The sequence below is a fragment of the Dromiciops gliroides genome, chromosome 2 (genome assembly GCF_019393635.1).
Source record: "Dromiciops gliroides isolate mDroGli1 chromosome 2, mDroGli1.pri, whole genome shotgun sequence".
NCBI lineage: Eukaryota > Metazoa > Chordata > Mammalia > Microbiotheria > Microbiotheriidae > Dromiciops > Dromiciops gliroides.
In genome coordinates, this window is record NC_057862.1 from 1,683,258 (window position 1) to 1,752,082 (window position 68,825).

At 58.2% G+C, this 68,825-nt stretch overlaps 1 protein-coding gene across 5 annotated transcripts; it reads right to left on the reverse strand.

The window, feature by feature from the left end:
- Positions 1 to 21,222: 21,222 nt before the first annotated feature.
- On the reverse strand, positions 21,223 to 51,207 carry PWWP2B (PWWP domain containing 2B). 5 transcript variants are annotated; one of them, XM_043988286.1, is made up of 4 exons: positions 50,786 to 50,950; positions 49,065 to 49,396; positions 39,263 to 40,898; positions 21,223 to 21,608 (listed from the first exon to the last, which is right to left on the reverse strand). In XM_043988286.1, the coding sequence occupies exons 2-3, from the start codon at positions 49,205 to 49,207 to the stop codon at positions 39,281 to 39,283; spliced, it is 1,761 nt and encodes a 586-aa protein (XP_043844221.1). In that variant the 5' UTR covers positions 49,208 to 49,396; positions 50,786 to 50,950; the 3' UTR covers positions 21,223 to 21,608; positions 39,263 to 39,280. The 5 variants fall into 5 exon arrangements, with proteins under 5 accessions (XP_043844221.1, XP_043844217.1, XP_043844216.1 ...); XM_043988282.1 differs by lacking the exons at positions 21,223 to 21,608; positions 50,786 to 50,950 and adding exons at positions 27,006 to 27,606; positions 50,963 to 51,207; XM_043988281.1 differs by lacking the exon at positions 21,223 to 21,608 and adding an exon at positions 27,006 to 27,606.
- Between the last annotated feature and the right edge of the window lie 17,618 nt (positions 51,208 to 68,825).

Consider the following 68,825-nt stretch of genomic DNA (forward strand, 5'->3'; position numbering starts at 1 on the left):
CTCAGACACTTGACACTCACTAGCTGTGTGACCCTGGGCAAGTCACTTAATCCCCATTGCCTTGCAAAAAAAAAAAAGAAAAAAGAAAAATTCTCCCCATTTCTCTGAGTCCTTGTTGGACCTTTTCCTGGTTCTCTCCTGCAGGTACGAAGGTCCAGTGGGAACGGTCTCCCAGATTCAGGCCCCTGGCCACTCAGCTCCCTGACCCTAGACCTGTCCCCAGCTGGGCAGTAAGCTTAGGGGGTGCTAAGGGTGGGGCTCCCCAGCTTCCTCCCCAGGAGACTTCTCTTTTCACACTTTCCTTCTTTGAAATCCCCTTCAAACCCTTCCCCTGACCAGCGTGGAATGGGGTGTTGGTGAGTAAAGATGAGGGCATGAGTGGTCCCGCTGAGCCCCCAGACTCTGAATCCTCTCCTACCCTTCCCTGGTTCCTCCCCAGAGCACAGGGGGCCTGCTGGTCTCGGTGCTATCAGAGGCCAGCTGGGCTGTGAAAGCCCTGGCCTTCCTCGGCCTCCTGGCGCCCGGACCCCCAGCTTGCTGCTCTGGCTCCTTCTTGCAGTGGCCCCAGGGCGTCCACTGGTCTTTCTGCCCACTTGCCATCTCCCTAGCAACAGGGCTTCAGCCCCAGCCTTTGGTGACCTCGGGAGAGTGACACAGGACATCTGGCCAGGTGCCCACAGTGTGGAGCCTGTCCTGGGGACTGCATGGGGGGCTGAGCAGGCCAGCTTCTGTCTGCCGGCACAGGCCTCCATTTACCCAGCAGATGGGCATGGTGAGGCAGTGGATGCCTTGGCGGATTGGGGCATTTCGTAGCAGTGCCGATCTGTGGCACTTTCCCACGTGCACCAAATAGCTCAGAATCCCCAGGCATTGTGGCCAGGTGGGAAAGGGGGGCACGGGGCCAAAGGGCTTCTGGCGTCAGGTTTTGAGCCCCAGCCTGCCTCCTTCCCGGTCGCACAACCACGGGCAAGTCCTTTCCTTTTGCTGATCCTCAGTTTTCCCATCTGTGCAATGGGAGTGTGTGTGTGATCTCCAAAGTCCCTGTAATACCCGGGTCCCTGGAGGCACGTGCTGTGTTGGACCCAGGGTGCAGCCCAGGGGGGGGGGATGCTCTGGCCAGCATGACCCCAGTCCTGGGGTCAGGAGATGATGTCCTCAGCCCCTGCCTGCCAAGAGGACTGGGCAGTCTAGGCTCCAGGCATCATGGACCCGCTCAAACGCCAGGTCCTCCTTCCCACCGAGCTCACAGCGACTGCCCCTGGCGAGGATGGTGTAGGCCTCTGCGCCATCTCTTTATGGAGACTGGATGCTCATAATGACCTCCCAGAAGGAGGCCCCAGGCCTCCCCACCACACATACTGGCACATACACACAGAGGCGCACGCACGTGAGCACATGTGTGAGCACCATGCACATGTGATGTGTGATGCACATACATACACACCTGTACAATGTGTGCTTGTGTGCACACATCCACGCACACGTGCAGTGCGTACACATTCATGCACATGTGTGCACGTGCAACCCTGCTCTGAGAGAACTCGTCCCTGTAAACACCAACCTAAATGTAAATGGGGAGGAGGGAGGTTGGTTCTTTCCTCTGGGCTCTATGGCAGTGACCCCCCCTCCAGTATGTGAATGAAAATGCCACTGGCTGTGTGCCCCTCCTAGCTCCAGGCTCAAGGATGGGGGCCCGGAGCCTGTGACTCCCCAGGGTGAGACTCTCGGGGGCCTGGGTAAGGTCATCTTTGTCATTGCTTCATTCGCCGTGGATGGCAAGGGTGACGAGGCACGTGTGGAAACAGAGGCAGAACAGAGGCAGCAAAGTCAGGGGGTGCCGGGCCCTTCAGAGACAGAGGAGATGCCTCTGATGCCCCTGCTCCCCTGGGTCATGGACAGTGTGAAGATCACCACTAAGACTCTTTCTCTGCCCGCAGACTTGTCTGGGGGACTTGTGGCCTGGATCACAGGGCTAGCTCACCCTAAGAACTGGAGGCTCATCACGAATCTTGTAAAATCGAAGGAGATTTATTAGGAGAGGGGGCATGTGGCCAGGGACCAGATCACCTGGGGACTGCCCCACTGGAGCGAGAGAAGCCCTGGTCTGGGAGTTACAGAGCAAGGGGAAAGGCAAGGGCTGGGGGCTGATAACTAAGAGGGCACCTCTGATAGCGGGGATCAGCGGGATGTGCAGCATCCAGCCACATCCTGTATCTCCTCTCGCACTGTTTCTCAGCACACCCCTTACCTCAGAGCTGTTTTCCCTTGGGCCCGGGGGGTTGGCATCTTTGGGCGTCTCAGGGTCCCTCTGCATTCCTACAACCGACTGAGGTGGTGCAAAGGTGATGGCGTGGGGCACGCCCTCTGCTTGTTGGGGATCTAAATTTGCATTTCTGTGGTTACATTTTTTGAAGTAAAAATTCCCATGTAAAAGCTCTTGTGTTGTAGGGATGCTCAGTTTTCACCCACTTTGTTTCTCCTGTGTGGATGGCTAGACTGGTCTGCTCTTGTGACCTCCATAGCCAAGATCACCATCCCCATTTGACAAATGGTGGTGCTGAGACATAGGCAGGGGGAACAACACCCGAAGCCTGCCTGCCCCCAGACCCAGCCTGCGGGATACCACACACCATCAGGGACAGAAGTGAGGTGTGACGGGTCAGCCAAAGATGACTGGCCAGGGGCGAGGACAGAGAAGGAAAGGCCTGGAGCCCCCTTCCCGCTGCGGTTCAGGCCTCCAGGGAGGCCTCCTTTCCACCCGCCCCTGAACTTCACTTCTCACCTGTCCTTTTCTGGACTTCCGAAATGAGTCTGCTCATAGTGACGGAGACAGCCAGACCGAGCGGGACAGGGGTGGGGGTGGGGGGTCCTCTCCAGAGTTTCTGTCCTCCACTCACCCTTGTCCTTGTCCCCTGGTGCGGGTGCCTCCCTGGAGCATGAATAAAGCTGTAGAGCCCCACGTGAGGCCCACAGGCCACTCCAGAGCCAGGCTCCCCCTGGCATCTGCAGCCCAGGACAAGCCCAGGCAGATCTTCTGAAGCTACCTTCCTCCCTGGCCAATAGGTGCCTCTAGTCCACAGCACCTGGTTTGCTCTTCGGGTCAGCCCATAGGTAGGATGAGGGTGGGCAAACCTGAAAGATGGGTGGGGCCCAGGCTAGCCCAGTGGGGCTCAGGCTAGCCCAGGGGGGCCCAGCCCAGCCCAGGGGGGCCCAGGCTAGTCCAGATCTTCCCTGTCATTGTCCAGTCTACACAGCAAGCATTCAAGTGGTTATTTGGGAGCAATCCTATGGTCAGCGCTTAGTAAGGCCATGCTTCTCTCACCCCTGGAAAGTGCTTCATGGGGCACAGGAAATGAACAGAGGCCTGAGCTTTGAATCCTGGCTTTGCAACTTGCTGCCTGGGTGACCTTGGTCCTCAAGAATGGGGGGAGGAGTGGGGGAAGGGGAGACCTTGTTCCTGCACGCACATATGCATGGGCACATGAGCATGTGCATGCACACAATACACATGTGTATGCACAGACACAGGCACACACATGTGCAAACACATATACACCTGCATACAGACATATACACATATGCACGCATGCATGCACACGCACATACACATATGCATACGTGCACACACACGCACATACACACATATGCGCAGGCTCACGAGCACACACCCCCAAACCAAGGCCTCCAGAGCAGTGATCAGTATAGTGCAGACCGCGGGTATCACCTAGCCGCCCACACAGTGGGGGGGCCCCCCAGTCACACTAGAGGACAGAAACAGCTGGTTGGCCTTTGGGAAGTTGTGCAAGGCTTTCCTGGTCCCAAAGCCGGCTTCTTAGCCCCGATCCTCCCCTGCTGATTCCGCCAGCTGAGCGTCCTGGAGCATCCCGGACTGCAGGCGGCCCAAAGCACCAAGGCCACAGCTCTGGCCAGGGCAGGCTGCCGCCTCCAGGGGTTGTCTGACCGAGAGAGGAAGCCAACTGCAGGAGAGGTGGAATCCCATTTTACAGAGGAGGAAACTGAGGCCAAAAGGGGTGAAGTGACTCACCCAGAGTCACACAGATCCTAAGAGCCTGTGTCTCCCTCTTGTCCTGGACTGGAGAACTCCATCTCTAAGTCGAGCCTAGAGGCTGCAGGGAAGGGAGTCAAAGGCGGGCCCGCGATGTGAGGCCCCTCCCCTGCCCCTGTGAGGCCCCACCCCCCGTTCCTGTGAGGCCTCCCCTCACCACCACCCCCCCCAGCTTTCCCCTGGTTACTCGGTGGCACAGAGAGGAAGGGCATTATGGGTCTTGTCCAGAAGGCCGAAGTGCCAGCAGGACGAGTGGGAATCTCTGGGGAGTCGGGCTCCATCAATGGACAGCTCTCTCCCCCATCTGCTGCCTTCTCTAAGGCCCAGCTCCCTCCGTCCGGTTGTGGCCCCCAAGGAAAGCCTGGTGCTTTGGGCCGCGGGCACCCAGAAACTACTGCGGGCCCCTTTGGCCAGCTCCCAGCCTGACTGCTCAGGAGGCACCCCATTTCTAAGGGGGTCCGATCCCCTGTCACCCAGGAGGACTCCTTCAGGGACTCTGGGAGCCCTATGCTGGAGCGGGGAAGGAGCCCTCCTTAAGCCAGGGCCGAGGCCCTGTGTCTCAGTCAGACCACCTGCTATCTTGTGGCCAAAGATGCCCGGCAGCCGGACAGCAGGGGAAGTGAGTCAGGTGTGCCCCAATCAGTCACCAAATCTCTTCTGTTTCCTTTCGTCTCCTCCCATGAAACTTCTGACTCATCCCTGACTTGGTCGGAGAAAGCAGGAGAGGCGGGTTGGGAGATGGGAGGCTCAAGAACCACTTCAGGGGACCCTGGCATGGGGATCTCTGGGTGACAAGTCAAGGCAGGAAGGCCCCCAGAGGGACCAGGCTTGGCACAGGGACTGTACCCTTGCAACCCAGGGGTGGCTTCGGATGGGCTGGGTGGTACACAGGGGTGTCTCCTAGGAGACACCAGCCCGGGAGGGCTCAAGAGGGGGCCTCCCCCACCGTGTGCTGAGCTCCCAGGGACCACCTGACCGGTCGACAGCCCAGCCCACCAGAGCCAAGCACAGTTGGGGAACAGACCTCTGATCTCAAGCCTTCCCAGGGCCTCCCCATTCAGGGTCCAGTCCATGAGGGCGGAGGCCACCCAGGACTGCTCCCAGCAGCCTCCACCCCAGACACCAGAGCGAAGCTAGACTTAGGCCTCCATCCTGTGGAAGTGGGAAGGGTCCGCTGGCACTTTCCCCAAGACCTTGTCGCTGTCTGGGGCCTTGAAGGCCATGACCCTGGGGGTCAAGCTCAGGTAGGTCCTCCCACCAAACTGGGAAGGCCTCGAGGTATGCCGGGCAAGGGTCCAAGGAACAAGTCTCTGCCCCCCCCCCGCCCCCGCCCCGGCTCCTGGAGAGCAGGGACGAGCTCCATGGCATCCCCAGAGTTTAGGGCAGGGCCTGGCACACAGTGGGTGCTGCCCATGGCCCACGGGACTGTGTCTGGAGGCCAGAGGGCCCAGAGACTTTTAGCCAGGACGGGGATTGTGGGCAGAGCCCACAGAGGAGAGCTGAGGGGCCCGGTGCCCTCCCTCTTGTCTGCGCTGCCAGCTGGGGGCCGAGTTCATTTCTAATGACTCTTGTTTGGGAAAGGGCCAGCTTGAGGCCTTGCCAGGCAGGAGACGGTGGGCAGCACGCCCAGGCAGATCCAGGGCCTGCCTGGAGTCCTAGGGGCCGGCACTGGCCCCCTCCCCGGGTGACTCAGTCTCTGTAGAAGGAGCTAATGAGAGGCAGGGATGGGAAGCCCCCAGACTCCTGAAGCCCTGGTCACAACCTGCTGTGTGTCCTCAGACAAAGAGCCAAGCTTCTGCTCTTGAGAATCACCGAGAGCGAAGGCTAAGGTCCCTCAGGCCTCCCGTTCCCCTCTGCAAACATGGCGGGCACCTGGAGGCAGGAGATATTGCCCCCAGGGCTGGAGGTGGAGGGTCTCTCACACCGGGAGCCCCCTTGGCCTGCTCCCCCCCTGGATGGGGCTTCCCGCAGGGCCATCTGGCTCAGGAGGACACCGGGCCAGCGTTCTTCTTCCCTGTCTGGGCTGCTCTCCTGACCCTCCCCTGGGCCCAGGGCCAGCCCACCAGTTCTAACACTTAATTTGGTCTTCAGACCAGAGCCCTGGGCAGCTGCTCTGACGACGGCCCTTGCAGATACCCAAAGGATGGAGGGGGAGGTTCAGGCTCATGCTGGGCTGGGGGCCCAGGGGGCTCCTGCTAGCCACCAGTGGCCTTCGGGTAGTCCCTGCCCCCTGCCCCGGGAAAGCCCCAGAAGGAGAATGACCAACTTCAAGGGCTCCAAGACTAAGTCAGAGAAGCCTTCTGGGAGCAGGAGGGGAGGGCCGGCCTGGGGAGCCGAGGGGGCTGCCCATCCTACAGAGGTCGGGGTGGGGTACCATCCAGGGTGCAGGGCCACACACAGACACGGAGAATGGAGCAAGCCCTGAGTCCGGGACCATGGACCAACCCAGGCGTCTTATTCTCATCCCCAGAGGCTGGAGGAGGACGAAGGGAAGCCGGTCATCAGTCCAAGACACCCAGCAGGCAGGTTAGGTGTAGAGGCCCCTCCCCTGAACCCCACGGGTGACTCCAGCTTCAAGCACTGAGGAGGATGTGCACTGCCCCCTCAGCCTCCCAGAACCCTCAGTTCTAATGCCTTCCAAGTCAGTCGCCTCCAGCAGGGCCTGTCCAGAAGCTGCTGAAACAGGATCTTGCAGAACCTCGCCTCGGAGACTGGGAACTCTGTGAGGGCAGGCTGGGGGCATGCAGTAGGTATTTAATACATGGTTACTGCTTGACTGGACTCTAGAGGCCACTCAGCAGACACGGACAATGAGGCACTTGGGACTTGGGGCTTGATTCCAGCCTTTTGTTACAGTGTGTGTGTGTGTGTGTGTGTGTGTGTGTGTGTGTGTGTGTGTGTGTGTGTGTGATGTCACTTGGGCTCTCCCCTCCCCTCCCCCAAATCATCCATTCTGTCCCCAGCTTCTCTCCATAGTGCCCCCGGAGGCCGGGGTGCTTGTGGAGAAGCTGCCCCCCACATTCACCCCCCCAGTCCCCTTGAGCGGAAGTGAGTGGCTCTTGTGTCCCCAGCACCTAGCTCAGCACCTGGCACAATTATGCAAGTAAATGCCTTTTCATTCATTCATTCACTCATTCATTCACTCACTCATTCATTCACTCATTCATTCATTCACTCTCTGAACCTCCACTTCCACACCTGTGAGGGGGGGTTGGAGAAGGTGGTCCAGCCCCAAAGCCTCTGAAGCGCTCTGGTTTTTAACAGGCCATAAACGGTTCTGGTTTCTGTGCTAAGCCCATAAAGAAATCCCAGGATGGAAGGAGCTGAGGCTTGGCAGTCCCGGCCCAGCACCAGCCGGTGACCCTGACAGCAGGAGCCCCAGCCCCTGGGGCCTCTCTGCCACCCAGGTCCCTTGTATGTCTCAGTCAGAGAGGCCTACGATCACTCAAGCCCTGGAAAGGTTCCCTGCTGATCCACACAGAGCATCAGATCCCACCGATAAAGGCCCAGGCGCCTGTCTGGCCCCTCCCTCCGTGCCAGGAGCCTGGGGACAGGCCCCTGAAGTGGGGGGGGAGGGGTAGGCTTCGCCCTGGGTGGCCCTGGCCCCGTGGAAAGGGTGGGAGTTGGCATTCAGGGCTGGTACACAGGAATGCCCAAGTAGTGGGTGCTGTAAACAGGACTGGGCAGGCAGGGAGAGGGAGGGAGGCTGGGGAGCAGAAAGGGTAAGAGACTGGGGGAGGGAGGGCAGGCAGGAAGGACCCCTGCAGGGCCCAGACCCAGGGGTGGAGGGAACAAAGGCGGCTTGGGCTGGGGGAGAGGAGCCTCTGCTCCTCTCAGGAGGCCAGCATGCCCTGCTCAGCCTTCCGAGTTCTCCAGGTCAGCACTCATGGACTTGGTCTTCTCTCCAACTGATGCTTCTGCCTCCAGCACTGATTCAAGGCCCTTGGTTGTTGAGCTTGCCCCGGGACTGTCCCGGATGATCCATGGTGCCCAGAGCTGCCCAGATCCCAGGGAGGTCTGATGGGGGCAGTGGACAAAGGGACTGCCAGCCCTGGCAGCTGCGCCCGGGGTCAGCCTGTGCATTCTGTTTCAGAGAGCTTGTCCAGCCACACCTCCCAGTCTTGTGGACGTGATGCTGGGGCGTTGATTTCTTGAACCCAGGTATAAGACTTTGCATTTGCCCCTCATCCCTGATGTCCTTGCCAGTGCTCTGGCCGGGAAAGGTCTTTTGGAGTCCAGATTGTCACTGTGGGGGCTGGGCAGTAGACCAGTGCTATCCAGACACAGAAGGCATGCCCCTGGGCGTGGGGTGGGGGCTCCCCCTCACGGAAGGTCTCCAAATAGAGGCTGAGTGTCTTCTCGATGGAGGCCCGTGTCAGGGCTGGAAAAGATGGCCACTGAGGCCTCTTCCAAGTCACATTTGCTGGAAAGGGGCCAGGAATAGACCAGAGCGGTGCCCAGCATGGGCCCGAAGCAGACGGCCCGACTGGCTCTCCTTTCTGGGTCAGCTTCCTTGGAGGCCTGGCTTAGGAGGTAATGCTTGGGACCTGGGGCTCTGTAGCCTCCCTGGGGTGTGCCCTCCTTCCCCAAAGGCAGAGTCCATTGCCCTCCTGCGTTCCCTCCCTGTGGAATTCTTGGTCCCGTCATTCCTGCCACCCCGCTGCGGGATGCCCCCCATGACACTCTTTTACAGTTTTGGGAGGAGCCCCTTGGTACCCAGCCAGTCAGGTCCCCCAGCTCTCCCTGCCTCCTCTCCACCGCCCCAGGATTCTGTGGAGATTCTGGCATTCTGGGACTCAGCCATGTGCCACTGAGGGGAGACTCTCGGCTTTCCCCAGGTGCCCTTTGGGCATCAGTGAAGATTTGTGTCTCATTCTCCAGCTCATGCAGTGAGGACTACAAAAGACAGATTGCTGGCAGCCAGACCCATCTTCCAGCCTCCTGAAGTCCCCAAGGGGAAACACCGGGGCGGGGGGGGGGGGGAAGCAATGGCCGCAAACAGTCCACTCTGAGCGGGACCCCTCTGCCAACTTGGAGGGCCTGTTAGTACCTCCCTAAAAAGTGGCGTTAAGGGGCAGCTAGGGGACACAGTGGATGAAGCACCGGTCCTGGATTCAGGAGGACCTGAGTTCAAATCTGGCCTCAGATGCTTGATACCCTGAGCAAGTCACTTAACCCCAACTGCCTCACCAAAAATAAATTTTTTAAAAAAGTGGCATTGAGTGAGGGGAGTGAAGACCACACGGCCCAGCTCTGCCCTGACCAGCAGAGCCCAGTGGGCAGAGAGGGGTTGTGGGGGCACAGCCGGGCAGAGGGGAGAGTACTTGTCACACTTGGCTTTCCCAGCCAGGAGCTAGGGTTGGTTACAATGGAGGCTACAGTCCAGATTAGGCCCCTGGCCCAGCTGGGACAGTGGAGAGAGGTCTCAGCCTCAAACCCTGGCTGGGATACTCAGTACTTGTGGCCTCCGGCCCGTTTCAGAACCTCAGAGTCTCTGTAAAGACTGTCAACCAACCTTTTTCCAGAACTGTTCTCCAACCTGTGTGTGGCCAGAGCTACACAGACTAGGCCAGACACAGGTGTCGGGAGTTACAGAGAAAGTTTATTTTCTAAGTGAGGAAAAGGGCTTGCAAGCAAGGAGGGGTTCTAGACACCTGTGCCGGGCCCCACCAGGGTCGGGGGACCCGAGGTAGGTAGGGAGATTTCAACACTTACACCAGTGACTGCTCTGTGAATTGTAGCCCCGACAATGAGGGGGCAGCAAGCATGGGACAAGCGCGATGAACTGTTTGTCTCTGACCAGAGAACACCTGGTGAATTGTGGGACTGGCTCCGGGGTGAGATCATCCAGAGGGCGATGGCAGAGGATTGTTGTCCTGCTCACTGCTCAGGGAGCAGCTGGTCCACTGGGCCTTAGCTCTGGAAACAGGGAGTCTAAGTTTTGCTCTGACAAGATAAAGAAATGGGCTGGAAGGCTGGAGACCCCTCCCGGCTCTGGAGCGACGATCGCGGCTTCTCGCGGTGTCTCAGTTTCACTGTCTGTAACGTAAGGCCCCATAAGACCATCTGTTCAAAGGGGGGTTGGCCTGGTTGACCGCAGTTCCTTTTTCAAGCTACATTGTAATTTCATTATTTTTTTGTAATAAACGTTTTTCTTTATAGTTTTGGTTTCCAATTTTCATGCCTTTCGCCCTCCCCAAGGTGACAAACAGTCAGATATGGGTTCTACATGTATGATTATGTCAAACTTGACCAGCAGGAGTCATTTTGTACAAGAAAACTTGATTAAAAGAAACACAATGAAAGAAAGTGAAAAGCAGCAGGCTTCTGTCTGTTCCATCAGACTGGATCATCAGGTGGGCAGCTCGATTCACCCAGGGTCCTTTGCGATTCTGACCTCTCAGTCCTGCTCTGTCAGTCTGAGACCCATTTCTATGGAACACAATGTCGGCAGATCAGTGAACAGAGGCCTTCGGCTGCAAAGACGTTGCTGTGCCTCTGGGTGGGCCTGCGGAGCTCCACGGTCCCTGCCTGCCAGGCCTAGATTCCTGCAGCTGTGATCTCTCAGAACCTCAGCTGCCCGTCTCTACAGTGGGGGTGATAGCCCCCCTACCCCGGCACTTTCAGAGTTTGTGAGAACAGACTTGGTAACTACCTCTTGGAGCCCCAGGAGACACCCAAGCCTTGGGCTCAGATCGGTTCCATTTCTCGGGAAGGACTATTCTGAGTGTGCCGCAGGCTTCCTTTTTGCCTCATGAGGCTCTTGTAGATAAAACTAACCCCCACATCGAACAAACGGGAACTAAGTCAAACTCTCGGGAGAGGATGGGGCTCCTTGTCCAGGGTCGGCCACACTGTGCCAAGATGACAAATACTCAGGACAAGCTTTTTCCATCTTCAGAGTCTGAGGAACGAAAGCAGGTTCAATGATCCTCCCCTAGCAGATATCAGAAGCACAGAACCTCCGAGGACCAAGAGGACCCCCGAAGACCCTCCCTGACAAGTGGGCATCTGAGTGAAGCCCCCAAGAGGCCCAGGCAGAGCCTGGGGGACCAACTCAACATCAGCAAGTGGCTCTTCCTTCCCTGGCTCTGGGTGCTGCCCTTTGGGGCTGAGCAGGACAAGGGGAAGGCTTCCAGGCCCTGCCAAGGAAGCTCTGCTTCCCCCAGCCCCTTCCCCCTCCAGCGTCAGCCCCTAGCCCCTCTCCTCTGGGCTAACCCTCCCGGCTCTTGGGAGCAATCCTCATAGAATCTTCCTCCAGCATCCCTACGCTCTGCTCGGGCCTCCCTCCATTGTATCCCTGCCCTCCCTGCACAGGCAGAGGGGGTCGCCAGGCCACCCCCTCTCAAAGATGCTCTTCGGGCTCAGCTCACAGGGAGCCAGCTGACCACTCAAACTTGGTTCTGTGGGTGATTCTCCAGCAAGCTGCCCACAATGGCCCCTCTGTGTGGGCGGCCCCCCGGAAACCCATCTTCTCAGATCCAGCCCGGCGGGAGCCTGACTACACACGGGCGGGCAGCTCTCCTTGAAGCATGGGGTCCTCTCCAATCGCTAAGTGACAGGTCCCCATCACCCAGGGCAGAGGTCTCCTGCCAGGTCCCCATCACCCTGTCAAGGAATGGCCACCCAATACTCCTGACTCTTGTGGAGTGCTGCTGGTGAAGCTGGGTGTCCATAGCCCAGCCACAGGGTTATCGCGGTGTTGGGCTGATGCGCCCCCTCAAAGCCTGGGGACCCTCCAGAGAAGCCCTTGCTCCCTGAGCTGGAGGATCCACATACAGTCTGTGGTGGTTGAGGAAGAGGAGGACTGCTCCCTGGCTCCGAGCCGGATCAGCATCTGTCCAGAAGGCAGGTTGGGGGGGGGGGGTCCTCTGGCTGAATCCTGGCCTGCCTGACCCTCTGCCAGCAGGCTGTGAGAGTCAGCAGGGCGGGGCCGCCCCGCCGAGGACAGCCCAGGGCCACCGAGTCAGGCCTTGGGTTGTCGGCCGGGCTTTTGTCCCGGGGAAGGAGATTCCCTGTAGATGCTACAACCTGGTAGTTAAAAGCCTGGAGCCTCGGAGAGAATTTGGAATTATGCCCAAAGGGCGATAAAGCTGTGCATACCCTTTGACCCAGCAATACCACTTTTGGGCCTTTTTCCCAAAAAAATCATGGAAAGGGGAAAGGGACCCACATGTACAAAAATATTTATAGCTGCTCTTTACGTGGTGGCAAGGAATTGGAAGTTGAGGGGGTGCCCATCCATTGGGGAATGGCTGGACAAGTTGTGGTATATGAATACAATGGAATACTATTGTGCTGTAAGAAATGATGAGCAGGAGGAGTTCAGAGGAACCTGGAGGGTCTTGCATAGGCTGATAATGAGTGAGATGAGCAGAACCAGAAGAACATGGTACACAGTATCATCAACATTGAGTGTTGATCTACTGTGATGGACTATATTCTCCTCACCAATGCAATGGCACAGAAGAGTTCCAGGGAACTCGTGATGGAAGAGGATCTCCAAATCCAGGAAAAAAAAAAAAAGAACTGTGGAGTATAGATGCTGAATGAACCATATTATTTCTTTTGGTTTTGGTGCTGTTTTTTCTATTTTGAGGTTTTTCATCATTGCTCTGATTCTTCTCTTATAACATGACTAATGCAGAAATAGGATTAATGTTATTATGTATATATATGTATATATATATAAAACCTATATCAGATTACCTGCTGTCTAGGGGAGGGGGGAGGGAGGGAGAAAAATCTGAAATTGGAAAGCTTGTATAGACAAAAGTTGAGAACTATCTTTACATGTAACGGGAAAAAATACTTTATTAATTAAAAAAAAACTTAGTTTGCTCTAAACAGGATGAAGTTCAGTAAATAAAATTCAGATATGTAAAATTGGACCAAAAAAAAAAAAGCCTGGAGCCTCGGAGTTGGAGGGGCCCTTGGGGTCTGGTCCAATCAACCTCATCTTTGAAGAGTGAGTAAATAAAAAGTATTTGTTAAATACACGCGCTGCACAAACAGAAGCAAGTGCAGTCGCCGTGGCCAGGAAGGGGCCCATGGGGCTAGAAATCAACAGGAACACTGAGTGGGGCCTTGGGGGAGCAGATTGGCCCGTCCCATTCAGGAACAATAGTAACTAGTGATAATCACAGCTAACCTTGAGGCAGCACTATCAGGTGTGCAAAGCCCTTTGTCTATACCGTCTCATGTGGTTTGATCTTCACAACAACCCTGTGAGGAAGGTGCTAGGATCATCCCCATTTTGTGGTTGGGGAAACCAAGGCTGCGGTTGATGAGGTGACTTGTCTAGGGTCACAAATACGGAGTCTGAGGCAGGATTCAAACCCACATCTTCCTAGCTCTCTGTCCAAACCACTTTCTCCAGTTCTTTGAGGATTATTTTTAGAGAAAAACACGGGCATGAAGCTTGTTTCCCTTTAAACCAGATTATCATTGTGGGTCAGTATTGGTCAGCAAGGGTGGCCAGTCAGCCAACCCGAGACAATACAGGAAATGCAACTCGATGGAACATTTCAAATCAATTTAGTGAGGCTGAGAAAGTTCGGCTGGCCCTGCATCTTTGGGGCGTGCCAAAGAAGGCTGCCTCTGGGGGCAGGCAGCCCCACCTCATGCTGTGCCCCGCCCCAGCTCACCCTGTCCAGGGCCCCAATCGACTTTTCAGGAACCTCCCCCATCCTTCCTTGCCACCCGGGAGTCATGTCCTTGGTGGGGCCCCCAAAGCTGCAGCCCCCAGCTCTGGCCTTGGTGGGCAGCTTCCAGCCCTCACCATCCCCTACAGGCCCCTGGAGGGGGGGATGCCCAGTGAGCAGATGCTCCCTGGTAGCACATGAGCATCCCTAGGGCCCTGGGCAGTAAAGAGGCCACCAGCCAGGAGGGGTCAGAGGCAGGTCGTGGGCCCAGGGCTGCCTGGCTGGGGGCTGGCTCTCTCTCCACCGTGTGAGCCCTGCCCAATGCTGTGGAGAATCACAGAAGAACTGGGGGTGCCCGTGGCTAATGAGAGCCAGCTCTGCTCTCTCCACAGGGGCCTGACTCCCAGCTGGGCTCGGAAGGAAGCAGAGGCATCCTGCCCTGCGCAGGCTTCGTGCTGCTTGTGTGTACAGAGACTAGAGGGGCCGTTCCTCCCAGGTTCCCATGCAGCACCACCATTCTGGGACTCTGGAGTCAGGAAGAGCTGAGTTCAAATCCAGCCTCAGATACTGCTTTGTGACCCTGGAAAGTCACTTGTAATCTGAGGATCAGAACAACACCTCCCTGGCATCTAGGTGTCGCAGTGGATAGAGCACCGGCCCTGGATTCAGGAGGACCTGAGTTCAAGTCTGGCCTCAGACACTTTACACACTTACTAGCTGTGTGACCCTGAGCAAGTCACTTAACCCCAATTGCCTCACAAAAACAAACAAAAATAAAAAAAGAACAGCACCTCCCTCTCAAGGCTAATCTGAGGACAATATTACAAAGTGCTTTGCAAACGCTCTGTAACCCTTGGTCCACACAACCATTTGCATGGGGCTCTCAGCGCTCGCCCTGTCTAAGGTGTGCAGCTGGTGGAGGCTTGAGAGGGCTGGGAGGGAGACACAGTTACTGTTTTCCCTTCAGGTCCCTGAAGATGGAGAAAGACCACGGGAAGGAGTGAGGCGTGTGCTTCCCAGCTGACTACCCGAAGTTGGAGGGACTTCCCCTCTGGTGAGATCGGAGACTCTCTCCCTCCCCCCTCTCTCCCTCCTCCCTCTCTCCCTCCTCCCTCTCTTCCTCCTCCCCTCCCTCCCTCTCTCCCTCCCCCTGTCTTCCTCTCCCCCTCCCTCTCTTTCCCTCCCCCATCACCCTCCCTCCCTCCCTCCCTCTCTAGCTGAGTTCTCTCTCTCTCCCAATGGGAGACTCATTCACTCTGTGCTATCTGGCCTGTATTCTCCCGCCTATACTTTCTGTAATGACCGTTTTGCTATCAATTTGGATAAATGAACGTGTTTGCTCTGCATCATGTGTGTTGGGGGGGGGGCACGTGTGGGGAAGGGGGTCAAGCCCCGCTATAGCAGCTATAGCGCAGAGCCACTCCTTCCTCTTTAAGGGATAGTGGTCAGGGGTGCAGCACGCACCTGAGATGGTTCCCCCAGACCAAGGTGTGTGAGGGGGCCTGGGGCTGCAGCTGCTCCAGCCCCACCTCCTGCTCCCCTTCCGCAGGACCCAAGGCCTTCCTTAGAGCATCACCGGGCCTCTGTGGGAGCCGCCTCTGGTGGCTGTTGTGTCTGGCTCTCGGATAAGCAGGTCCCCCGGACCTGCTGGCCCCTGCATCCGTCCGGACCAGACTTGCCATAGTGTCTTGTCGAAGTCCCCACGGCCTCATTTCTTAGGGAGCAGCAGCACCTGTTCCCCAGGCCATCCCTCCAGGAAGCACCCTTAGTTGGCCCTGGGGGGGATGGGGGGACTTCGCCTTGCCCCAGGTCCTGGTCCTGTTCCCCAACCCTGTGGCCCAGATCATCTTCCCTGGGCTGCCCCTGCCCTTCTGAGGCACTGCTCAGCCCGGGGGGCAGAAGAACCCCCAGATGTCGATGCATCTTCGGCCTGGAGGGGCTGCCGGGACTCTGACTTCTGAGACAGGAGCAAGGCACCTCCTGCCCTCTGCAGGAACCAGAGGAGGCTTAGAGCCTGCTCACTCAGCCTGTGTTGGAGATGTCCTATAGGTCTGGGTGCCGGCCCTCGGTGTCCTCAGTGCCGGCCCTTGCAGGCCTGTCTGCGGCAGCAGGAGGCTGGAACGAGGCGACTTCATTATCGGACAGACTGGACACCAGAGGAAGGACGTTTCTCAGCAGAGTTGAGTGGCTGGGAGGGCCAGTGTGTGGCTCTGGAAAGCTCTGGGGGCTTCTGGCTGGACCCACCCGGAGAGAGCCCAGGCGAGCCCCCAGACACCCCCGCGGCAGGGTCCGGCTGCCATTCCCCGTGGTCCTTCTCCCTGTGCTGATCCAATCTGAGGAGGCCTAAGACAGCCTTCTCCACTCTGCCGAAGGCCCCCTCCTCCGGGAAGGCCTCTCCCGACCACCAGCCCAGCCGCAGGGGCCTGGGGGGGAGGGGGGGCTCTGGGTCCCCTCCTCATTGACTTCTCCTCTGTTGGAATAGAAACTCCTTGAGGACACAGTGTGTGTCTGTCTCAGGAACCCCAGAGTCCAGCTCAGCTCCTGGGGCTTAACAAATGCTTGCAAGTTGACAGTTCCCAGCAGGGAAAAGCAGATCCTTCCCTCCCTCCCAGCAGGCCCCAAAGTGCCTTCCTCTGGGCCCAGAGCCAGAGCTGAAGCCACAGGCTCTTTGTGGTCAGACCAAATGGAGCACAGTGGACACAGGGAAAATAAACGGGGAGGGGGAGGGAAAGGAGGAGGAAGAGGAGGTGGGGGAAGGGAAGGAGGAGGAGGGGAAGGGGAGGGGGAGAGGAAGGGGAGGGGGAGAGGAGAAGGGGGAAGGGGAGGGGGAGAGGAAGGGGAGGAGGAAGAGGAGAAGGGGGAAGGGGAGGGGAAGGGGAGGAGAAGGAAGGGGAGGGGGAGAGGAAGGGGAGGAGGAAGAGGAGAAGGGGGGAGGGGAGAGGGAGGGGAAGGGGAGGGGGAGAGGAAGGGGAGGGGGAGAGGAGAAGGGGGAAGGGGAGGGGGAGAGGAAGGGGAGGAGGAAGAGGAGAAGGGGGAAGGGGAGGGGAAGGGGAGGAGAAGGAAGGGGAGGGGGAGAGGAAGGGGAGGAGGAAGAGGAGAAGGGGGGAGGGGAGAGGGAGGGGAAGGGGAGGGGGAGAGGAAGGGGAGGAGGAAGAGGAGAAGGGGGAAGGGAAGGAGGAGGAGGGGAAGGGGAGGGGGAGAGGAAGGGGAGGAGGAAGAGGAGAAGGGGGGAGGGGAGAGGGAGGGGAAGGGGAGGGGGAGAGGAAGGGGAGGAGGAAGAGGAGAAGGGGGAAGGGAAGGAGGAGGAGGGGAAGGGGAGGGGGAGAGGAAGGGGAGGAGGAAGAGGAGAAGGGGGGAGGGGAGAGGGAGGGGAGGAGGAAGAGGAGAAGGGGGAAGGGAAGGAGGAGGAGGGGAAGGGGAGGGGGAGAGGAAGGGGAGGAGGAAGAGGAGAAGGGGGAAGGGGAGGAGGAAGAGGAGAAGGGGGAAGGGGAGGAGGAGGAGGGGAAGGGGAGGGGGAGAGGAAGGGGAGGAGGAAGAGGAGAAGGGGGAAGGGAAGGAGGAGGAGGGGAAGGGGAGGGGGAGAGGAAGGGGAGGAGGAAGAGGAGAAGGGGGGAGGGGAGGAGGAAGAGGAGAAGGGGGAAGGGGAGGAGGAGGAGGGGAAGGGGAGGGGGAGAGGAAGGGGAGGAGGAAGAGGAGAAGGGGGGAGGGGAGGGGAGGGGGAGAGGAAGGGGAGGAGGAAGAGGAGAAGGGGGAAGGGGAGGGGAAGGGGAGGAGAAGGGGGAAGGGGGGAGGGGAGAGGGAGGGGAAGGGGAGGGGGAGAGGAAGGGGAGGAGGAAGAGGAGAAGGGGGGAGGGGAGGGGAGGGGGAGAGGAAGGGGAGGAGGAAGAGGAGAAGGGGGAAGGGGAGGAGAAGGGGGAAGGGGGGAGGGGAGAGGGAGGGGAAGGGGAGGGGGAGAGGAAGGGGAGGAGGAAGAGGAGAAGGGGGAAGGGGAGGCCAAAGGTTGACTTTCTCATGAGCCTGGCAACCACAGCCAGAACAGGTTTGTCCAGAAACAGACAATTTTCTTTCGCCTGGAAGATTTCTTCCAAGCCCTGGCTGATTCCAAGGCCTGGTGCCTAAAAAAGCAGGAAACACTCAGTGTCCTCTCCAGTCAGTCCAGCAAGCAGCCCTGGAGGGGCCAGGGCCAGGCCTCTGGAGGAGAGCAGCAGGAACCAAACCCAGGGGACCATCCAATCATCCATTGTTTGATGGATGCATGCATTAGTGAAGGCACGAACGAATGCATTGGTGAATGAATGCATGCATGAATGAAAGAACGCAGGAGCTAATGCAGGAAAAGGGGAGTAGCTGGGAGCTGTGTAGTACAACTGGCCCCAAGTGCATCCCGGTTTAAAGCTCCTCCTATGGGCCCCCCCCCCCAAGGGAGGTCTTGGCTGCCTCATTTTCCAGATGAGGAAGTAGGCCCCAGAGAAGTGGCTGGCCTGCTGCCTGAAGCCAAGCAAGCTCAGAATTTGAACCCAAATCTTTTTCTTCAAGCCTGGTTTGATTCCGATGTGGGGCTGGGGTCACTCAGAGGTTTTCTCCTTGAGAAGCCAAACTAAAGGACAGACTCACCTAAGAAGTAAAGGGAGATAAGCCTGTTAGGCCTAGCTACTACTTGAGCACACCCCACGCCCCATAACTCCAGAAGTCAGGACCCCGCCCCTCAGTCAAGCTTTCCCCACCCCTCCCCAAAGGGAACTGTCCATTGTCGTCCTCCACAAAAGTTTTCATCTTCCTTCTGTTCTTGGGGGAGAATGTCTCTAAGCCATTTAGCAGGCGCGAGAGAGCGAGAGCGAGAGCGAGAGCGAGAGAGAGAGAGAGAGAGAGAGAGAGAGAGAGAGAGCGAGAGAGAGCGAGAGAGAGAGAGAGAGAGCGAGAGAGAGCGAGAGAGAGCGAGAGAGAGAGAGAGAGAGAGAGCGAGAGAGAGCGAGAGCGAGAGAGCGAGAGAGCGAGAGAGAGAGAGAGAGAGAGAGAGAGAGAGAGAGCGAGAGAGAGCGAGAGAGAGAGAGAGAGAGAGCGAGAGAGAGCGAGAGAGAGAGAGAGAGAGAGAGAGAGAGCGAGAGAGAGCGAGAGCGAGAGAGCGAGAGAGCGAGAGAGAGAGAGAGAGAGAGAGAGAGCGAGAGAGAGCGAGAGAGCGAGAGAGAGAGAGAGAGAGAGAGAGAGAGCGAGAGAGAGCGAGAGCGAGAGAGAGAGAGAGAGAGAGAGAGAGAGAGAGAGCGAGAGAGAGCGAGAGAGAGAGAGAGCGAGAGAGCGAGAGAGAGAGAGAGAGAGAGAGAGCGAGAGAGAGAGAGAGAAAGAGAGAGAGAGAGAGAAATTTTTTGTTGCCTTTGGAAAATTGCCCGGCACTTTTATTTATTATTATTATTGTTAATAAAAGTATTTTATTATTTTCCAGCTACACGTAAGAATAGTTGTCAACATTTATTTTCATAGGATTTTTTTTTTTGCCCAGGGCAATGAGGGATAAGTGACTTGCCCAGGGTCACACAGCTAGTGTCAAGTGTCTGAGGTTGAATTTGAACTCAGGTCCTCCTGAATCCAGGGCCAGTGCTTTATCCTCATAGGATTTTTAGTTCCAATTTTTCCCTCCCCCCTCTCCAAGACAGAAAGCAAACTGATATGGGTTATATATGTACAATCACATTAAACATATTTCTGCATTAGTCATATTGTGAGAGAAAAAACAGCACAAAGGAAAAACCTCAAAAAAGAAGGAAAAAAACTAGCCCAAAAGTAGAGACAGTATGGTTCAATCTGCTTTCATAATCCACAGTTCTTTTTTCTGGATGTTGAGAACATTTTCTATCATGAGTTCTTTGAAATTGTCTTGGATCATTGCACTGCTAAGAGTCATGTCTATTCACCATCGTTCATCACACAATGTTGCTGTTACCGTGTACAATGTTCTCCTGGTTCTGCTCCTCTCAGTCAGCATCAGTTCATGTAAGTCCTCCTAGGTTTTTCTGAAATTCGCCTGCTCATTGTTTTTGTTTTTGTTATTTGTTTGGTGAGGCAATTGAGGTTAAGTGACTTGTCTAGAGTCACCCAGCTAGTAACTGTTAAGTGTCTGAGGACAGATTTTGAACTCAGGTCTTCCTGAATCCAGGGTCAGTGCTCTATCCACTGCGCCACCTAGCTGCCCCTCTGCTCATTGTTTCTTACAGCACAATAGTATTCCATTCCATTCATATACCACAACTTGTTCAGCCATTCCCCAGTTGATGGGCATCCCCTCAATTTCCAATTCTTTGCCACCACAAAGAGAACTGCTATAAATATTTTTGTACATCTGGGTCCTTTTCCCTCCTCTATGATCTCTTTGGGATACAGACCTAGCAGTGGTACCATTGAGTCAAAGGATATGCACAACTTTATAGCCCTTTGGGCATAGTTCTAAATTGTTCTCCAGAATGGCTGGATCAGTTCACAGCTCCACCAACAATGCATTAGTGTTCCAATTTTTCCACAGCTTCTCCAACATTTATTATTTTCCTTTTTTGTCATATTAGCCAATCTGATAGGTGTGAGGTGGTACCTCAGAGTTGTTTAAATGTGCATTTCTCTAATCAATAGTGATTTAGAGCATTTTTTCATATGGCAATAGATAGCTTTGATTTCTTCATCAGAAAACTGCCTGTTCATATCCTTTGACCATTTCTCAATTGGGAAATGACTTAGATTCTTATAATAAATAGCATAATTATTTACAGAGGAATACCTAAGGACGCCCACACCTATTTCCCTGTGAGTTTCCTCTAGACCAGAGTCCTTTCTTCCATGCCTTCTCCCGTGGTGCTGTGGGGGAAGCGTGGCTTGTGATCCAACCTACAGAACTGGAGTGACTCTGGGCCCTCTCCTTTCTGGTCCCCATGCCCTCCCCTGAGCTGCTGCCTAGGATAGCCTGTCCTTGTTCCCTTCCCTTTGTCCCTGCCTCTGCCTGGAGGTATGTGGAGGAATGTGCATCTGCAAAGACCCAGACAGACCCTCCCAGAGAGCCAAACAGAGCTGATCCCAAGGTTTTGTCCTGCTCCAAGAAGGGCCTGCTGAAAGCCCAGCCAGAGACCCAGCCCCCCTACCCAGGGCACAGTAAACCAAGCATCCCTCCCAGGCCAAAGGTGTCCTGGCCACAGGCAGCAGGGGTCTTCCCTGGGCGTCCTCATCGCACAGTTGTGACCCTCGGGCCTTGAAGGCCACTCTAGGGACCTTTGAGGGGCAGCTAGGTGGACAAGTAGATAAAGCATTGGTCCTGGAGTTATGAGAACCTGAGTTCAAATTTCCCCTCAGACACCTATTAGCCATGTGACCCTGGGCCAGTCACTTTACCCCATTGCCTCAAACATCCCAGGGCATCTCCAGTCCTCCTGATGTATATCTCACCACTGGACCCAAATGGCTCCGGAGGAGAGAGTGAGGCTCCTGACCTTGCACAGCCCTCCCTCACTTCAATCCAATCCAGTACAAGTCCTCCTTGAGAACAAAAGACAAGAAGAAGAAGGGGGTTCTGGAAGGCTCCCTAGTGCTGGGCCCAGGCCTGGGAAAGGACGACCTGAGGGCGTGAGGTGGCTGAACAATGCCAGCGCTAGGGGCTGCTGCAGGGCCGGTCTCCGAGGCTCCATGGAGGCTGCCGGGCTCCGGCCTTTTTGTCTCCCAGAGGAGCCAAGTGAGCCGTGCGGATGCAGCCACTTCTCAGATCTCTTCCCTCCATCCACGAGCTCCTCGGGGGCTTGTTTGCCATCAACCCCCCCTCGTACTGAAGCTTCCCCAAGAGCCGCAGGCAGCGATTCCCAACCAAAATGCCGCCAAGATCACCAGAGCTGTGCAGGCGGGAGACCCGATGAGAGCTAATCCTTGGGATCCTGCGTGGGAAAAGGAGACCATCTCAGCTGACAATTAATGGGCCTGCTGGGAGAGGAGCTGACCTGGGGGGGGGGAGGGAGTCTTGGGGGAGGAGCAGGGGTGGGGTGGGGGAAGGAGGCTGGGGGAGGGAGGCAGGGGGTGGAGGAGCAGGGATGGGGGAACCAGGGGTTCATGGTTTGGGAGTGGCAGGGATGGAGGCCTGGAGGGTAGGGGCAGGGATGGAAGATGGGGGAGCCAAGGCCTCATGGTTTAGGAGGGGCCTTCCCCAATGACGGTATGGGTCTAACAGATAGGACAGAGTCGCTGATATTGACAGTTTTTCATTAAAACAGGCAGGCAGCCCCCTAGCGCAGTCCCTCTCATTTGCAGATCAAGAGCCCCCCATCCAAGCATTGCTGGAAACTTCCAAGGGACTGGGAAAGGGGGCTCTGAGACAGACCTCATGGGAGCTGGTGGCTCTGACTCTCCTGATTGTAACAAAGCCCATGGATCTCTCCTGAGAGGTGGAGCCGTAGAAGAAGGTAGAAGGGGGCAGAACCTCAGAGCTGGGGACACAGGCCTGCACCCTACATGGACTCTTGCTAACTAAGTGACTGGGAAAGCAGTAATGGATGCCCTGCCCATGTGCATGTGTGTGCTCTGCTGGTCTCCTGGAGCCAGGGCCTCCTGAGAGTGTCACACAGTCACACAATGACCCATACCCCACACTCACAGTCACACAACCACACAGTCACACAATCACCCACACTCAGTCACACAGTCACACCCCACACTCAGTCACAGTCACACAATCACCCACACTCAGTCACACAGTTCCCCACACCCCACACTCACCACTGGCTCTAACCCTAACCCCAAACAGACACTTAATGAATGCTCGGTCCCTTTCCTGCATTTTGGTGGCAGCGGGTGGGGGGGAGGGCGGTGGGGTGGGTGTTTCCACACAAATTTCCCAGTGTCCGTCGGCTCTCCTGGCTCCATCGCATCCCCTTCGCTCCCCAGGGAGTGTTTCTCAGACTCCAGTCTTTTTGTACCCCTGGGTCCTTGTCCTCTTTGGTGTCCTCGGGCTCAGGGCTAGTGCAAAAGGTGGAGACGCCACATGGTCACATTAGAGGAAGGGCTGGCCCCCAGCCCTGCTTTGTCATCTTTGCCTTAAGGACTCTTCTCTAATTATAAGCAGTTCTCGCCCTTGTCGCCCGTGGCTGTGGACCGCTCGGATGCGTCTGAAGCCCGGTCCTAGGCAGGCTAGCCTGGAGCCAGGGTCCCAGATGAGACCGAGCAGGGGCCGGTGTCAGAGGATGGGTTGGGACCAAGGATGAGGCTCCTTTAAGGCCCGACGCTGGGGTTCAGACAGGAACCCGGAGCCAGGGGTGAAGGTGCACTCGCCCAGGAGCACGCAGGCTCCCCAGAAGTGCGGCCCCAGCCCTGGTCGAGCAGAGACGGTGGGAGGCTGGCCCCTGACACGTCCCCACCAGCCAGCCCTGGGACAGGACACGTGGCAGGCTCGCTGACAGTCTGGCCCTTCCTTCCCACAGTGCTGTCCATTCAGCACTGGTCCAGGGACAGAGGACAGACTGGAGGGGATTTCATGGATGGAGGCTGTGCGCTAAGGGGGCGCCAACCTGCGGGGAGGCGGTGGAGTCATCTGCTCCTGCTTGGGAAGGCTGCAGTGACATTCCCCTCTGTGCCTCAGTGTCTGAAATGCAAAATGGAGCTGTCCATCCCTGCTCCCTCCTCCCTCCCTCCTCTGGGGCATGGCTGCCCACGGCCAAGAGGAGGCAGGTCCCGGGGAAGGCCCTGTATCAGGGGAAGGTAGGGTGGTCCAATCAGAGTCCCAGAATCTTAGCATCTCTGAACCAGAGAGGACCACGCTGGCCTACCCACAGGGGAACAAGGACCCCACAACAACATGCCTGACAAGGGGTCATCTAGTCTGTCCTTGAAGACCTCCGGAGACGGGACGCTCACCACCTCCCAGGGCAACTGTTGTCCTTTGGGAGGCCGAGGACTTCGATTCAAATCCTGCCACTGACTGACTGGGTGACTGGGTCCAAGAGTCTTGGACTCTTAAAGCTGTAGTTTCTTCATCTATCAAATGAGAGGATCTTTAAGGTCTCTGCTACCACCTATAGGAGAAATGCAGCCCACAGTGGGGACCTCCAGAGGCCTTCCAAGCCCAAAGCAATTCAGCAGTGGGCAGTGAGAGCGCCACCTGAGGCCAGGCTTCCGTCCCTCATGGGCCTCCTGGCATGTCCCGCCTGCACATTTCCCCTCACGCTGTCCCCTGCCCTCCTTCTGCCGACCCTGTCTCCCACCCCCAGCCATGGGGCAGCTCCTCCCCTCCTGGGGTGGGGCCCCTCTCTAGTACTTTTCTTGGGGGCCCCTTCAGAGCCTGTCATGATTAACCAGAGCACCCATATCAACATTAAAGGTCCTTCCTTCTTGCCTCTCACCACCCTGAGCTCCTGCTCAGGCCACCCAGGGTAGCCTCTGACCTCCCAGGGGCCAGCTGCAGGGCAGGGGGCTAGGGAACAGGCCTGGAGCCTGCCTCCAAGGAGCTCACACTGTCCTTCTAGAGGGAGGGGGCCAGGCCCTGGGCAGGGGTTGGGGCAGCCAACAGGCAAGTCTGATTGGAGTGAGAAGCCCGGGCAGGAAAGCCACCTGAAGCAAGACTGAAAGTGAGGTGGGGCCCAGGTTGGGGGTGGGGTGTTTCTGAGCTCAAATCTGTCTTGAGGAAAGAGGGGGTGGGAGAATGTCCCTTTGGCCCTGGGCAGGGATGGGCTGGAGAGGAGAGGGAGGCTGGGGGAGACCTCAAGGGGGTGTCACAGGGAAAATAGGTGCTGGGGGTCCTTAGGTACGCCTCTGTAAAGTACACTCCCCATGGGGCAGCTAGGTGGCCCAGCGGATAAAACACTGGCCCTGGATTCAGGAGGACCTGAGTTCAAATCCAACCTCAGACACTTGACACTTACTAGCTGTGTGACCCTGGGCAAGTCACTTAACCCTCATTGCCACAGAAAAAAAGAACAAAAAGCAAGTACTGGAGGAAAGTTTAGAACTTTGACCTTCCCTAACCTTCCTAGGAACGAGGATTTTATAGAGGATAGGTGGGATGGTAAAGGCTTGAGTGGGGAACCGTGGTGGTCCCACACCTCATGGAGTTCTCTCCCTACTTCTTGGGTGTGTCTGTCCTTTAGTTTGGAGAAAACTTCTGAGTTATCATCAGGTGGGTCGTGCAGGGCTCAACAGGACCATAGCTGCTGCCCCTTCCCCCCTCCCTAGACCATATGCAGCTGGGCAGGACCTGGGCTCAGCCCCAGAGAAGCGCATTTAAAGGGCACATTACCCAGATCTCCCCAAGGGCTCCCCAGCATCCCCACAGACACACGAGCAGCCCGGGGAGGAAGCTGGGGCCTGCCTGGCCCCAGGGGCTCCTCCAAGGGAGGCTTCAACAAGGAGCAGTCCAGCCTCCGGAGGAAAGGGCCCCAGGCTGGCAAGGCTTTGTCCACCGGTTCCCACCTCTTCTAGGGGGCACCACCTGGTCTGTAAAAGGGGAGTAGCCCTTGTGACCTCCACATCCTCAGGGATCTGCCTCCCCAAGGCTTGCCTTGGCCACTTCCGCCCAACGTCTTCCTAGAGCTCCTGACCCCGACCCCATTAGGAGCCTATCGGCCCCTCTGGGAGCCCAGTGATCCCCCTCCCCCAGACCCCTCCAGATCAGCTCCCACGATGCCAACCCCGAAGGGGCAGGCCGAGGTGTCTGCAGCGCGTTTAAACGAACAAATGAATGAATGAGTCAAGTCAGAAGGGGCCGAGAGACGGTGGGGCACAGCCCCGGGGGCTGGCGGCAGGGCCAGGACTAGAACCCAGAGCCTGGCCCCAGCCTCAGCTGAGGGACCCGTGGGGCCATTTCCAGTCCTCTGCACATGGCTTCCTCCCTGCCCACACAGATGCCCAAGGACACACACTCACCCGTGCTTGGGAGCCAGGGGTATCCCCAGCGCCAGGCACAGTACCCGACAAGCCACTCCCCTCGGTGCCAGGGCCACATCTCCGGGCCGGTAATGGAATGCTTGTTGGCAGATCCCCTGACCGTGATCCCCGCCAGAGGCCCCAGTCAGCCCGGGGCTGCTCCCCCCCAGAGACGAGGCCTGGACTCCACCGGGGCCGCCTGGCTGGTTTCCTGGGCAGGGGATGACCACAAGTGTAGACGCTGCTCCTCTGTCGGTGGCCCCCAGAACAGGCCTGCCCCACTCACTGCTGCACGGGCCTGGGTCCACTCCCGCCCTCACCCACAGACTCACTCTCAGGGCCTGATCGGCTCCCTCCTTTCCTAGGTCAACTCCTGGCCCATCCGAGGGCCTGCTGCTCCAGGTCTGCCTCCCCCCTGGGCCTCCCAATTCTCACAGGTCACTCCTCCAGCCTCACCTGCCCACAACAAGGGTGCTTAGACCTAAGCCCACAGGGTTTAACTGCCCACTTTTACAGAAGGGGAAACCGAGGCAGAGATGATGCACTTGCCCACCCACACCTGCCCTGCTGCCTCTTGCCATCATCCTATGACCCCACAGGCCCCTGCCCTGTCTCCCTGTGCCAATGCCCCCCTCACCCACATCCTGGCCCTAGACCTCTCTGCTTTCCCAGCTGTCACCCCGACACGGTCCAGTTGGGGCCCTGGGGAAGGGGCTCTGCTGTCTGGCCCCCTCCCCATAATCATGCTCTTCTCCAGCTCCTGGCCCCTCCCCAGGTGGCCCCTCTCCTAGCCCCACCCACCCCACCCATCCCCTTTGTGCCCAGCACGGCGACTTGAACCCAGCAGGTGCCAGATAAATGTGGTGGGTTGACTTGAAGCTCCGGCATTTCCCCTTGGAGATTCAGCTCTGGTGTCCTCTCCTCCAGGAAGCCCTCTGGGATTTCCCCAGTGATTAGCAAACTGATACTGCCCAGGTATCTCCATAAGCCCCAGAGGGCAGGTGCTTGCTCTTACATGCTCCCTCCCCCCACTCAAGGTGCCCCCTTGCCCCTTGGGGGCTCAGAGGCTGTCCCAGGAGGGAGGGAGCTGTGGCGGGATAGGGCCTCAGCTGGCCCCACCATCCCATCTGGAAAGGGCCCTTCTGCCCAATGGGGAGAGGCCAGAGCCTCCCAGATCAGACTCCATGTCACTGGCCTCAGCGTTCTCATCTCTACAATGGGGACGGGCCTCCCAGGCACCTTCCAGCTTGCCCAAGGTTCCTCAGGGAGGAGCCAGAATTCACACCCATGGCTCAGATGGGAAGCTCTGCACCCCCAGGAAGCCTCACACGGTTCACTGGGGAACACGGGCTGGTCCAAGGCAGGGATTCCGTGCCCCCCCCCCCCCAAACACACACACAGAGGGAGCCCAGGGCTGCGACTGGTGGACTGATGCACAGATTTATTTGGGATCTTTGTACAGTTAAACCAGTGGGTGCCGACGGGCTCCACGCACACGTTTTTGGTCTTTAAAGTGACAAAAGGAGGAAAAAGCCCAACCCCCATCTGTCCACTCTGCTTGGCTGAGCTCCAGGCCGCCTCGGCGCCCAGCGGGGAGGGGCAGGCGGGGGCTGGGGCGGGAGTGGAAGACCTGATCATGCGGGGGTGGGGCAGCAGCTGGGGCATGGGCTCTGATGCCCACTCTGTGGGCCAGGAGGCGCCAAGGCAGAGGGGCAGGGGGGTCTTCAAAGCAGCAGCAGCAACTCGTTGGGCCGGGCACCTTCTCGGCCCGAGGATCTAAGCTAACGTGGTAGTTTAATCAGGAAGAATAAATACATTCCGAGCGTGAGGGCGGCTCTCCTGGGCCGCCAGTCGGTGTCTTCTCGGGGCCAGGGCTCCCTCACTTCCCTTTCCTGCAGTCAGACAGAAGCCCTCCCCGATGCCCACCCATGCGGGTGGCATCCTCGAGGCTGTTGTGGGGAACACGGCAGGATGTTGGCAGAAGTCAGACTCTGGGAGAACAGCTGGGCGCTCATCATCGGTTACCTGGGGAGGGGGAAAAGTCAAATCTGTGCCCCGCCTCTGGGCTGCAGGCCACCCCCCCAGACCCCGCTGAGCACTCCGGTTACGGCCCCCCCCCCCCCATCTTGACTCTTTCCAGAAGGGTCTCCCCGGAGACTCGGCCTTATCTAGACCCTACAGGATAACACCAAAGGAAGCTGGGTTAGCTCACCCCCCCTCCCACGGGCAGCCTGGCTCCCAGGCTGCAGGGTCCCCAAGTCAGGGCCTCAACCTTGGCTTCTCCGTCCACCCACTCCCTTCTCCTCAGGTCCCTTGCAGACACCTGGGCCTGAGTCCCTCTGGGCACACCCCAGCAGCCCAGTAATAACGGGAATCAACAGTAACAATGAGCAGCAGCCAGCATTAAGGTAGCGCCAACTATATGCCAGGCTGGCTCCAGGCTCAGGTCATCTCAACGACAAGTGGGGAGAAGTGCTTTGTTGGGCAGAACTGGCCACGAGCTGACAGGATGAGGCTTAGCTTGGCAGCCCCCCCCCCCCCCCCAGTAACTGGGCTCAGGATGGAGGAGACGCAGAGGCAGGATCCATTTCCAAACCTCAGGTCAGAGCCAGGAGCAGTGTGACAGCCCCAGGGCTCACCCCAAGACTCGCTCTCTCCATGTGCACCTCTCATCACTCACGACTACAGGCAGGTGGCTGACCCCCAGCAAGGAGCCGGTCTCAAGCCCAACAACATCATCAGCACAGAGAGATCTGTCCACACCGAGGACCCCTCATCAAACGACAACTATGGCGGGCACCAACTGGACTAAGCAGGAGGGATAGAAAGAAAAAGAACACACCGCCGGGTCCTGAGGGAACTTTTGTCTGCCCTAAGACCACACAGGCAGCAAGCATAACCAGAGGCAGGTTTTGAACCCAGGACCAAGCCCCTGGCTCTGCTAACAGACCTTTGGGAGTATCAGCCCATAGCGTGTGCCCAGACAGGGCAAGACAAGGCAGTGCTGGGAGGCCCAATGGTCTGACCCCAGGAGAAGGGATGGGCCTCTGTAAGACTTCAGGGCACTGAGGGGGTGGAGCCAAGATGGCAGAGGAAAGACATTAAATGCACAGAGCTCCTGATACAACTACCCCCAAAACAGCAATAGAAGACCCCCTGGATCAGAAAAACCCACAAAAATACAGGCTGAGATTATTTTCCAGCTATAGATAGATTAAAGGGGGCCGTGCTAGGCTTCAAGTAAAGTCCAACCCTTCGATCGCCAACAGAGACCCCAGGCACACTGCACTAGAAGAACTTAACCCCCGAGCCTCCGAATCAGCTGCAGCACCAGCATCTTTTGGACAGAGCTTGTGGCTGGGTGAGAGGGCTGGCCGAGGGTAAAGTGCAGGCCTGTCAGCAGGACCTAGGGAGGAATTCGGCCGTCCCACCCCAGCCAGGAACCAGGAAGAAATCCTGAGGGCAGGCGGCCCACGTGGGGGAGGGGTGCAGGCTAAAAACCCCCACAGCCTCTGCTGGCTGGTCAACTAGCAAGTTGGCTTGAGGTTATCTTCGGACCAGAGAACAGGCCACGAGAGAAAAACCTCCCCTCCTGCCTCCCTCAAACCAAAACACCTGGGACCCTCTGAAGGAGGACAATAGCGCAGCCAAGAAGCAGCGCGCGCCGCCGCCCCCCCCCCAACTAAAAGTCAAGTCAAAGATGAGCAAGCAAAGTTCAGAACCATAGAAAGTTTCTTCAGCAACAAGGAAGATCAAGGGGCACCCTCAGAAAAGGAAATCAACCACAGGGCCCCTACATCCAAAGCTTCCAAGAAAAATAGGAACTGGTCGCAGGCCATGGAAGCTAGTGACCTTATGAGAAACCAAGACACAGTAAAGCAAATCCAACTGAATGAAAAAATAGAGGGCAGTGTGAAATATCTCCTTGGAAAAAGAGCTGACCTAGAATTTGAGAGATAATTTGAAAATCACTGGACTACCTGAAAACCAGGACCAAAACATGAGGTTAGACACCATCCTCCAAGAGATTGTGAGGGAAAATTGCCCTCATATGCTAGAAGCAGAAGCTAAAATAGAAATTAAAAGAATCCACCGATCACCTCCTGAAAGAGAACCCAAAAGGAAAACCTCCAGGAATATTATAGCCAAATTCCAGAACTCCCAGGTCAAGGAGAAAATATTGCAAGCAGCTAGAAAAAAGGAATTTAAATACTGTGGAGCTCCAATAAGGATAAAGCGAGATCTAGCAGCTTTTACATTAAAGGACGGGAGGACATGGAATATGATACTCCAGAGGGCAAAGGAACTGGGACTTCAGCCAAAAATCACGTACCCAGCAAAGCTGAGTATACTCTTTCAGAGGAAAAAATGGGACTTCAATGAAAAAGAGGACTTTCAGGCATTTGTGATGAAAAGACCTGAACTGAATAGAAAATTAGACTTTCAAGGACAAGACCCTGGAGAAGCATAAAAAGGTAAACAGGGAAAAGAAACCACGAGGGACATTAAAAGGTTAGGCTGTTTACGGTCATACACGAGAAAATAATACTTCCAACTCCTAAGAACTTTTCCAGTAAGGAATTCACAGGGGACACAGGTCTGAACTGAATATGAAGGGATGGTATTTGTAAAACATTTATTTTTTGTGTATCCTTGTTCTTTGTGGGGCAAACAGGGTGGGTTGTCTCGTGTCTGGGGCTGGATCTGGGCCTCCTGGGTCCAGGGCTGGTGCTTTGTCTACCGTGCCACAAAGCTAATAGGGTTGGGGGGGGGCAGCTAGGTGGCACAGTGGATAGAGCACTGGCCCTGGACTCAAGAGTACTTAAGTTCAAATCCGGTCTCAGACACTTAACGCTTACTAGCTGTGTGACCCTGGGCAAGTCACTTAACCCCAATTACCTCACTAAAAAAAAAATTTTTTTAAATTAAAAAAAAAATAGGGTTGAGGGATAGGAGGAATAGACTGGGGGAGGGAGAAGGGGAGAGGAAGCTCACATGAAGGAAACAAGAAAAAAGCTTATGGAAGGGAGGGGAAGAGGGGGAAGGAGTGGGGGAGTGAGTGAACCTCACCATCATCAGAATTGGCTCTGAGGGAATGACACCCATACTCAAGCAGGGATAGTCATATACTTTTGCCCTGAGGAAAAGTGGGAGGGGAAGAAGATGGGGGGAGAGAAGAGGGGAAGGAGGGAAGTTTGGGGGAGGGAGCTGTAAAAAGCAAAACACTTTTGAGGAAGGTGAAGATGTTCTGCATAACAGCACATGTACGACATATAAGCTGCTTAAGTTCACAGGGAGAGTTGAGGAAGAAAAATCTAGAAAACAGTGGATTCAAGGAGGGAATAACACCCCCCAATTGGGAGGAGTCATCTATTTAACCCTACAGGAAAGGAGGAGGAGAGGGGAAGGAGGGAAGGGGGAATGAAGGGAGGGTAGAGCGGGGGAGGGGGCAGTCAGTAGCAAAACACTTGAGGAGGATTAGGGCAAAATAAGATAGACAACAGAGTAAATATCATTGGAAGGGAACGGGAGGGAGGAAAATAGTTATGATAATTGACTATAATGTCAAACGGTACCTACTTTGATTATGAAGAAAATTCTTTGTCAAGCTTAAGGTACTATATGCAGGTCATGATGGTCAGGGTACGAGCAGAAAAACCTGGAAAGACCCACATGAACTGGGGCAGAGAGAAATGTACCACATACAAAATAACAGCAACAGCGGGAGATGAGCTGCTGGGAAGCACGTGGGTATTTCCGGCAGGGCAATGATCCAACAGAACTCTGAAGGACTCAGCAAAATGGCAGTGCATCTACAGAGAAGAACTGATGGCATCTGAAAACAGGCTGAAACACTTCTCTCTTTTTGACAATTCCTTAGTCTGAGGTTTTGTTTTGATCTGTTTTCTCTCACAACCCGGCTAATGTAGAGCTGTTTTCCACGACTACCTGTGTATGTTTATGTCAAACTGCTTGAGTTCTTTGGGTGGGGGTGGGAAGGGAGGGAGGAAGAGAAGTCGGACCACCACAAAGCTTAAATAAACAAAGAAATAAATAAAAACCAACCAAACAAACAAGGCTTGCGGGCACCTCCGCACACCCCCACTGGCCCAGGCTGACCGGAAGGACAAGGGCACCGCCAACGAGGACAGCCCCTCGTCCTGGGGGACAACAGGAAGGACAAGAGCATCAAGGCCCTCCTTGTGTCTTTCCTTCCCTCCCTTGGTTTCCCCGATGCCGGCCAGTCTGGGACCAAACAGAAAGCCTCCATCCCAAACTCCACAGGGACCAAGGTATCCAAGGAAGGTGGGGAGGTGGGTGCCTCAGGGCCCTCGGGCCTCACCCCGTAACTGTGAAGGGGTACTGGGAAAACCAACAATCCTCATAGACAGGCTGGATGTGCAGAGCGCTGGGCTCGGAATGGGCTGGACCAGAGTCCAAATGCAGCCTCAGACCCTTAGCTGTGAGACCCTGGAGAGGTCACTCTACCCTGTATGCTTCAGGCAAACCGCTCCGGTATCTGCCAGGAACACCCCAGACAGGGGTCGGGAGTCGAACACGACTGAAATGACTACACAGGTATGACCTGCGGTGTGCCCCACCCCCGGCCTCAGTTTCCCTGTCTGTAAATAGGACAGGCAGGGGACCTCTGCATCGTACCTTACTCTCCTATTCTGAGCCCAGAGGTCCTTCATGAGCCCAGGATCTCAGAGTTTGAAGGCCCCCCCACCCCAGGCTGTCTGGTCCTGGCTGTTGTCTTGGGCAAATCCTCCCTGCCTCCAGCCTCCCAGTGCCACCTGGCACCAGCTCTGCTCTCTGGGGCGCTTCCCTTCCAGCGATTTGAGACAAGCCTCCCCCACCAACAGCCCTTGAGTCCTCCCTGCCTCCAGTGTGCCCTCGACCCCCTCCCAACTCCAGTGGGGCCTCCAGACCTGTTCATGAGGGTGCTGCCGGGCAGTCCCCCAAGGTCTTCGCTGCTCTCCAGGGGAGCGTCCAAGCATCCACAGGGCAGCACCTGAATGTCCCAGGCATTCCCAAGAGAGGGGGGAGGCTCCAGACCAGGACCAGCAGCAGGGCGGGGGGAGGCTGTGGACATGGGGCGGCGCCACCCCCCATCCCCCAAGTCCCCAAAGACCAATCGCCAAGATGCAAAGGGACCCAGAGCAGGTAGAGGCCTGGGCCCGAATGCTCCCAGGGGAGGCCGGCCTGGGCGGCCCCTCCCCCAAGGGACACCAAGCTGCTAATCTTCCCAGAAGGGCCAGGAAAACACCAGCTTCTGGGAAGCCTAAAGGTTATCAGACCCTGTCCTTTCTGTTCCCCGTCCTTTGAGAAGCAAAACTCCCTCCCCTCCTACTTCCCTCGCAGCCCACACCTTCATGGCAGCCCCAGCCCCCCCCAACCCCCGGGGCCTCCAGTCTCCAGCCTCTGCCACCACCCCTCCTGGCCTCCAGCCTCCAGCTTCTGCCGTCTCCCAGTCTCCAGCCTCTGCCTGCACTCCCCCTGGCCTCCAGCCTCCAGCTTCTGCCATCTCCCAGCCTCCAGCCTCTGTCCGCACCCCCCCAGGCCTCCAGCCTCCAGCTTCTGCCATCTCCCAGTCTCCAGCCTCTGCCGCCATCACCCTGACCTCCAGCCTCTACTGCTCCACCCCCACCCCCACCCCAATGACCTACCCACCAAGCCTGGCCAGGGCAGCCACCTCAGCCCTGCAGATACACAGAGGCAGGTGAGGAAGGGCAAAGTGCCTACTGTGTGCTTGGCCTTGCCCTCTAGACAACAGGCCAACAAATCCACAAACTACAGACAAGGTGCCAGCTGGAGGGAACCCAGAGGGGGTAGGGAGGGCTTCCTGGAGGAGGCAGGATTTTTGCCAGGACCTATAGGAAGCCAGATAGGTCAGCCTGGAGCAGAGCTAGAGGGTTCTAGGCCTGGGGACCCCCAGAGAGGGAGCAGGCGCATCCTGTCCAGAGATGACCCGGGCAGACCTGGAGATCAGTTCACTGAAGGGTCAGGGACGCATATACTTTCTGGCCTTCAGGGTGGCTCAGCCAGACCCCGCCCTGCCTCCTCCTCTCCCCTGGGGTGGTGTCAGTGCCCCAGCCTCCTCCCTGCCTCCCCATCTCCCCACCTGGCTTCCTGTCTCACTCTGCAAAGTCCTCTATAGTCCGTCCTGACCCCCAGGAAGATTCTAGGGAAGAAGACTCACAAAAGGCAGGGGGCTGGAATGAGAACATTTCTGAAGGCACCCAGAGATGCGAGCTGGTGAGGGAATGGAGGCTGAGGGGCCGCCCCCCACCCAAGGAGATGACCTTAGCCAGGTGTAATCGGCTGCGCTCCCAGGGCAGGGCCCTGCTTAACAATGGGATGGATTCACAGCTCAGACCTCTTCCGACACACTGGCACAGGAAGCCCCCAACCCCCACTCTGCCAGAGCCTGGTGTCCCAAGTTTCATCATTGCAAAGAGTGACAAACATCCCAAAACCTTGCTGACCAAATGCTACAAGTGCCTCCCCAGGCTTCCAGAGAAGCCACACGGGACCACAGCCCCACCCATGGTTGTCTGCGGTCAAACTGGACAAAGAACAGTGTGGGTCAAGGGCAACATCTACCCAAACCCCTTCCTGTGAGACACAGGCCCACGACAGGTCACGCCTGACCCCTGCACCGGGGCCATGCCCAGTCACCGGTAAGGACCCACCACCCATGGACGGGCAAGTTCCCCTTTCATGAAGGGACAATGAACGAGATGGTAAAAAAAAACAACCAGAACCGGATTGGCGTAAGCTGGTCAGACGCCCCGAGATGCCGCCAGCCACAGCAACGATATTGATTTAGGGTCACTGTTCACCAAAGCCCCCTGTGACGACCCCTCCCCCCAGCTAAGCCTGCTCCTTGCCAAGAGAAAATGAGACCTGGGTTAGGGATGATTTTCCCAGGGATCCCCAATGATTGGTAGCAGCGTGGAAGAGGGGGAGCCCTGGGATGGAGCTGCCAGTGTGTGCATGTATGTGCACGTATGTGTGTGAACACACATGCGTGCTGGGGGGTGGGACACCTCCAATGTCAATGAAACCATGAAAAAAGGGGACCCCAGCCTTCCGTGGCACCCAGTCCCACACCCAGCGGGGCCCCCTGCAAGCCCAGGGCTCCCCCACCTCCACTGCACACCGGAGGCGGGCCAAGATGGGCCTTTCCCCACTCCTGGCCCAGACCCCATTCGGCATCCAGGACCTCTTGGGGCGGGGAGTGTCCCCCCACTGTGCTGGGCCTGTCTTGGGGCAGTTACTGACCCAGGCACCCAAGAGGCTAGCACTGTGGAGGAGCCCAGAGCCTGACACACAGTGGGCCCACAGGGTACCCGTGACCCCCAGGCTGGGAAGAGAGGCCCCTGTCTGTGCTCCAGGTGGGGGTGCGCTCCCAGTGCTCCTGAGCCCACCCACTCCCACAACACAGCAATGCCCAGGCCTCATGCCCGGCAGGCTCTGGGCATGTGGAGGTACCCTGACCACCTGGGCTTCTCTCCCTGGCCAGCCCCCCACTGTCCTGCATACGTGTGGGGAGAGGCAGGAGAGAGAGTACCACCCAGTTGGAGCCAGGCTAGACCCACTTGTGTGCACGCGCGCACACACACACACAAGCACACATGTGCACTCTCTAAAGACATGGGTGTGCAGAACAGCGATGCCACAAAGGAGTGCACACGTGACGGGTGTGCCAGCCCTTCTGGCATGGGCAGGACAGGACAAGGCACCCTGTCTCTGACCCTCACGGCCTCACCTGTATTGGCAGCCCCAGCAGGTGAGGACTGGCAAACTGGGAACTCTCGTGCCTTGGGGCTATTAGCCATGGTGGGGGGCGCTGCATGCACCCGCCTGAGGGGCTTTGAGTGACCCCCCACGCTTTTTTTCACCAACCTGGACTCCGATGCCCTGGCTATTCCCAAGACAGGGACTGGAAGAACCTCCCACAGTACAAAGCCTTGCCAGAGGGCCTGGCCTGGTCAGCAGCAGCTGTTCTGAGACCCGCCCCAGGGGGTAGAGGTACGGGGAGCCAGGCTCCATTCAGCCAGAGGTGTCAAGGGGACAGAGACTGGGACCGCCCGGGACTCAGCAGGGGGTGAGGGCAGTCACCTGAGAAGGCAGGGCCGGTGGCTGGGCCCCAGCACAGGGCTTTCCCTGACCTGGGGTTCAGGTGCTCCGCCAGATGACCACGGCCCGCCCTCTTGGCTCTGGTGCTGAGGGAGAAGGGTCTATGCCCCGAGGCCCCAGAAGGCGGCTCCCACCCAGCCGACCTGCCCTCCAGTGACAGAGAACTCTCTGGGGGATGACAACGGAAGAGTCTGAGATCCGCAGACGGGGGGGGGGGGGGGGGGGGGGGGGGGGGGGGGGGGGGGGGGGGGGGAGATGGACTGACCCAGGTGAGATGGCAGGGACAGCGGGGGTGGGGGGAGTGGTCCAGACCCCTGGATATGAGCACACCAGTGAGCACAGAGCCCAAGGGGCCGGCGGGCATCACCAGGTGTGCCCACACCACTGGCACGGCGGAGACCTTCACTGGACTTTTTTGCCAAACTTTTTTCAGGTACTCAATGCCAGACTTCCACTGATGACTGGCATCAACTGATCTCTGAAGACAAGCCCTTTCCTCTCAGAACTAGCCCCCTGGCGCTGGAGCAGGAGCTAGTTCCTCCTGCCGATGACCTGAGAGGCGCCGCCCCCCCCTCCCCAACTTGCGATATCCCCACTGGTCAGACAGCTGTAACCTGTTCAGTTTCCCCAAAGGCTGGCTGGTCCTGACCAAGGACCATACGGCCCCAGCCAACAGCAGCCAGAATGGCCTTTGGCCTGGGGCCAGGCTCCAGCCCAAATCAGCCCTGGGGCAGATGAGACAAGTCCTCCACAGGGGGTCCACTGTGACCCTCCCCCTGCCCCAGACCAGGCCAAGGTGGCAGTCCCTGGTGCCTGCATCTGTTCCATTGGAGCCCCAGATCGCTGTGGCCCGAGGCAGGCTGGTCAGCCTGGGGACTAGGATGTACAGACAGGAACATTAAATGACTGATGAGCCCATTGCTGGAGTCCCACAGCCCCGGGGGAATTCTGCCTGCCTGAGGTGCCCGTGACTGAGGATTGCTGGGGGCCTGCCCGCCCTTCCACCTGTCCATTTCCAAAGGGTCTTTGGTTCCTGGGTCGCCCCTCAGACCCTGACCACACCTGGCTTAGGAGCCCAAAGGACAGTCACCTCACTCGCTTTCTGGATGAACCCAATGGGCCCCCCAGCAGTTTGTCTGGGATGGAGAATCCTAGCAGAGGAAGGGTGCAGGTGGTGGTGGTGGGGCCCTCCATGCCTCTTCCTTGGGATCCTGGGCGGGGGATGCCCTTGTCCTGCCTGCCCCTCACACCCCAATCAGGCAGGCGTCACCCCTTGGCTCTGAACTCCCCAGGACCCTCCTCCCTGGTGGTTGTCTCATCTCCTCTATGAGGACGGGTCTCAATGAGACCCAACATGTCCACGTTGGCTATGTCCTGGGCTGGCTGATGGGGCTGTACCCCAAGTCACACACAAGGGAGCCCCCCGAGGAGGTGTGTGCGGGCAGGGATGGGGCCTGCTGGGGCATCAGTCTCCCGGGCGCTTGGCATGGGCCAGGCAGAGGAGCTAGCTGCTTGAAAAGGACTTGCTTTATCTCCAACGCCTTCCGACTTCATGAGGAATGAGGCTGGCACGGAGCGCTGATGATTACTCAAGTGCAGCCTTCAGACCGGGTCTGTCTCGAATGTGCACAGGCACTGGCACACAGTCGGCGCTCAATAAACACTCCCTCCGCTCCCACGTACCTGGCCCACAGCTGCGCTCCCTGACTGAGAGAACTGCATGAGGAAAACCCCACAAAGACGGTCCCGGGTCAGCAGCAAGAGCTCAGCAAAGCAGCCAAGATGAAAGGCAGGTGTGAAGGCGCCAGTCACTCCGGAGAGCAATCCGGGGCTGCCCCGTGACCCGGCCACGCCCCAAAGAGAAAAAGCCCTGTTTGCACCGAGGCATTTCTAGCAGCTCTTTCTGTGGTGGTACAGAACTGGAAATCCAAGGGATGCCCGTCCACTGGGGAATGGCTAGACCAGCTGTGGTGTGTGATGGGGGTGGAACATTCTTGTGCCATGAGAAGTGCCGAGCAGGAGGCCTCAGAAGGCTGGAAAGACCTGCTGAGAGCAGGACCCAAGCACCATTTCCCCCTTTTATTCACATTCTCTTACACAAAATGACTAAGATGATGGTGTTTTACATAAAAAAAGGATGAAAAGTAGGGGGAGGGGGAATGGTCATAGCTGGGGGAGGGGGGGCAGCCAGGTGGCACAGGATAGAGCACCAGCCCTGGATTCAGGAGGACCCGAGTTCAATTCCGGCCTTAGACTCTTAACACTTACTAGCTGTGTGACCCTGGGCAAGTCACTTAACCCCAATTGCACATCGACCTACTGGTCCCTAGGGAACAATCCTGCTTCATCCTGGGCCCTCCTCTGAGTTGCCCCGTCCAGCAGTCCTGGTCAAAGGTCTGGCAGCTACTGTCTACATACCCGAAGGAGACTCACCTGCCTCCCTCCCCTGGTCTCTGGCCCCTGCCCTCTCACACCAGGGGGGCTCCAACATAGATACCCGACCTGCCCCTTGCCCGACTCACTCATTTCTCATGAACCCCACTGGCCACCCCCCCACAGGGACGGTCACCCCTGAGCTCACCCACCCGGATGTTCCTCTGCCAGATCACAGCCGGCCCCCCCTCCACCTGGCAGCCCCTAGTCCTCCCCCCCCCCACCTCGATGAGCAGGTCCTGCACCCTGCAGGCCTCCCCAGGCACCCCCTGGGGCCTGTCTGGACTCTCTGATGGGCCAGCCCAAGGCCACACCACCCTCCTTTTCCAAGGCCCTCGAGGTATGGCCAGTGGTGCCCCCCGGGCCCCATCCACCAACGTCCAAGATGGGACCCGTCCCCTCCCCCCAAGTCCCCCGCCCTGATCTCTGCCAACCCCCAGTCTCACGGCTCTAAGTGCCCCCCAGGATATTCATCTCCTCATCCTTCCCCCTTCGCGCTGCTGAGGCCCCCCTCCCTCTCAGCTCCAGATGCAGCAGGAGGTCATGGCCTATTCATGCTGCACATGGAGACCCCTCCCCCTTCTCCACACAGCTGCTGAGGAGACGGCTCAATAAGAATTCTGCCCCTCACCCGGTGGAGGCCAGAGCCCTGCAGTGCCCCCCCCATGGAGGCCAGAGACCTGCAGTGCCCGCCCCCCATGGAAGCCAGAGCCCTGCAGTGCCGCCCCCCATGGAGGCCAGAGCCCTGCAGTGCCGCCCCCCATGGAGGCCAGAGCCCTGCAGTGCCCGCCCCCCATGGAGGCCAGAGCCCTGCAGTGCCCGCCCCCCATGGAGGCCAGAGCCCTGCAGTGCAGTGCCCGCCCCCCATGGAGGCCAGAGCCCTGCAGTGCAGTGCCCGCCCCCCATGGAGGCCAGAGCCCTGCAGTGCAGTGCCCGCCCCCCATGGAGGCCAGAGCCCTGCAGTGCAGTGCCCGCCCCCCATGGAGGCCAGAGCCCTGCAGTGCAGTGCCCGCCCCCCATGGAGGCTAGAACCCGGCAGTGCCCAGCCCCCATGGAGGCCAGAGCCCTGCTACCCCCGCCCCAGGCCCCAGCACACTCTCACCTGGTCCCCGAGCCAGAGTTACGTCTCATACTGGCTTAGGAGCTCCCTGATGTCCGGGCTCAGGTGCTCGGCGGCCTTGGCGGCCTCTGTAATAGCCTTGCGATACACGCCTTTCTTCTTGCGGTTAAATCTCAGTTTGAAAAACTCCGAGAAAGGAGACAGTTTGGAGACAGCCAAGGACGAGGTGGTAGGCGAGCCGAACCAGGCCACGCGGGCCTCCCTCCAGGGGGGCTCCCCGGCCTCCTTGTGGCTCAGGCTGAGGTCCAGCACGCGGGCCGGCCACCACGGGCAGCCGGGGATCTTGCCCCACACGACGTCACCCACGGCCACCGTCCTCCCGTCCTCTGTCACGCACTCGGGGACACTCTGCGTGTGCAGCCGCACGGTCAGCGGGGGCACCGTCTTGCGCTCCTCTCGGGACGAGGAGGACACCGAAGCGTCGTCGCCGGGCAGGAAGTCGCAGCCGTCGGGAGACGCGGCGTCCGAGCTGGACTCGTCCAGGCTGTCGTTGCTGCACACGGACAGGCTGGACGAGTCGGCTTTCCTCTTGTAATTCATGAGGAACGCCAGGTTGTCATGGGGGTCCTTGCCCTGCGGAAACCTTGTGAAGTCGTCCTCTTCGCCAGAGCTCCCGGAGGACAGCGTGGCGAGCCGCCGCCGCCGCCTCGAAGACTCATCTGAGTAGAAGGCGGACGATGAGTTGGACTCGCTAAGCTCCCCGATCAGCTCGGCTTTGTAGATGGACACGCTCTGGCCACCTCCAGAGCTGCTGCCGCCACGTGGGAGCCGGTGGGGCTTCAGGCGGATCTTGGGCGGGGGTGCCTCCCCCGAAGGCACGGGCCGGGTCAGCTTTAGCTTGGGGATGGAAGCCGGCGGGCCGCCGCTGGCCGCCCGGTCCCCAGAGCCCGCGTCTTGCACCTCTGGGTCCTGGCCACCATTCTGCAGCGCCTGCTGTGGACAGAAGGGCTTGAGAGAGCCGTGCACGCGGGAGGGGATCTTCACGACCTCCCCCTTGCCCTGCGGCGTGCTATAGGAGATCTTGATGACCGGGCTGCGTGGCACCAGCTCCCCGGCGGCGCTCTTCTCCCGCTTGTTCCTGGGCACCTCGTAGTCCAGCTCCTCGGACTTCTTGGGCTCCTTGTCCGGCACGCTCAGCCGCCGTCGTGGCTTGGTGCTGGGTTGGCTCGCCGAGCCCTCCTCGGGGTTCAGGGTGTTCTTACACTTCTCACAAAGCACCTGCCGTGGCCGCAGCCGGATGGTGCTCATAATCAGGCGGCCCGGGTCCCGGTTGCGAGAAAGCCGTCTCTTGGTGCGCTTTATTGTCCGTGGGGGAGGCTGGGGAACCCACTGGTTGTACGTCTGTCTTAGCCACAGAGGGTGGGGGAAGGGAGCGCCTTCAAAGTAGGGAGGGAAAGGAGGCGCACTCCCAGCGGGCAAGGGGGGCACCAGGGGAGGGGCGGGGTCGAGGCCATCCACCACCGCCACTGGGGGCTTTCCTTGAGGTGGCGGTGGTAGCGGGACGGTCTCGGGGGCCTGAACATCTCCTTTTTCTTCACAAGGGTCCCAACGTGAGCAGCTATCTGACAGGGGGGCATCTCGCTTCGGGAAAGACAAGGGAAGACCAAAGAGGCCGGACCTGGAGGAGGGAAGAGAAATGGACAAAGGATGAGAAGCAGGCTCGAGGACAGGCCTACAGACAGCTCCCTCACTCCCTCCGAGGCCTCCCTGGGCTGGACTCCCCTAGGGCTCCAGGCTCGCCCTGAGAAGGACAGGGAGGGGACATTCCCCAAGAGCGGGCTCTCTGACCACCAACCTCATCTGGAGGCCAAACCAGGACACGCGGGAGGAACCTGACTTCCAAGGGTTCCTGCCTGTACAAAGCTTCGCCCCAGCCTCGTTCCCTTAAGAGCCAAATCCAACTCCATCTGTGACACCGCTGACCAGCCACATCTCCAGGGGCCTCCACTGGCCCCCATGATCCACACCCCCGACACCCACACCCTCCATCCTCAGGAGATGCCCCCATCCATAGCCCAAGGCCTGACTGATCCTCTCTGGCCTCGGTCCCACCAGGAGCCACCGGAGGCTCCTGAGTGAAAAACACCGCAGTGAGACCCAATCCTTCAGGCGACTGCTTGAGAAGAAGTTCCCCCAAGCTGAGAACCAGACCACGAGACCACCACGAAGGAAGGACCGCATCAGAGTTGGTGGCCGAGGACGAGAGAGACACAGGGAGGCCCAATGCTCATGCGCGCGTCGTTCCCAAAGTTACTTGGAGATGAGCGACCAGAGCGCTAGACGCTGACTCCTGGTGACCTGGGCAGGCCCTGCCTCAGTTTCCCCAATGATAAAATAGGGGTCACAGGAGCATCTGCCTCCCAACGTTGTTGTGAGGCTCCAAAGAGATAATTATAAAGCACTCAGCACAGGGCCCTGTGCAGAGGAGGTATTCCCTTCCCCTCCCAGGGCCCAGCCAAAGCCAAAAACATTGGTAAAACGTTGTCATGTAGGGTTTGATGTCTGGGTCTTGTCCAAGGACCTGTGGCCTAGCTGTCCCAGGATGTCACAACCACTGAGAAATAGCTCAAAATCCAAACAAGCAGAGAAACATAAGCTGATAGACAGCACCTCAAAATGGGACAGCCAGAGAAAAGGGGGCTCCCTCAACCCACAGCACTGGCAACACGTCAGGGAAACGGGCACTCATACGTTGTTGGTGGCATTGCAGCCCAGCACAAACCTGGTACATTAAAGACTCCCCACAGTACACTGAGCTCCTTGGCCCACCCACTGCAGTGCTGGGATTTTAACCAAAGACCGCGGGGGTGAGAAGAAGATCCCAGATGCACAAGGCTCACAGCTATTTAATCTGTAAATGCCAGAAAAGCGAGACCTGTGCTCTCCCTCATGTGGCAGGAGAGTAAGCAGCAGCTTATCAGGGACGCAGATTGTGGCACTGCAGAAAATGCCCAAAGCCAGGAACTCACTAGGAAGTGAAGGCAGCAAGCAGAGAAGGGGGTGTTCCAAAGCCAGCAGCACACAGGCCCCCTTTCCCTCTGTGGATGACCTTCTGCAGGTGGCTCCCCCATCATTGGTAGATGGTCAGCTCCACGCGGGCAGGAGTATCTTTTGACTTCCCCAGAACTCCCTCCAATCGACACCATACAGTCACGGAACCTCGGAGCCCCCCTGCCCCCAAGGAATCCCTCACCTTGTGCCCAATACGCAGCGCCCGACCTCTGTTCCCGAGGCAGCCCACGACAGGCCTCGGCAGACCTGGGCCCTGTGGCTCCCTCCCCAGTTCCTCCTGACTTTGGAGCCACCCTGCACAAACGTCTGAGAGAGCGCGGCCATTACCACCTGTTGGGGGAGGGGCTCGGGAGAAGCCAGGTTTGCATCCCCTTGGTCTCTCGCTGCCTAGTGACCTGGCACAAGGCACAGCCTCTCCGGGTCTCAGCTTCCCCATCTGCTAGCTCCTGGCCCGTCTCTGGGATAAAATGCCGCAGATGTCTTTTGCTGGTCTCTGACCATCTTCCAGGGGATGAGCGGGAGGGACCAGGGTGGTGAGTCGATGCTGGCCCCAGCCGGTCTTGTCATAGAGAAATGGCAGCTGCAAGATTAGGGTTCAGAAAACCACTGCTCTGCCCTGCCCTGCCCACCATCACCAGATGGGGGAGGCAGGGCGGGCGTCTCGGCAGACTGTGCACTAAAAACAACATGGGGGGCAAGGCCAACACACTCAGCCACCAAGACCTGGAAAGGAGAATGGTTCGAGTGAAGGATGCGTACCAGGAGAGAGAAACACACGCTGACCAACAGGATGGGCGGCAGGGATTCCTGAGGGTGGTCTGAGCCCACTCCAGCCACCGGGCACAAAGTGAGCACGCCTGCATGGGGCCACCCAAGGACAAAAATTCTCCTGAACTGGGAAATATGTTTTGTTTTGTGGGGCAATGAGGGTTAAGTGACTTGCCCAGGGTCACACAGCTAGTAAGTGCCAAGTGGCTGAGGCAGGATTTGAACTCACGTACTCCTGACTCCAGGGCTGGTGCTCTATCTACTGTACCACCTAGCTGCCCCCAGAAATGTGTTTTTAAAGAAGAATTCTCGAGGGGCAGGGCGGGTCTGGTGTCATGCTGGGCTGTGGTGAGCACGGCCCTCTGCCCGGGCTGGACCATGGTCCAGAGGAGGTGAGGAGGCCGCGGGAGACATGACTCGAATAGCATTTACTTGCCCTTGGAGCGAGCACTTCAGAATAAACGGCCCAACCCAAAGAAGCCTCTGAACCCCAGATGTGGCCTGCTGTTGGAGGTGGCGTACGGCAAAGGCCAATCCCTGGGCTCACCAGCACAGGAGCTCCACCGTATCCGCGCCAGGCTTCGGAAGGGCACCCATCACTTCCGGCCAAGCTGCTGGGCACAGGCAACCCACCAGCCTCCCAGAGGCTCCTGGGAGGCAGGGACCCCACACAGATGGGTGACACCACGCCAAGTGTGACAGGATCAGAGGCATCAGGGAGGGCCCTGTCTGGCCAGGCCCCAGGGTGGGCAGCTTTCTGGGTACGGGCGTGTGTGCATATGACACCCCCCCCCAACCTGGATGACAAAGGCAGGGAGATCCAAGAGGCCCCTAAAATGCCCCAGGTGGGGCCCCAGGCACAAACACTCAGGGACAAATCAGGGTGAAATGCCCTCACACAGGGACTGTAGACACTGGGAAGGGTCTTGGGCTCTGGGAGGGCCACACGGGCTGTGCAGGGGGGCTGCCTCTCCCCTGGCTGATGCCCGTGGGCACGTCTGCTGTTGATGGCGTCCTCGGCAGGCCTCACCCTACCCTCCCTTCCTGCCTGTTGCTCATAGGCCCACTCTGGTCCCAGGGGCAGCCTCACTAGCTTACGGCTCGCACACAGGGGCCTGTGGCCTCCCACAGGAGGAGGCTGTGACCGTCCCATGAGCCCCGTGCCCAGCCTCCTTCCTCTTCAGTAAGTGAAGGAGAGGCAGGCTGCTCCAAGACCCCCCCCCCCCCACTGGTACAAGCTCCTTGCTTGGTGCTGCCCACCTATCTGCTGGCAAGGCCTCAGCCCAACATAGAGCTCCCTCTTGGCCACACACTCAGGCTTGGCCAGAACAGCCTGTACCCCAGAAAGTTCTGGAGACTCAAAGGTAACGTCTCCTCGCCTTAGAAGGGGAAGATGAGGCCGGTGGTCAGCAGTCTCAGGACTGGCCTTTTCTAGAACATTGTTACTAGGGGCAGCTAGGTGGCGCAGTGGATAGAGCACCAGCCCTGATTCAGGAGGACCTGAGTTCAAATCCAGCCCCAGACACTTGACACTTACTTGCTGTGTGACCCTGGGCAAGTCACTTAACCCTCACTGTCTCACCAAAAAAAAAAAAAAGGGGGGGGGGGTGGGTGGGGGTGGTCCTGTGTCAGACGCCCAGAGCCCCGCCAAGGACGGAGGCGCCGGCTGCGTGACAGAAAGGGGACTCGTTGGCAGCTGACACGGTCAGGACCCAAAAAGCTCAGCAGGGTCGCGGCCAGACGGAATTGTGGGTGTCCCACAAACTTGGAGTGGGGTGGGGTCTACCAGGAAGCTTCCTTCAGCAGAGTCTGCCCGGAGGGTACCGAGGCCAGCCAGCAGGGACTCCTCTTGCCCCTGCCCAGGCAAGGCTTCCGGGGCTGGGGTCAGATGAAGAAGCCTGCACCCACATCGGCATACCCCTTGGGGTTCCCACTCCAAGTCTTTTACCGACGAGGGGTCTGAGGCTCACCCAGCTGGTGAACGCCAGCCTGCGGGATGGGAGCCCGGGTCTCCCTGACTCCCCTTTTCCCCTCCATCAGGCCGTGTGGCCACCCCCAGAGAAGCTGACCCCCCCCCCCATGGGATCTTCTGCTTAGATGGGTGGCCGAAGACTCCAAACCCACCCTCTTTGCCTGCCCAGTGGCTCAACAAGGCCTCGCGCCCAGACAGGGTTTAGGAGAGAACCCAGCCCTGCTGTGGCTGGGGGTGCTCTTGAGCAGAGAAGATGGACGATTCCTGTCCTGAACAAATAAAAAGAATGCAGCCAGGAAGAGAAAGGGAAAGAAAAAGCAGATGCCTCTGATGATGGTCCCACACGGGCCGGGATGTGGCTGAGGGCCCCAGAGCTGCTCCCCAAGATGAACCGACAGGACAACCTCCGGAAAGAACGGCTTTCTCCTGAGCCAAAGGACTCTAGGGTGTTGCCAGGCCCCCAAGAGTGAAGCTCACAGACCCCATTCCAGGGAGGGGCTTCTCGGCCAATCAGGGGCCAGCCCGAGGCACCTGGGGGACTTCAGACCACAGTGACAACTAGAATTGAGTGGGAGGGTCTCCATGTCTGTGACAGAGAGGGGTGACCTGGGGGAGGGGACAGCCAGGGTGGGGCTGAAGTCACAGACCCAGGCCCGGGTTCGAACAAGACAGAAAACAGGGACCCTTTCATTCTCTAGAGGCATGAAGAGGGGCACGGCCCGGCCGAGGCCTCCTACTGGTCCCTGGGGGGAGCCCCCAATCAGCCTTCCTCCAATCTCCTCACACACACTGCTACCCCGCCCCCCCCCCCCAGCTGCTCTGCCTGCCAAGGGCAGAGCCCCTTTCTCAGCTCAGAGCCTGCCACCCGTGGCTGTGGGGAGGTCTGTGCCCCCTTGGGCTCTGGGGGCCAGTTCTGCCAACCCCCATCTGCACACATCATGAGCAGGTCCAGGCCTGCTCTTCTCTGCCTGGCATTCAAGCCCCCCCATCCCTTCTTCACTGTCAGTCACGACTCGGGGTGGGCCTTCTGCCCCTCTCCCTGGGGCTCTTGAGTGCCAAAGCCTCCTTCCTGGCCTCCCCACCTCCTCCATCTGACCAAGAGTTCCTGCCCTCCTCCCAACACAGCATCTCGGCAGCTCCAAAGAGACCACCACCAGGCCACACCGAGGCCCCAGGAGGCCGGCAGGGAGGCTGCGGCAAAGCCTTTGGGCCTACAAGGTTTACTATCCCCCCCCTCGCAGATGTGCCCACATGTCCACACACCCGGCTCCCGTGCGGCCCCCACCTGCGTGTCCCAAGGGCCCAAGCCCAGGTTCCAGTTCTCTCCACTCTGGGCAGTGGGCAGGAACATCCTGAGAGGGAGGTCTGAGCTGGGGGAGGCCCCAGGCTCCCCACTGAGGCGGCACGTGACTCATGCTGCCACTGGAACTTCCTGGAAAGCACGGGATGCCTGGGGCGGCCACTTCTGCTCTGCCTGAGGCTTTGGGGGCAGAGGCTGAGGGCCCGTACAGCAAAGCAGACCCTTGGTCTGTGGCGCCTCCCCCTGGGGACAGGAGGGACCCCTGCTGCAAACGGGGCGAGGCCACGGTCTGAACCTACTTGGGGAGGGGGCACCAGGGCCTCCCGGCATGGGAACATGGTACCTGCGGCCTCCTTCACTCTGCACATCGGGCGGCCTCAACCAGGTGTCCTCTGAGGCCCCTCACAGCCTGATGCTCCCCGATCCCACCCGGGCTCCCCCCCTCGGAGATCCCACAGCAGTCCTCTGCATGACCAGACACCCGGCCCCTCCCACCCAGCCTGCCTATGGGGAGACACCAACCCCTCTTCTCTGGGGCCTAAGGCCCGCCATCCTGGCTCTTCTCACTGACCCGGAGGGGCCCCTTGGACAAGAAGAGGAAGGGGCTGCCCCCAGGCCAGGGAAGAAGGTCCCAGAGGTCCCCCCACACCCACATGCCCTCGAAGAAGGTCAGAGGAAAGCTGGCTGGGGAAGACCCCAACCACATAAATGAATGCCCGGGGGAATAAGCAGCCTCCTCCAGTCCCTGATGGCTGGACTCTCTGGGCCTGCCCCTTCAGGTCAGAGCCTCTCCCTTCTCTCAGGCACAGTGGGTCAGGGCTAGATGCCCTCCGAGGTCCCCTACCACCGATCTCCTTGTAGGCCACCACCCTCTCCTGCCCCTACGGGCCTGCCCAGCTCCTGAAATCCCAGGCCAACGCGCTCTGCTCACAGTTCTGGAGGCCGAGCAGGAGCCCCATCACCTCCCTTCTCCCACACATCGGGGACTTACTCAGGGTCACTCAGCCTGGCCCCAGACAGCCTCAGAGGCCTCCCACAGGAGGAACCAACTGGCCTCCTCAGCTCCTCGGACAGTTTTTACTGTGGCTCAAAGCCAGATCACCCCCCAAGCCTGGAGGGGCTCAGGCCTGCTTAGTAAACCACCTTCCAGGCCACAGGCAAGTGGGCCAGGCCAGCAGGCACCGGCCTACAAGTGGGCCATGAAGCCCAGGAGCGGCCTGGAGGCCCGCCAACCCCGCCTGCCCCGACCCCCTGCTGAGGCAGCGGGTTCCTGCCAAGATCTAGGCTGCCATGTCCTCCCCTCCTCTGCAGGGCAAGCCCAGGAATCCCCAAAGCACGACTTTCCTGGGTCTCCCACGTCTTCCAAAATGAACCACCCCGAGACAAACACAAGTACAAAAACTGGGCCTAGCTCTCATTGGCCTGGGCAGGGGGCCTCCCCCAGCCCTCAGTTTACCAGCCTGGGCACGGGGCCTCCACCCAGCCCCAGCCACCAGCTCTAGGAGAGCCTCCTCTGCACACTTGGCCTGGGAGTGGGGGGATATTCCTGCAGCAGACATGGGCCCAATGGGGGAGGGGGGACAGAATGCTGGCTCCCTTCCCATGAGCTGCAGTCAGGGTCGGGACTCCCCAGGAGGCCTCACACACCCCAGGGGGTCTTCAGGCCCCAGGCTCCCAACAAGGAGGAGCCTCCCCAGGGCCAAAGAAGGTCTGATGCCGGGTCAGGGAGGGAGGCCATGTTACGTAGCAGGCCTTGGCCCTGAATGCTTTGTGGCCCAGCTAATTAAGAGAGAATGTCAGCAGGGGAAGGTCAGAGCACCCTGAGTATGTGAGGAAGAAGTCAAAGGGGTGTCCTGCCTTTCCCGAGCCAAGCCATCCCAGCGCGCACAGGCTGGGAGGCCTATTACAGCCAACTAAGGCAGGCCTGCCCCCTCCCTCGCACAGGTGTGCCCCCCCCCCCCCCCCCCGCACCGGGCAGGGGCCAGGACCCTCCGCACTTTCTCAGGCTATCTGCAAATCCCAAGGTCCCCTCCCCAGCTCCTGCAGGAGCCCAGGCCGGGAAGGGGGGGCCTCAGCTGCTGAGGTGTGTGTGGGGGGGCTGTCATCGTCTTTCCCAACAGCAGGCCCCCAATAACCACGTTCTTTTCCCACAGCCTGCCCTCCTAGGGAGGGCTCGGGAACAAAGAGAGCTGCGGGAATTACCCACAGGGCCCGGGGCAGGGAAGCCACCCACTGCCCAAGGTGGGGGCCGCGCAGGTAACCGCAGAAAGGGCTGTGGGAGGCCGTGCTGGCCTCGTAGGACCCCAGCCCCGGCCTCCCCTGGCCTGCGCCGGGGGCTTGGGCCCAAAGCAGCTCCAGCCGGCAGCCCCGGCCCCTGGAGATTTCCACCCAGGCCCCGGCGGATCCCCAGGCGCCGAGTGCCGGCCTGCGCCGCCAGCAGCCAGCTGGAGGGGAGGGCACGGTGGGCCGGCTTCCCTTAAAACACCTCGGTTAAGGGAAAACGAAAGCAGCAGGAGGCAGGAGCCGGCTGGGGGGAGGTCCTCACACCTGGCCCGCCCCCAGCCCCGAGAAAGCCCCCGCTTTCACCTGCCCTGGGCCCTGCCCCTCCCCCCCCTCGCTGCCCCGCGCCCCCTCCCGCCCGGTGGCTGCGGACCCTAGGAGGCCCGGGCTGGAGACGCCGGGCCCGGGCCGGAGCGGGGGGGGGGGGCGGCGGGAGGGGCCCCCTCCCTTACTTTTTGGTGCAGTCCAGCAGGATGCCCGTGAAGCTCCGCTCGCCGCAGCTCAGGGTGACCACGAGCGTGTCCACATTCACGATCTGCTCCACCCGCACCGGCAGCCGGCAGCCGACCCGCAGCTCCGGGGCGCCCGGCTCCATGCCGGCCGGCCCCGGAACCCCCTCCTCCTCCTCGGCCTCCGCGCCGCCGCCGCCGCCGCCTCCGGGCTCAGCTAGAGCGGGGGCCGGCGCGCTGACGCCATGGCTCCCCGTCGGCCGGCCGGACCCGGCGAGGGCTGGGGGCGCTGACGTCACAATGCTCCGCTCCCGGGAACGTTCCGCGATCGAATTCTGCAACAATTGGCCCCGGGTCAGGCTCGGGAAGGGAGGAGGCGCTCGAGCCGCGCCCCCCCCGACCCCCCGCCCATGCTGGGGGGAGGGGGCGCAGCCCTGGCCCCCGCAGGGCCCGCGGGGTGCCCCAGGACTGGGGGTGGGGTGGGACGGGGAGGAGGCCGGAGGGGAGAGAGGGAGGGAGGGAGGGAGAGGCAGCACGGGGCGGGGGCCTCAGTGCAGGGGGCGGGGACCCTCCGGCTTAATGGGGAAGAAAGAACTAAATAGGACCACCTGCAAGTCCCGTGGGGCCACGGCCGCTCCTCGGGCTCATGGCCTCGTAACTGAGGGGCGGCGGGCCGGCTCTAATGGGGCAGGAGGGACAGCAGCCCCCGGAGGGGAGCTGGGTGGGTGCAGGCGGGCGACCTGGAGGGGGGCGGGGTCGCAGCGCGGCGCCTCGAGCCTCTCCGCCCCCAGCACGCCGCAGCCGCAGCTCCTCGGCCCCTCCTCCCGCCCGGCCCCTCCCCCAGCAGCACCGGGGTGGGGGGGATGGGAATAGGGGTGAGGGGGCGTGCGGCGGCCCCTACGCCCTGCCTCTGCTAGGGCCCCAGAGAATGTCTTGGCACCAAATCCTGGGGGACACCCGAAGCCTGCCCCCACCCTCACCCCCACTCTTCATGGCAGTTCGCCGGCTGACTGGGTCCGAGGTCCCGCAAGGCCCAGGGGCCTCCTGGGCCAATGGGGTCGGGGCCCAGGGTGGGCACGCTCGCAAAGGCCGCCAGCCCCCCCGGGCAGCCGAGGCCAGGCCCAGCTGGTGGCTCCTGGTGGACGCGGGGGAGGGTCAGCCGTCTAGGGCCGGGGTGGGGGTGGGGGAAGACGCAGGGTGGGAGCACGCGGTGAGGCACCGAAGCTCTGCAAGGGCGCCCACGCGCCGAGGCCCCGGGCCCCGCGGGTCCGGCCCCCGCCCCCGCTCGCGGGGGCCAAGGTCGGCCTCGGCCGCCGCGCCCTCCCGGGACAAACATCCCCGCCCTGGTGCTGGGCCCGGCCGGGGCAGCCTCGCCCTCCCCGGGCTTCAGGTTACCTGCAGCTCAACCGCCGGATCGGGGGACCCAGCTTGGGGGCCCTTCCCAGGGTCCGCCGGGGCTCGTGGGACCACAGAGGAGGGATGGGGGGGGGCTGTCTATCACCTTTCCTTTCTTCCCCCTCCCCCCCTCCCGGCCCCGCGACCGGGGGACAGGAAATGGGGCCGGGCCCCGCTCCCCAACAGGCGGTCAGCCCACCGCGGGGGGCGGCCTCGGGGCTCCCGACAGGGGGTGTCCAGAAGCTGCAGGCTACACAGTGCCCAGGGACGGGTGCGGTCTGGCCGCCCCCCCTCCGTCCCCGGAGTGGGCAGACGGAAGGCAGACTCACCGGGCGCCAGCTGCCGCAGCTTCTCTCCGCAGGCCCAAGGGTGGGGGGCGGCCGCCGCACGACGTGTAGGGGGAGGGGGTTCCCGGCCTGAGCACCGAGCGGCCAGTCCCAGCCCCGAGGCAAGCCCTGAAGGCCGCGCCTAGTGCCGCGGGGAGGGGTGGGGCGGGGCTGCGTTACCTGAGCGCCACGGGTCACACGGTCTACTGGCGTCCCCCGGCGGCCCAGGGCGCGGAGGCAGAGGGGGGGAAGCCTTGGGCTTGGTCGGGGTAGAAAGGGTTACATTGTAGCGCTCTCGTGTCGGCACGCCCCCTAGCGGCAGGAGCGGGTCAGCTGCCCCAGGCGCGGGGGTGGGGGGCACGCAGGCGGGGACCGAGAGAGGCGGGTACTGGGCTGGGTAAGGGAGGCTGGCACCCCAGCCGGTTCCTTCCGGCAGCGTCTTCACGCTTGGCGCGGGGACGGTCGGGACAGATGTGCCCCCCCTCCCCCGCCCTCTCGCCTGCTCCTGGTCACTACAGACCCCAGCCGGGGATGGGAGGGGGTGCTCCTCAGGGAGACGGAGCTGAGCCTGGGCTGGTAGTCAGATCGCGGCAGCTTTCTGGCTCTCAGAACACAGTAGGCGCTTAATAACCTCGCTCTCTCGCCTCAGTTTCCTCGGAAAGAGAACACGCAATATTGGGCCCCTGATCAGATGGGGGATTGGGGGGAAGAGAAGCCTTCCGGTCCTGCGGGAATCACTTATTCCTCGGGTCAGTACGCAGTTCCTCCGGTGCCTGGCATTGTGCTGGGGTGGGGGTGGGGGGAGCAGAAATTCCAGCAGCCCGGCCCTCCGCCAATGGAGGCTGGTAAAATTAGCGCCCCCGCCCCTCTGGGGGCGCTGGGACTCTGTCGGGTCGCTAGGACTGTAGAGAGAGATGGCCGCTCTGGGCAAGGCCTCCCCTCAGTGGAGTCCACACCCTAGGAACTCCTTGGTTCTAGATGCCCCCCCCCCCTTTTGTGGGTCGGTTAGCACAGGGTCGTCACTTAATAAATGTTTATTGATGAGAAGGCTGAAGAGCCCCGCTGTAATCTACTGCAGATACTTGGGAACCCGCGGAGCTCCAAATAAGCTCTAGGCCCTCCCTCCGGGAGGACCCCTTCCCCAATCTTCTTCCCCTATCTCCTTCCACCCAGTCTCCTTCCCCTGGGGCTTTGCTGGGGAGATGGCTGGTAGGCTGAAATGGCCAGATCGATCTCTCCCACCGCACCCCTGCCCTGCTGCCCCCAGCAGCCTGTAGGTGGAGCTGGCCTCCCTGGCCCAGCTTCACACCCCGGGGTGGTGCTGAGGCCTTTTGTCTTGCTTATTTCAGTCTCACTGACTTCCAGGCATTTCCACCCAAGATTAACGAGCCTCCTCTAAGTCCCTCTGCGGCCTGGGGGGAAGGAAGGCTTCACACCGACTAGTACTGGGGCTGGCTGGCACCCAGGGGACCACCTGGATGAGTACAGGGCCTCTGCCTAGGAGCAGGCTGCAGAGAGAGCTGCTCAGAGCCCAGAGAGGCCAGGGCACTTTCCCAGGCTCACACAGTAACTCAGAGGCACAAGGGCATGGGCAGAGAAGGGGGATGCTGTGGAGATTCCAAGCCCCACTGCAGATTTGGGGGGAGACTGTGACCAGGGCCTGCCACTTCCCTAGACAGAGTGAGATCACGCAGCACTTGGGTCAAGCATGTGGTGTCCATCCCACCCATGGCTCCCAGTGGGCTGCCCATGTGGGCACCAGCAAGATTCCCTGACAGGGCTAGAGGCTGCAGTCGGAGCGCCCAGGGAGCAGCAGCAAGGACCAAGGGGCTTGGAGTGGCGTGTGCCTTCTGCCAGACTTGGGCATAAGTGAAGGGGGATGGGGCAGAGGGCCCACAGCCCACGGCAGCCGGTCTGGACAGGAGAGAGGGGATGGGGGGGGTGGGCATCGACTCCTGGCCATGATCTCGGAATGACACCACTTCCAGTTTCTCCCTCCTCAGTCAGCTTCCCCCCTTTGAGCTCCATGCATTCCCTGTGTATCGCCAGGGGTCAGAGCCTGGGGGCTCTTATCTACCAACCGGCAGGACACCCCCTTCTTTCCCCAGAGAGTTCAGGACCTGGCAGAAGGCTTTCTGTCATCCCCCATAGCTGCCCTCACTCCCTCAAACACCGTCGGGGCCCAGCACTGTCCACGGTCTCCCAGCTACATGTAAAGGAGGGTCCAGGGGATCATTGGTTCCACAGAAGTGAGCTCACCCAGAAAAAAGGGAAGGAGAAGAGGGAGGGCTGAGGACAAAGCCTTGGAGGACCCCCAAGGTGAGCAGCCCCTAGCTGAGGGGACATCCAGAAGAGAGGCCGGAGAAGGGTCACCTGGAGAGAGGAAAGAGGCACAAGAGGGTGTTCACACCTTCTTTTCAGGGCCACATTGCAAGAACCAGCCGTGGGTCTGGTGGCCTCAAGTCACTCTAGACTCCCACCCATCTCTAAGCACTAAAGTGATTTTCCCAAAATGCAGATTGGATTGAATCTAATCCAATAAACATTTTATTAAGCACCTACTATGCGCTAAGGGTGGGTGGCATGGTGCAGTGATAGAGAGCTGATCCTATAGTCATCCAGCCTCAGATTTTTCCTTGCTGTGTCACCTGGGCAAGTCACTTAACTTGTTTGCTTCATTTTTCCTCATCTGTCAATGGTTTGGAGGAGGAAATGGCAAAGCACCCAGAATCTTTGCAAGAAAAATCCCCAATGGTGTCACAAAGAAGGGACAAATGATGAAAACAATAACATGTCCTAAGTGAAGTCCCGGGTGGGGACTCTCTCTTTTTTTTTTTTAAGTGAGGCAATTGGGGTCAAGTGACTTGCCCAGGGTCACACAGCTAGTAAGTGTTAAGTGTCTGAGGCCGGATTTGAATTCAGGTCCTCCTGACTCCAGGGCCGGTGCTCGATCCACTGTGCCACCTAGCTGCCCCGGGTGGGGACTCTCAAAAGAGAATCCAGCAGCCCTCGGACATTTCCCATAGTGATGTGCTATGAAAAAGGGCAAGAGACCCTCATGAGCTGACTCCTGACCTTTGAACCAAAGGACTGCCATGGAGCAGGACCCCATGCCACAATGAGAGAGGCCCCTGGTATTGTACCAGCCATCTATGCTTGAGGGACTGATGGGAAGCTAACTCAAGCAAGGTTCTGAGACCGAAATAGCCCAGAGAATACAGGGGCCCTGGCCGCATTTGGCACCACAACCACCTATTGCCCAGGGGAGACCTACTTACATGTTCTAGTGAGCATGTCCACTGTCCTCTGTACAGAGGTGTCTGACCAGATAACCCCGGGCCCTGAAAGGATGCCTGCAGTGAAGGGAACTGTGTGTAATTGTTAGAGGGCAGGACTCCCATCATCCGCAGTCAACAAACACTCATTAAGCTCCTACTATGTGCCGGGCACAGCTAAGTGCTGGGAATACAAAAAGAGGCAAAAGACAGGCCCTATCCTCAAGGAGCTCACACTCTAATGATGGGGAAACAATGTGCAAACAAGTATGGACAAAACAAACTATATACAGCATAAACAGGAAGAGAGGTTGGGGAAGGCTTTGTGGAGGATGAGCAGGAGGTCAGCAGTCTGCCAAGGAGGGAAAATATCGAAGGCATGGGGCATAGCCTGAGAGTATGCCCAGAACTGAGAGATGGACAGTAAGGAGGCCGCTTTCACTGGGTGGAAGATTACGATTCATAGAGTAAGGTATGAGAAGCCTGGAAAGGAAGGAGGGGGCTGGGTTTTGCAGGGCTTTGAATGCCAGACAGAGCGTTTTGTATATTTAATTGTGGATGCAATAGGGAACACTGGAGTTTATTGAGTAGGGGAGTGTCATGATCAGACCCCTGCTTTAGGAAAATCCCTTTAGTGGCTGAATAGAGAGGGCATGGACTGAATTGGGAAAAAACTTGAGGCAGGCAGATGCATGTCTCCCCCCCCCCCCAAGAAGTTATTGCAATACTCCAGGTGTGAGCTGATGAGGGTTGGCTCCAGGATGGTGGTGGTGTCAGAGGAGAGGAGGTGGGGGGGGGTGGGGGTGCTAGAGAGTGCTACAGAGGTGGAATTGACCAGAGATGTTACAGAGGTGGAATTGACCAGAGATGCTGCAGAGGTGGAATTGACCAGAGATGCTGCAGAGGTGGAATTGACCAGAGATGCTGCAGAGGTGGAATTGACCAGAGATGCTACAGAGGTGGAATTGACCAGAGATGCTACGGAGGTGGAATTGACCAGAGATGCTGCAAAGGTGAAATTGAAAGACTTTGACAACAGCATGGATATGGGTTTGAGGGGTGTTGGGGGGGGTGAGAGAGAGTGAGGAGTCCAGGATGATTTCTGGGTTGGGAGCCTGAGGACTGGAGGAGCAAGGAATAAGAACCCCTTGAAGGGTTGAGCAAGTCTATCATCTCCCTTCTACAGGCCATAGCTAGGGAGTCGCTTCTCTTGAGTCTCAGCTAACCAAAACATCTTGAAGCCAGTCTGTCTCTGAGGCTCGACTAGGAGTTCCTCTTCAGGTGGCTCTGGGGCAAGTGTCCAGACCAGCCCCTTGTGCATCTACCTGCCTGTCACAGGTGCTTTGTCAGAAAAGCTAGAGAGGGGTAGCTAGGTGGCACAGTGCATAGAACACTGGCCCTGAAGTTGGGAGGACCTGAGTTCAAATCTCACCTCAGACACTTAATAGCTATGTGACCCTGAGCAAGTCACTTAACCGAAATTGCCTGAAACATCCAAGGCCATCTTCAATTGGGTGGGGGTGGGGTGGGAAAAGCTTGAATGAGAGCTGGTGGTCCTGACTTCTAGAGCAGCTCACACAATAGCCACGCCTAATGTCTATCCTTTAGTTTTCCTTTTACTTCTCAAGGAGAAAACTTCCAAGTTATCCCAGGCTCATATGAGGATGAACCATTGTTATAATAACCACAACATAAAGATGACTTTGTAAGACTCCAGTTCTGATCTCTGACCAACCAGGAAGCAGAGAATTGATGATAAAGGCTCAGCAGAGCACAGGCATCCCCCAATGCCCCCCAGCACAGTGTGAGAATTTGGCTTGTCTATGCCTATTTGTCACAAGGGTTTTCTTTTTCTTTTTTTAAATTGGGGAAGGAGTTGGGAGGGAGAAACAAGACAGGGAGAGGGGCCCTCCAAAAAAAGGCAAAAGGAAAAAATAGAAAAAAGAAAAAGTGACATGAAGAAGCATTTCTTGAGTGTTGATTGTGTACTATGCACAGATGAGAAGGCGAGCCAGAAGCGGGGGACACCAACCCACCAGACCTCTGACATGCTGAAGGTGAAGTGAGCAGCAGAGTTCCCCAGGCAGGGCCCAAGACAGTCCTTACTCTGGGACAGTTTGGTGCTTTATTTGGTGTTAGCTTCATAATTTAAGAATCAGCCTTGGGGCAGCTAGGTGGTGAAGTGGATAATGCACTGGCCCTGGATTCAGGAGGGCCTGAGTTCAAATCCAGCCTCAGGCTCTTGACACTTACTAGCTGTGTGACCCTGGGCAAGTCACTTAACCCTCATTGCCCCCCACCCTCCTGTTCCCCTCCTAGATTGATTGACTTATTCATTCATTCTTTTACTTGTTTGATTTGCTTTTGATTAGGTCAAGGAGGCTGTTCTTTGCCTCACTTCTTATTTAGCCTTAATCACTGAGACTGAGGCCTGGGGAAGACCTTAGCTTCAAGAAGCCAAGTGTTCCCGGCACCATCTCCAGTGGTCCTGGCCTGTGTTTGGCCACAGGGAGAGAGTGAGGCTGCTGACTTTCTGCACAGTCCCGTCTCCCTTCAGTTCATTTGCAAAGCACGACATGAGCTCCCTGACGTCATGGTCCTGTTCCAGAGGGAAGGACAATCCCCATCACTGCCATCTTCATTGTCCAGTCCTGATGACAGGGGGCTCTGATTAGGGCCAAACCTGGAGTCAGAAAGGGATGGGTTCAGACCCATCTCTGACACATGCAGGCTCAGCTGCTTAGGACAAGTCACTCTCTTGCCTGAGGATAACTTCTAAGGCACATTCATGCAGCAGTGACAGAGAAGGGGCCTAGAATCCCCTGCTCATCCCCACTGTGAGAAAATAATGGGATTTGGCAGACGCCCAAAGGCCCCACCTGGAAACTGATTTAGAATTGATTGAATTAAGTGAGACTGGCTGAGAAGTACCTAAAGTTAATTAAATAGAAACCACACCTGGCTGGCCCTAAATAGGATATTATTTTCAGAAGCTAAGGACTTGGAACTCAACAAGGAGACCACCCTAAAGTTTAGGGAGTCAATGGATTTGGGGGATGCTGCAGGACGGCCTCTCCCCTCTCCCGGGGGAAGGAAGCAGGAAATAGTAAGTGGGGCTGTCTCCCTGGCTCTGTCTTTTTTCTGTGGCTGGAACCTCCTGGTGGCATTAGGGAAGGAGAAGGAGCCAGGTTAAACCCGAGGGTAGATAGGTGGCTTCTTAACTCTCTGAACTCCACATCTTCTCTCTTGACTACGCTTTCATAAATGCTTAATTACCAAAGACTGGTGCTAAATGCTTCTAATTTAAGGCGACCACACACTTAGTTTTACTCGGCACACCACCCCATCCACACCATGCACCTGGCACTCACTTTTCCCAGAATTCCTCAGGCTTTGGACCCACCCAAATGGCTTGTCAGTTTGTGCAAAAAGCTGGGGTTGTGCTGGGCCCCAAAAGGCATCCCATCCCCACTCAGCATCCCCTTAGAGAGATTTGGTTGGGAGTGAAATAAAGGCCAAAATTGCATGAGAGTGTGTCTGTGATCGTGTGTATGAGTATTTGTGTGTGAGCACAGATGTGTGTATGACTGTGCTAATGTGTATGAGTGTGTAACTATAAGCATGTATGAGTGTGGACATATGTGTGAGCATGTGTATGTGAATGTATATGAGTATGAAATGTGTATGTGAGTGTGCATGACTTTGAGCATGTGTATATGAATGTATATATGGTGTGTGTGTATGAGTGTGTGTGAGTGAGCATGTGTGTGTTACTGTGTGAGTATTATACAAATATATATGATTGTAAGCATGTGTGAGTGTGTATATATGTAGTATGTGCTTGTGTATATGTGTGTGAGAGTGAGTGTATGTGAATGTGAATGAGTGTGTGTGTGTGTGTGTGTGTGTGTGTGTGTGTGTGTGTGAGAGAGAGAGAGTGTGTGAGGGGCTTGGGTGGGTAGGTGACTGGCTGGTGAGAGTCAGGCTGTGGTCAGCATTAAGTCTAGCTCTGCCAATTGCAGCATGGAGCTGCTGGTAGGGGGCTGGTGGGGCAGGGGAAGGATGGGGGCCTACAAGAAAAAACCACCAGGGGGCAGCTAGGTAGCACAGTGGATAGAGCACCAGCCCTGGATTCAGGAGGACTTGAGTTCAAATCCGAACTCAGACACTTGACACTTACTAGCTGTGTGACCTTGGGCAAGTCACTTAATCCCAATGGCCTCACCAAAAAAAAAACAACCAAAAACCCAAAAGAAACCATCAGGATCAAGTGCATTCTAGTCCAGGCTCTCAGACTATGTAATTGCAGAAATCTTTTCAGCCCATGGAAGGAGGAAGGGGCAGGAGGAGGAGGAGGGGGATTGGCGGGGAGGTAAAAGGGGAGGAGGAAGAGGAGGAAGGGGGGAGAAAAGGAGGGGAAGGGGAGGAGGAGGACCAAGGCATGGGGGTGGGGGGGAAGGAAGTTCCTCCTCAGGTGTGAAGACCACTACGGCCAGGTGTTCCCTTTCTGGAGCTGCCCATAATTGGATTGAAAACTGTAAATGAGTTCATCTAGACGTATTTATTAAGGACCTACTATATGGCAGGCAGAGCTAGGCAGTGCAGGAAGACCTGAGTTCAAATCTGGCCTCCCATCCTCACTAGCTGTGTGACCCTGGGCAAGTCACTTCTCCCTGTTTGCCTCCACTTCCTCATCTGTAAAATGGGCTGAAGAAGGACATGGCGGACCACTTCAGGATCTTTGCCAAGAGAATCCCCAGCGGGGTCATGGAGAGCGATGGCAACCATGCTAAGCACCGAGGATAGAGAACAGGCCCACACGCCTGTGTGCTCACAGTCTGATGGGGGAAAAGTCGAGAGGAATGAATAGAGGGGCGGCCCTGGATTTGGGGGAGACTTTGCTGCCTTTCCTTTTCTCTCCTCTTCTTCCCTCCTCATCAGCCTTTATTTGTTAGATGGTGATGACGACTGCCAAGCTCCATTTTGCTCTGCGTTTTCCAGGCAGGAGCCCTGAGTCATTGTGCACCGACATTCCTGGCCTTTCATGAGCTTCGGAATGACAGCCGAGTGAATAACTCAGCTCTGGACTGATGTCACAGCCGCTAGGGTGAGACTGAGAGAGCAGGGCTTTTCCTGGGGGTGGCAGGTGACGGATTTGGCTCTTTGAAGGCAACACTAATTCCTGCTTATTCCCTGGGGGGAAAGTGGGGGCAGGGAGCTCTAGGCACCTAGTAAACTCTGCTCAGTGAAAATGTAAAGCAGACTTGAGCAGCCAGTGGGAAGACGGGAGGTGTGGCCCAAGGCAGCTTCTCTTGCTTGGCTCTGTAGCCGGACAGGAAGCCAGGAAGAACATCGGGACCGGCAGGGAGCCTCACTTCACCAGTAGGGAAGATGAGGTCTGGGTGGCTCCAAACATGCATCATGGGAATAAGTCTTTGGCCTTTCCGGGATCCCACTCTGAAAGGTGATCCATGTTTGGGTGTGCACACACTGCTAGGGCTATTGGGGGGAAACTGTCCTGTTGGCTCATGGCCCGATGAACGTGCCTGTTACAGAGGCAGCCAACAAGCCTGGGCGGCTGCGCATCCTCTTCTGAGTTCTTCTAATGCATCCCGCTCATCCCGTCATCTCCCCCATTCTTGCTGTGTCTCCTTCATGTTTGGGAGAGCTGTGAGAAATAGCCTATGGTGATTTGTTTGGCTTCACCCGACTGCCCCAGAGGCCAGTGGGGAGAGAGCAGGAATGCCCTTGGCAGACCCCAAGACTCAGTAGGAGACGTTTATAGACTTTCAAAACAAGGGATGGCAAGACCTTGAGTGATCCTGGAGAGGTCTATTTCTATAACTATGTGAGAAATACCCACTGGGCGGAGAAGAATCTTACCAGGGTCAGATGTGAAGTCGAAATAGCCTGAAAGTCTTTTGGCCCCAGACACAGGGAAAAGCCCTAACATTAGGAGCGGGACTACACTGGGACTCAACGTAACCCTACCATAGAAGGGAACTGGCAACATCTCCTGGGAAGAAGGAGGTGCAGGCACTGCAGCTGAGAAAGTCTCTATAACAAGGACCCATCAGGAGTGGAAAAGAGCAGCAGTGGGTATGTGGAGGAGTGTCGGAGTGCTCATGGAGGGGATAAGTTATCCTCAAAGAAATGACTTCCCAGTTCTGGGGTCCCAAGAGGAGGGGCTTCCATAGAATGGGCTCTATCTCTTGGTAACTTGGGGCTCAGATAATGGTTCCTAATAGTGCAAACCAAACCACCCCATGTTCTGAAGCCTTGTAAAGCAAAGGGCTTGTAAGGGGAGTGGGTGGCCATACTTAGGGGAGATCAGAAAGTGACATTCTCAGGGTTCTTTGGGATGGGGAACAGTGGGTTACAGCAGAGATTGCTTCAGTCAAGAAGGAGACTCCCCCACCCCATAGGCTTCCTCTATTTTGGTTCCTTTTGCACTATCGTTATTCCTATACCTGTCTTCTCCTCACTAGATTATAACCACCTTGGGTGCATTCTGGTATAAAACAGGGACTTAATCGAGGGTGGTGGACTTGACTTGACATACATGGGGGTGTTTCTTCTGACTTCTCCCACTACGTCCTTGCAGTGCAGAGGTGACCCAGGCTCTCCGATCTCTCTGAGCTCAGACGGTTTGCACCAAGACATGTGATTGGTGTGATGGGCCCTCTTAGCAAAAGCAGAGCAGAAGATGCTGCTGACAGATCAGCAGGAGCAGCAAATGGAGTGAACCCGGCGACTGATTCACTCTCGGGATGTGAGAAGGGGAAACTTGGCCTAGAAATAAGGTGACAGAAAGCACTTACGAGGTAGAGACCAGAATCCTGAGCCAGCTACCTGGCTCAGCAAGAATTCTCACAGGCGCACCTCCAGATTCAAACACCAGGAGCCGCTGCTAACCACCAACCTGAGGCTCTTCCCGCAGGACTCAGGATGTCCTTAGCTCACCCGGGGCACTTGACCCCAATTTGGAGGGAGCGCCAAGAGACGGCCAGCTCGGCTGGGGTTCTCAGAGGGCGGGTGACCTTCTAGCCACTGTCCTGTTTTCTGGATGCTCATGTTCATGCTCATCTAGGAGTCATGGTTAGTGGGGGCTGCCCTAATGAGAACTAGATCAGAGCCCCCAGCCTTTTCCCTGACTGTACTACATTCCCAAGAGCCCTAGGCCTGCACCCTGACTGGAACAGAGTCAGCACCCTGGCCCTCCACCCCCACACACCAAAGGGGATACTCTACTTTACTCTTCACTCGGACTCGCTTCACAGATGAGGACAAAACAAGACCATTTACTGCTTGGCCTCCGATCCATGGCAGGCTCCCAGCCCCCGCATCATGGGCTGGGGCAGGGGCCAGAGTGGGGCTGGCCTTGAGGAAGCCGGCTCCAGCTCAGGCACTGTCGGGTCCTCTCACCAATGGCTCGCGGCTCAGGGCTGAGAGAGCGCTGGCTCATCTGCTCAGCTTGTCCCTCGCTAGCAGAAGGAGGGGTGTAGGTCTGAGCAGGAGCCCCCCTCCAAGGTTTGCCTGGCTCTTGTGGCCCGGCCATAGCTACTTAGTGCCCAGATGGGCCAGGGTTTGTCTCTCCACTGTCCCTCACCCGCTCAAGCCCTTAGTGAGTCTGTGGGAAAGCCCTTTGCCAGCCTTAAAATCCTTCCAAAATGGGAGTTCTTGGGAGAGGTTGTGCCGGTGTATCTGCTTACCTGCCTGTGTGAAGGCCCCTCCTGCCAATCATCCGAGCTCAGAGGGACCAGAGAGAAACTTCTCCTTTTACGGGGGAAGAAGCTGAGACCCAGGCAGGAGCTGGGGCAGTTCATGTTGTACTGAGGACTAGCTGGCTCCAGTTTCCCAGAGAGAGCAGGATGGAGTTCTACCCACTTCACACACAGCCTGGGACACCAGGGTGCTCGGGCCTGGCATCCTGGCTGCGCAGAAGTGAGGATGCCGCACGAGAGGCCCCGCTCCTGAGCTGGCAGGAGCGCGGGGGCTTCCAAGCCTCCTGGGGTTGGCAGGGCTGTGGAACCAGTTTCTCCTGATGCCTGTGTGTACATGTGTGCATGTGTGTGCGTGTGTGTGTGTGTGCACTGCTGCCTTCACTGCCCTCTCAGACATCTGGATTGCAGACCGGAAGCTGGACAGGCCGGCCCTGCTGGTCAGCCGACTCCTTAGGAGAGACCAGAGGCAGGGAGACAACAGGCCCTTGGCAGAGATTGCTTTTAAGAAAACAAGTCAAAGGTCCTCGGTGCCCACGTGAACTCAGGCCCAGCTGCTCCCTGGGCCCCGCGGTCTGACAGCCCTGGCCAGGATTGCACCCCTGCTGCTGGCGGGCCTTGGAGCCTCCTGGAGCCTCAGTGTCCGAGAGGCCGCACCGGCCCCAACGTCTGATCCCTTTGGGCCCCTTCTGCTGAGGTGAATCAGGGAGAATTCCCCGATCCCCCAAGGATCAAGGCTTCCTGGCCCCCCCTTGCTCAGCCACCAAAGGGATCTTGCCAAAGTCGGGTCTGATTCAGTCACCCCCTACTCAGTAAACTCCAGTGGCTTCCGTGGGTTGCCCTTTGAGGCCCTTGCTAACCTGGCCTGCTCTCCGCTACCTCCACAGTCTTCCCACGCTGCACCCCTCTGCATGCTCCAGGGGCGCTGGCCTGGCTTGCCTCACACACCCTGCCTCCAGAGTCAAGGCATTTTTGTGGGCTGTCCCCTAGGCCTCATCTGGCCTCCTGGTCTCCCCAGCTTCCCCATCCCCTTCCATGCTGGGGCCAGCCTTCTGGGGAGGACTTTCCATGAATCTGCTACAGCCTGTCTGCCTCTGGCTGTTTCCTCATGGTCTCCCCTACTAGACTGGGAGCTTCCCAGGGGCAGGCACTGTGGTTTGCCTTTTTTTGTAACCCCAGCCCTCAGCATAGGCCCTGGTGCAGAGCAGGTGCCCAGTGAATGTTTATTGACGGACTCTGGAGACTTAGGGTTTTATTATAGACATTAAATGCATACAACAAACACGGATCCAATTCCTGCTTTGTGGAAAGTCTTGTGCCAAGGGTTGGGGTACACTAAATGATCCCTGCCCTCGAGACCAGAGAATTCTATGGGGGTAAGAGAGAGGAAATGACAACTATGAGGAGAATGACAGAGGCAAGGTAACCTGTCATATGGGTGGGGAGGGGGGGAGAGAAAAGGGGGAGAAAGAGGAGAGAGAGATGGAGAGAGAGATGGAGAGAGACAGAGACAGAGACAGAGACAGACAGAGAGGAGGAGGGGAGAGAACAAGTCTTCATGAAGCACATTCTATGTACCAAGCTTTGCTTCTTAAATAAGTGCCCTTTGATGTTAAACTATGCTAATCTCCCCCAACAGGGGAGGAAAACAGCCAGAAGGGGATGGGGGGAAGTAGAGAAGACCCCCTAACTCCCAGTCAGTCACCCCAGAAGCCAACGGGGCAGAGGCAGCTTTCTCTGACTCCAGAAGAGGGAACCCGAGCTGGCTCTGAGGGTCCTCGGCCCGGTTTCTTTGTGCCGCCCCCCCCCCCCCCAGGCCCAGGGACGTGCTGTCCCTACCTCAGAGAAGCATCATTGAAGCCCCCCGCCAGGGGACTTTGCCTCCAGCCCCACCCATACAGGATCGGCTCCAAGCCTCTCTCCCTGTTCTGTGATTCTGTCCTCTTGGGGTGCTAGAACATGGAGGAGACAGGCCTAGGATCAGGGGGGTCTCTGTTGGAAGGTCCCTCTATGCTGTCTGGTCCAAATGAGACACTTGACAGCGGAAGGAAGAGACTATGGATGGGCCTTCCTGCTGTGTGACCTAGGGCACTCCATTCGTCCTCTCTGGGCTGCCTCAGTTTCCACTTCTGTCAAACGAGGGAATGGGCCTGGATGATGTCTAAGTGGGCAGTCTGGGGCCAGTCAGGGGCTCCAGGATGGGCCGAGAGGAGCTTGAGCTATAGCAGACCCCTGCCTCATTAACTGGGAAATCCCCAGTCCCCAGTTCCCAGTCTAGCTCTGGGCACCCGCTCTTGAGGGAACCCCAGGTTGGGGTGGGAGGTCTGGGAACCGTCTTCTCCATGACCAGCCACCCTTTTCCTCCTCTGAACAACTCTAACCCTAGCCAAAGCCCCCAGGGAAGCCCTTCTTGGGAGCGTGTGCTGGAAGCGAGGAAGGGGCTGAGGAGCCAAGCCAGACACAGGAAGAGCCAAGGGGGGCAGCTTCTGAGGCAGGGGCGTGTGCTCCCAGAAGGGGGTCTGGGAACCCCTTTGGTGGGAGGAAGCTCTTGTGCAGGGTCAGAGGCCTGGTGGCCTCTGAGGCCCCTCCAGCCCGGAGACTTGGTGATTTGGAGGATGAAAAAGGGAATTTCTAAGTGGTCTTTTGACCTCTGACACTTGCACTTGGTCCTCAGAAAAGCTGTTTTCTCCCCTCCCCCCTCCTTCGTGTGCCCCCATCCCTCCCCCTGTGTGCCCTTCCCCAGCTCTGCCGATTGGCAGCTTAACCACCCTTTGGGCTCCTGTCCCAAGCCACTATCTCCTGGATCCTTTCCCAAGGCCCGGCCAGAAGTGCTCTCCTCTTCCTCCTCCCCCTGGGACCCCCCTCTCTGGGCATGCTCCCCCAGTAACAACAGCTCCTGCTTCTCTGGCACGATGTGTGTGCTCCTCTAGGGGACCCAGGGCTAAGCCAGAGGGGGTGGGGTGCTCTCTTCTCACTGACTTTGCTCCCCCCATCTGTTAGGGCCCAGTCCCATTTGTCCTTTGATGCAGACCCAGCCAGGATGTGCCACAAACATGGGCCTTTACCGCCTGGTCCTGGGCGGGGGCACGGGAGACCGTGGTCATGCCCGCTCACCCCTGGCATCTGGGCTGGCTGGCTGAGTCCTCTTCTCAGCAGCCCAGGGCAGGAGGCTGAAGGTCCTCTCCAAGGAGTCCTTGTTCTTGGGGCATCGGTGCCAGCTGGAGGCCACTTCGGGCATGGGCTCACTCTCCCAGCCCTCCTAGTTTCCCGAGGTTGGAGACGCCCTGGGTGCAAGAGCCACCAAGATGCTGCCGTCACTGTGGGGTGCCATCCCAGCCAACCACCGGTGCCCATCATGGAGTGTCTGCCCATGTACTCCATCCCTCATTCAGCCGTTCAGCTGTGTCTGACTCTCCGTGACCTTGGTTGGGCTTTTCCGGGCAGGGATACTGCAGTGGTTTGCCATGTGCTTCTCCAGCCCCCCCCCCTTTTTTTGGCGGGGCAATGAGGGTTAAGTGACTTGCCCAGGGTCACACAGCTAGTAAGTGTCACGTGTCTGAGGCTGGATTTGAACTCAGGTCCTCCTGACTCCAGGGCTAGTCTCTACCCACTGCGCCCCCCTGGCTGCCCCCTCCAGCCCATTTTATAGATGAGGAAACTGAGGCAGATGGGGAAGTGACTTGCCCAGGGTCATGCAGGTAGTGAGCATCTGGGCTCTGCGCACTATGGCGCCCCCTAGCTGCCCATCCCTTACATGTCGTCCTGCGGTGGCAGCTTCCTAACATACTCCATGTGGAGCGGCACCATCTTCGGTGGTCTGAGCATGCGCCAGACTCTCGCGACACACAATCATTGTCCCCATCTTGTGGACGACAAAACAGAGACCTGCTCCCTCCGTCTCCTGTGGCCTGAATAGGCTCAGTGATGGTGCCCTGTTTCCATGGCAGATGCTTGACCGAGAGCCCTCACCAGGAGACATGGGAAAACATAGCCCAGGAGGACCCGTCTGTATCTGTCTGAAGGAGCTGGGCTGTGGGCATGAAGGGAAGGCCCCGGGAGAGGACTCGGCTCTTAGGCATCTGGATCCAAGGAGCCAGGCTGAGCGTCCCTCACCCTTGCCCAAGAGCAGCAGGGGCAGGGCCATCGCTTCTCCAACATGGTGTACGTGGCCTCCCCGCTGGAAAGAGGGCTTTTGTTTTAGGAACAGTCCTGGGTTCGAATCTCTATCTTCCATTAACTGGCGGAGTGGTTTCGGGGAAGTCTCTTCCCCTCTGGCGGCCTTGGATCGCTCCTCTGAAACATGAGCCTTGGCACCCACTCCTTCCAGAGCCAGGGACCTCGGGCACCACGGGACACTTGTCCCAGACTGCTCGAGGTCCTGGAGGGGGAGGGATCTGGGAGTGGAAACCTGTCCGTCTCCACCTCTGTCCCTGCTGCTTCCCCAGATGTTGGGATGCCCGAGACAGCGCTGTGACTGCCTGGATGTACTGGGCAGCCTTGAATGCTGCGGTGACTGACACGTACCTGCAGGATCGCTCCAGTGTTCCCCAGGGAATTAGGGGGCAAGACAGTTTACCCTGAGATCTCCGGTGGTCTTTGTTCCCAGCAGCAGAGCTTGGACCCCGCACGGCCGACTGCCCTTCCCCCTGCCCTCCAAGCGGGCTTTCCTTCAGCCATCCCACTTACCTGGTCGCCTTTATTCTTGCTCCTCCCTTTATTTGGGAAATTCCCAGCTTCCTCCACCTGGGCTCTGGCCCTGCTGGGTGCCCTCGGATCCTCAACCCTAATTCTTCAGTCCTGTCCCCAGGGGAGGCACGGAGCCCCTGCTGTCTCCCCTAGCAAGCATCAAGCCCGGTGCCCAGTGTTCGAGACTCCTGGAAGGCGAGGGGAAGGCCGAGGGATGGCCTCTGCCCACTAGGACGTCGCCTCCTCCGAGGCGTTCTGCCCATCCCCAGAGAAGGCCCTAGTAGCCTGGAGAGGGGAGCGCTATTCTGGGGAGGAGGATCTGGAAAGATTTCTACTAAGGGGGGGCACCCCTTCTCTGGGCGAGACCTTGCTCATGCCCCAGGTCCAGGTGCCCGCACCTTTCGTCCGGGTCCCCTGCTCTGACTGGTCATGCTACAGGAGGGGCTTCTTTCTCCCTCCCTGCTCCTCCTGACTCCTGCTCTTGAACCCCCCCCCCCCCCCCATCTCAGGTCACATTCCAAGGACCGGTGGCTTCATCCATCAGCGAACTGAGACCTAGAACATGGCACTTGACCGACACTCCCCACTCATTTTGGCGCGTGGAGGAAGCACACCCGGACACCCTCTGGGGCTGGCCTTGGCCTGGCCGGCTCTCTGCTGCCACCTGGTGGCTTCCCACTTCTGGACTTCTCTGCCATGAGTCCGGCAGGACACTTTCCTCAGGTTTCAATACGTGCCCAAGCACTGGGCAAAGTGCTTGTCGTCAAGGGGCTCACAATCTAGTGGGGAGGCTCCATCAGCTGTCAGGGCCGCTCTCAGCTCTTTGGGTAGTTGGCTCTGTGTCACAGATAGCCCCAACCAACCTCAGAGAGCCTCAGCACTCAGTCTGTGTGACTCTCACCTCTTCTGCACTCTCATCTCGTACAGGGGGTCCAGGCCCATTTTACCAGGAGCAGGGTCGCCCTCGCTACAAGGCGAGAGCAGACGTCTGGGGGGGCAGTGATATGATCGCGCCTCCCTCCCAGGGCTGCTGTGAGGATTGGCCGACACCCTCGGTCTGGAGCCATCAGAGCACCCCAGCACAGGCTCCCCACTCAGTCTCTCCTCTCAAGGCTGGAAACACCAAAGGACTTGAGGGGACCAAGTGGTCCTGTGGTTTTTGAGACCCCCGCTGAGTTTTCTCTTCTTCAGGACAGGCCTGACTTGTCTGGGTCTGAAGTGGATGCAGTTCTCTGGACAGGGTTTAGTCAACCCAGTGAACACACTATGCATGTGTGCTTTCTGAATAACATGTTCCTGTTCATAAAGACACAGTAGCTAGGTGCTGCCATGATGCATGGGACACTAGGCCCTGCAGTCAGAAAGACCCGAGTTCAAATGTAGCCTCTGAACTTCCTAGCCTACATGACCCTGGGCAAGTCACTTCACCCTGTTTGCCCTCAGTTTCCTTATCTGTCAAATGAGCTGGAGGAGGAAATGGCCAACCCCTCAGATCTATCTGTCAAGAGAACCCCCAATGGGGTCATGAACAGCCAGACACGATTGAAACACCCGCCCCCCCCCAAACAGTCTTGGAGAGCTTAAGGCTTTCGCTGCCCTCATTTTGCGGTGATCTAAAGCCTTTTCCGTGTGACTGGTGATCTCCCTCGCTGTCCCTGTGGGAGTGGATTCTTAACTAAAGTACAAAACTGTACACGCGCAGTGCCGGGCTGCTGAAGTCTCTCTTCTCCTACATTCTGCTAGATGCGCCATCTTGGCACGGTGACCCTGGTTCTCCAAGGCCCATGCCCTTGGAAGGAGCCCTCAGCTCTGGCAGGCCCTGCCTCCCATGCTGGTTCAGAGAACCACATCCCTAGAACGTTGGAACAGGGACTTCCTTCCCCCACACTCCATCCAGCTCTTACCTACCTACCAAGGCACGCAGAGGGAGTGTTCCCACTGAAGAGATCCAGAAAGGACTGAGCCCACCTATTATCCCAAGGCTGCCCCCAAATGTCACAAGCATGCTATGAGCGTACCATCAAAGTCACCATTTAAAATGCGGGACAGAAAACGGCCCCGAGGGAGCCCTGGTTGCTGGAGACTTTCCCTCTGAGGTCGGTGTTGTTGCTCAGCAGCGCCGGGCATCTCCGTCCAACCCAACTCCCATCTTGTGCACTATGTCTCCAGGACTTTGCCCAGTCTAAGGCCAGAACCTTTCTCTCATCTATCTGGCGAGGGGGGGTCATGGCGCCACCCCTGGAGATAAAGACGGTTTACCTTACACGATATTCTCAGTGAACCCATGCTGGCTTCAAAGGATCCCTACTGCCAGCCCTGGAGGCTCCCAAGCCATGCATTTAACAAGCTGCTCTGGGAAGT

What these genes read in the sequence shown, in the direction of transcription:
- PWWP2B (XM_043988286.1), bottom strand. Translation starts at nt 49,207, where the DNA reads ATGGAGCCGGGCGCCCCGGAGCTGCGGGTCGGCTGCCGGCTGCCGGTG. An exon ending in CTGCTGGACTGCACCAAAAA is followed by an intron (nt 40,899 to 49,064) that starts GTAAGGGAGGGG and finishes TCCCTCCTCCAG; the next exon opens with GTCCGGCCTCTTTGGTCTTC.